This window comes from Artemia sp. Qi Xiang Cuo, chromosome 8 (assembly GCF_049724085.1).
Source record: "Artemia sp. Qi Xiang Cuo chromosome 8, ASM4972408v1, whole genome shotgun sequence".
Taxonomy (NCBI): domain Eukaryota; kingdom Metazoa; phylum Arthropoda; class Branchiopoda; order Anostraca; family Artemiidae; genus Artemia; species Artemia sp. Qi Xiang Cuo.
Genome location: NC_142801.1, coordinates 5222063 through 5294151, shown reverse-complemented (window position 1 = coordinate 5294151; position 72089 = coordinate 5222063). Strand labels below are relative to the sequence as shown.

General features: G+C 37.2%; 1 protein-coding gene across 2 annotated transcripts; it reads right to left on the bottom strand.

Annotated features, from left to right (window-relative positions):
• Positions 1-22081: 22081 nt before the first annotated feature.
• On the bottom strand, positions 22082-71802 carry LOC148949091 (uncharacterized). Of its 2 annotated transcripts, none has more exons than XM_089093163.1 (2): positions 71686-71802; positions 22082-26748 (listed from the first exon to the last, which is right to left on the bottom strand). In XM_089093163.1, exon 2 carries the CDS (start codon positions 26645-26647, stop codon positions 25397-25399), a length of 1251 nt encoding a protein of 416 aa, XP_088949289.1. In that variant the 5' UTR covers positions 26648-26748; positions 71686-71802; the 3' UTR covers positions 22082-25396. The 2 variants fall into 2 exon arrangements, with proteins under 2 accessions (XP_088949289.1, XP_088949290.1); XM_089093164.1 differs by lacking the exon at positions 71686-71802 and adding an exon at positions 28375-28442.
• Between the last annotated feature and the right edge of the window lie 287 nt (positions 71803-72089).

Sequence of the window (72089 nt, the reverse complement as noted above, 5' to 3'; positions counted from 1 at the left end):
GGGCACTAGCCCATCGAATTTCCAATCGAATGAGCCCTTTTTCAAGTTTCTACGACAAAATTTCAATTAAACTTATATGCCCTCAGGGCATAACTTATAACCCTTACCCTGAAGACTTTAGGGGGGGGGATGTTCTAATCAAAGGTATAGTTTCCTGAACTTTAAACCACGTGAAAAAATGGCTATCTCAAAATTTCGATTGGATGTTTTTGGGGAAAGGGTGGGTGTTGAAGGGCTGTTAGCTGCCTTCCAATCAGTTTCGACTATTAAAAAGGGCAATAGTCATTTCAATTTCCATTCGAATGAGCCCTTTTTGAAGTTTCTACGACAACGTGTTCTACAGAAACCTTATGTACCCCTAGAGCATAACTTACAGCCCTTGCTTTGAGGGCTGTGGGGGGATTGTCATCCTAAAAGACCTTATTGCTAGAACTTACAACTATGTTGAACAAAATCGCTATCTTAAAATTTTGTTTGGATGTGTTTGGGGAAAAGGTGGGCATGAGAGGGGGGTTAGTTGCCCTCAAATCACTTTCGAGACTATTAAAAAGGGCATTAGTCTTTTTAATTTCCAATGGAATGAGCCTTTCTTCAAGTTTATACGAAAAAGATTTCAATAAAAACTTATATGCCCCCAGGGAATAACTTATAACCCTTGCCCTGAAGACTGTGGGGGTGTTTTCTAATCCAAGGTGTAGTTTCCTGAACTTGAAACTGCGTGGAAAAATGGCAATCTCGAAATTGCGATTGTATGTTTTTCAGGAAATGGTGGGCGTGGAAGGGGTGTTAGTTGCCTTCCAATCACTTTCAAATATAAAAAAGGGCAATAGCCATTTAAATTTCCAATCGAATGAGCCCTTTTTGAAGTTTCTACGACAACGCGCTCTATAGAAACCTTATATGGCCTACGGACATAATTTACAACTCTTGCTTTGAGGGCTGTGGGAGGATTGTCATCCTCAAAGAAGTAATTTCCAGAACTTTCAACTATGTTGAACAAAATTGCTATTTTAAAATTTTCATTGGATGTGTTTGGGGGAAAGGTGGGCATGAGAGGGGGGTTACTTGCCCTCCAATCACCTTCGATTATTAAAAAGGGGACTAGCCCTTTTAATTTTCAGTCAAATGAGGCTTTTAAAGTTTCTACAATAATGCTTTCTATAAAAACCTTAAATGCCCTCAGGGCATAACTTACAACCCTTCCCCCAAGGGCTGTGGGGGAGTATCCTCCTAAAAAACATAATTTCTATCTGAAAATCAACAACGCTGAACAAAATGTCTACCTAGAAATTTTGATTGGATGCGTTTGGGAAAACGGTGGGCGTGAGAGGGGGGTTAGTTGCCCTCAAATCACTTTCGACAATTAAAAAGGGCACTAGACATTTGAATTTCCAATCAAATGAGCCCTTTTTCAAGTTTCTACGACAAAGATTTCAATAAAAACTTGTATGCCACCAGGGTATAAGTTACAACCCTTGCCCTGAAGACTGTGGGGGGAGTGTCCTGCTCAAAGGTATAATTTCCTGAACTTTAAACTGCGTGGAACAAAAAAGCTAACTAAAAATTTTGATTGGATAATTTTGGGGAAATGGTGGGCGTGGAAGGGGTGTTAGTTGCCTTCCAATCACTTTCGACTATTAAAAAGGGCACTAGCCATTTCGATTTCCAATTGAATGAGCCCTTTTTGAAGTTCCTACGCCAACACGTTCTATAAAAACCATATGTGCCCCCAGGACATAACTTACAAGCCTTGCCCTGAGGGCTGTGGGGAGGTCTTGTCATCCTCAAAGACCTAATTTCTGGAACTTTCAACTATTTTGAACAATATGGCTATCTTAAAAATTTGATTGGATGTGTTTTGGGAAATGGTGGGCGTGGAAAAGGTGTTAGTTGCCATCCAATCACTTTCGACTATTAAAAAGGGCACAAAACACTTTGATCTGGAAATCAACAACGCTGAACAAAATGGCTATCTCAAAATTTTGATTGGATGTGTTTTGAGAAATGGTGGGCGTGGAAAGGGTGTTTGTTGCCATCCAATCACTTTCGACTATTAAAAAGGGCACAAGCCACTCTAATTTCAAATGAATGAGCCCTTTTCAAAATTTCTATGAAAACTTCTTTAATGCGAAAACTTCTTCACCCTGGTGCCCTGGTCGAATGGAAAAAAATAATAAATAATACATTGTGCCAACATCGTTCTTATATGTCCCCAGGAAATAACTTAAAACCCCTGCCCTGAGAGTTCTGGGGGAGTGACCACCTCAAAAACATATTTTCTATCTGGAAATCAACTACTCTGAACAAAATGGCCACCTCAAAATTTTGATTGGATGTCTTTGGGGAAATGATGAACTTAGATTTTGATTCTGATACTTAGATTTTGTCAATTATATTTGATGTATCTGACAAAAGATGTTGATAAAAAAATTTATTACCTCTGACACTTAGATTTTGTCAATTTTATCCAACATATCTGACAAAGGATGCTGATAAAGCATTTATTCACTCTGATATTTAGATTTTGTCATTATATTTGTTGTATCTGACAAAATATGTAAATAAAAAAATTATTCACTCTGACACTTAGCTTTTGCTCATCATAATGAGAAAAAGATATTGACTTATTTTTGACTTTATATTGATTTTTGCTTATTTGTAGAGAGTGACAATATTAAAGTCATTTGTATGACATTATTCATGGTTCTTTTTAATGCAGTATAATATAAAAATTCCACTGGAAGACTTTATTTTGGTTGTTCTATGATAAAATAATGTGTAAAAAGGTATCTGTATGGTTTTCTTTAGTCTCTTATATATAGATTGTAACACAAAAAGTTATTTGTAAATACAGTTTCTTTTATTCTTTATAATAGTAGAAAACATAAATTGTCTTATGTTTGACTTTATACTATTTTCTAATTAATAAAAAAGACAATATTAAAGTCATCAGTATGACCTTATTCATGCTTGTTTATAGTACAATTTTTCTTCTCAGTCATGATATAAATATATAGAATGTATAAAAAGTCATCTGTAGAGCTCTACTCAAAATCTTTGTATTTTGGTGCTTAAGTTAAACTTTTGAGCAAATTCACACAACAACCACAGTTAGGCTAGGTCTACCCTATTTTCAGTCCTGTTACAACAGGTCTGAACAGGTTCAGTTATACCATAGGTGAAAAAAATTTAGAATTGGTATTCCTGATAAGGAGACATGGTAAGAAAACAATTCTTACTTTAAAATATGTATAATGATCCTAGTTAACATTTTATCCAAGGGGAGAACCTTTAACATCAAGTCTGTCCTCTAAAAATCCTTCTTTTTCCAGCTTAAAAGAAAAACAATTACAATAAACCTCCATGCTAAGACACAATGCATAAATCTTTTGAAATTGCTGCTATAAATTGCCAAATAAGTTGTTCTATAGATAGCGTTCATCCTGGTCATTGTTAATTCTGTCTTTTTTACTGAGCAGTGGCGGAAATACAAAATATTGCTATAGATATTCATATACATACAGAGTATATATACCCAGAGTATTTATTATAGGTTAGGTTTTTATATCCATTTCATTTCTTTTCAATTCCATGCATATTTTGTATTTTTGCCACTGCTAATTAAAAAATAACGGAATTAACAATGACCGGAATGAACGCTATCTATAGAACAACTTATTTGGCAATTTCAAAAGATTTACACATTGCATCTTAGCATAGAAGTTTATTATAATTTTTTTCTTTTAATCTTGAAAAAGAAGGATTTTTAGAGGAAAGACTGGATGATAAAGGTTCTCCCCTTTGATAATATGTTAACTAGGATCATTATACATATTTTAAAGTAAGAATTGTTTTCTTAACATGTTTCCTTGTCAACAGAACCAATTCTAAATTTATACCCCATAGGCAAGCAGATTTGGCAAAAGCCAAATCCAATATTTTCAAGTAATATTAATCAGTATAATTTAAGCAGTTTAACATCTTCAAGATTCCAATAACAAAGTAAAGGGTAAGATACCCAATAGTCACCCAGTTAATCTACTCTGACATACCTCTACTCTGGTAGGATAATCTAGCCAGATAATAAATCATACAAAGATTTAGCTAACAGCTAAATCACTGTAAAATGCTAATCTTAGAAAATTCTGTATAACAGTAAATTTTAGACAAGGTACTTTTTGCTATCATGGAAAGGGGTTAGGTCAGGAAAATGAAAGTTCCAGTAATTAATCTAGGGCCAAAACATACTTTGGAAAGGCATTGCCAAACTTCTATATTAACCTTATTCTGATTTTTAATTCTTAGAAATTCCAGTAAGAATATAGGTGATAGAGTCACCTAGATTTTGACAGGGCCTGTTGCTGTCTGTTGAAAACTTTGACAAGGTTGACTTACTTAAGTCCCATCCGTCCTTGAAGGTCGTCTTGGGGCCTCTTTCCTCGTAACGGCGTGGATGTGCCTTCTGTATGCTTCACGGTCTTTTGCTAGGCGAAGAAGGTCCGAGAGGCGGTGAGGTGCAAAGTTTTCCTTCCTTTTTGGGGGACGACTTTTTTGGGCACGACCACGAGGACGAGAACCGTGAATTTGGCCTTCTAAGGTAATTTTCGGGAAACGGAACTAAGACATTTGTTGTACATGACTGAGCTATCAAAGTTGTTGGAGCTAGATCTTCATGATAAGTGTTTGTTGTACATTAAGGCTCTAGAGAACTTCGACATTTGGGATTCTATCTAAGTAAGTGATCCCGGCAATTCGGCAGAGACAATTAGATTCAAATGCTGGATGTCATTGATTGTCATTTACCCTTAGTGTCCATGTTTCACATGAGTAGATTGCGATGGGGATGATCAGGGTATCAAAAAGTCGTGTCTTAAGCCGCAGAGACAAATCCTTGCTTCGCCATATGGGCATAAGGGCCTTGAAACTGGAACTCGCGAGGGCGAGACGTCTTTTGATGGACTGTTGTCGCTGGTGATCAGACTACCGAGGTAAGGGAACTCCTCAACCCACTGGATACTCTCTCCATTAATTTTCAGGTCTGGCTTAACTGTATCCTGTGGCTTTCGTGAGCAGCACATAGCCTTTGTTTTTGATACATTTATGATCATTCCAAAAGAACTAGTGGCTTCGAAGACGTCGTTAGGAACGGCTTGTAGATCCTCGGGTGTTTCAGCCATTTCGTTGATATCGTCGGCGTAGGCTAGCTTATCTATCTGAACACCCCCTATATGTGCGCCACAAGTTGTCTCCACCAGGGATAAGACTGCTGTGAGGAAAAGGTTGAACAGCTCTGGAGACAAAAGGCATCCTTGAAGGACACCTGCGGAAGTCTGGAAACTGTCAGTGAGACCTTCACTAGTCATCACACGACTCCCAAATTTTGAGTACCTATCCTTGATAAGATCTACTAGGTTTCGTGGGATTCCGTAATGGAGAAGGATATGCCATAGGCCATTTCTCCATATAAGGTCAAATGCTTGCCTAAAGTCGATGAAGAGCTGATACAGGCCGCGACCGAATTCCAGATATTTCTCTAAAATTTGGCGAACAGTGAAAATTTGATCAACGGTCGATCTCCCAGGGCGAAAACCGGCTTGGTATTCTCGGATGACTAAGGATGACGCGGCTCTGATCCGTTGGAGTATAATTCGGGTGAAGATCTTGGCAGTTTGACTTGTTAGGCTAATAGGACGGTAATTATCACATATTGCCTTTGACCCCTTCTTGTGTAGTGGAACAATTGTGGCTTCGCACCAAGAAGTTGGGAAATGACTCTTTTGACAGGCACCGGATACAATCTTGTGGAAAAGATCTATAAGTGGTTCACACCGGACTTTCAGCAGTTCTGCCTGTATCCCGTCCGGGCCAGGGGCCTTGTTAGTCTTCAGCGCTTGGATGGCATCTTCGACCTCAGAACGGAGAGGAGGTGCGCTGGGATCTGAGACAGTAACGGGCAAGAGGTCCAGGACAGCAGAGTTTGGAAAGATATCAGGATGAAGCTTTTCTTTGAAATGCTCCATCCATCTCGATCGGATACCTTCTGTGCTTTGTATCTGAGAGCCATTTTTATCTAGCAGTGTACAAGAACTGAGGCTTTTCTAGCTTGTTAGCTCACGAACTCTCTTATACATGAAGTATGAATCGCCTCTCTTAAAATCAGCCTCACACTGTTCACATTTGTCTTTAATGTAGGTGCGATGGGCTCTACGGGTGGCTTTTTCTACAGCACGCTTCAAGTGCTTATATCTGTACCTGCTCTCTCTGTCTGACCTGTTATTGTGTTTTCGTTTCTCAGTACATTATAAAATAATTTCATTTGTTATCCAAGGCTTTTTATCACCCTTTTTGGTTCCTAGGGCGGACATCGCTACTTTGCTGATGATCTTAGAGGAGTCTGTGACCAGTTTATCGATATCCTCTTTAGATAGAGTTATAGGAATATTAGAAAGAAGTTCCGATATTTGAGTAGACAGTTCATCGATGTAGGTTTGGCGAATTTGAGGGTCTTTGAGAAGATGTGTGTTGAAACGACCGGGTCTATTATTCAGCTTTGCGGAAGATTTCAGGCGTATCTTTAGTGCAGACATGACCAGGGAATGGTCCCTGTCGAAATCGCCACCTGCGAGGGTGACAGTATCTAGCACAGATGATTTCCACCGCCTAGAGACGAGCACGTAATCAATAAGATTACGGATTTTTCCATCCGGCGAAGTCCATGTCGCCTTACGACGTTCTCTATGTTTGAAGAGAGTATTGGTAATGGCTAGATCACTGTCTCTGCAAAATTGAATGAGGCGTTCGCCCCTCTTGTTAAGTCGTTCAAGGCCAAATTTACCCATAACATCTTCATTTCGAGCAGAATCGTTACCAACAATAGCATTGAAGTCGCCAATGACAACAATAAGGTCTTTTTTAGAAACTGCGTCAATTAAGCTTTGCAGTTGAAGGTAGAAATTGTCAGACTCTTCATCTGGTTTGCTGCAGTCAGGAGCGTAGACTTGTATGATCGTGATGTTGATCGGGGATCCCTTCATTCGTATCATAATCAACCGTTCTGACACAGGCGTTACGGAAATCAAGGATCTTCGTGCCTTAGTCGACATCAAAAAGCCAACACCTTGGTGATGGACGCCATCGGTTCTCCCAGACACTATCAGACTAGTGTTGCCGATCCTTTCTTCGCCGGTGCTAGGGAGATGTGTTTCTGAAAGTCCCACAATATCCCATTTATATCGGTTTAGTTCATTTAGGACAAGATCTATTTTGCCTAGTTTAGCAAGCGTCCTAACGTTCAGGGTTCCAATAGATAAAATAAATTTAGGAGAAAGCATAGCCTCCGGGTTTGGAGTTGTCAACACTGTTAAAGGGAGATTCTGGGTCGTCAGTTCGTCGGTTATCCCGGACGCGGTAACTTCGTCGGTTGCCCCGGACGCGGTAACTTCGTCGGTTGCCCCAGACGCAGTAACTTCGTCTGTTGCCCCGGACGCGGTAGTATTGGTTCTCGTTCTTGATCGTTTGTACTTCATATTTTATAGGAAAAGAGGTTTCTTGGCTAATTTCAGGACGGCGGTAAGCCACTCCTCTCCATCCCTAGCAGGGGTCGGCTATATCTACTACCGATAATGCGCCCTTCTGGCGTCCTGCATCACCTGCAATTTTCCCATTGCTGGGAGAAGGTTTGTGACTGGCGGGACGTATCCATACGCCGATGGGCCCTGCCCAGTGCACATCAGAGGGGCCTTCCACCTCCTCCGCCTGAATTTATGGCCCCCAGACGTGGTTGCTCCAGCTATATTTCAAGATCCCCAGAGACCAGGTCCTCCCTTGGTCCGCACCTCCCTACCGGGAGGTGCCCTGCATATCTACAGGACGTTCCCCTATCCGCCACCTGGGGACGCGCTGAGTGGCCTGGGAGAGGCCATTATATACATTTGAATTTGACTAAAGGAACATTTTTAGTACATCTGGTATTCCATTACATTCTCCAATAATGTGTTTGGTATTTGACTTTCCAATAAGGTATTTGACTTAGCCGTCCTGGCTATGTGGACGTGCGCTGGGTTGAGAGTTCTTTGTCCAAGGGGCACGGGTTCGATCCCTGGCGTGGCCAGTTACTTGGTATGGGATGCAGGTCAATAATGTGACTCTGTAAGCTTAGCCAAAGTCGACCAAGCTCTAAATGGGTACCTGGAGAAATCTGGGGAAGGTGAACAGGAAGGGTGTGCGAAAGCACAGGAATGCTGGCCCCAGCCCCCCATTGCAATTCCTGGCTGAAGGGCCATGAAACAGAGATCAGCACTGCCAATTTGGACCTTAAGGGTCTAGTGCCGTCATACTTACTTACTTATACTAATCTTATGTCAAATAAGTGCAGTTTTGATCTTGTTAACCTTTGTCCTGCTTTAGCTTATTTTGAAAAATTGTGTTGTTTTACTCATTAATCACCAGTGTCATAGGGTAAGTCTAAAATCCACCCTTTTTTAGGGCAACACCGAAAGCATTCACAACCCCCTCCTCCCCTGGGTCATGTTCCAGTCAACTTCCAGCATTATCCTCCTGCTTACCCAATGCAAAGCAACATACCCCAGAAATCCATCCCTCGAAAGTCTCCTCCACTCTAGGTATGTACACGTGCCCGGTCGACCCAAAACTTCAGGCCACGTTACCCAATTCGGACTATCCCCAAACCTCTCCGTGCGTCCAAGAATTTGATAACTGGTTCTGGCTTCTTTCAGTCATTTGCCGAGATAAACCTGACCCCTCCCATCTCAGATCATCTCCACCTTACTTCCCTTTCCCATCGTCATCTTGCCTTACCATACCCCTCTATAAATAAAACTCCCATTCGGACTTCTTCTCGTATCACCAGGAAACCTTTCCCCATCCCTTGAACTTTTTCCCCCGTGGGTACCCTACCAGTGTGACTTTGGTTTGAGAGGTCCTACATGCAAAAATTTCCTTGTAATAAACAGTCTTCGCCCAAAAATATCTGCACCATTCCCCAGCCCTAAATTAAAACCCACCCAAAGAATGACTGAAACTCAACGGCAGTCACGTTTCCCCAGTCACTTTAAATTTCCAAAAATTTTAATTACTAACGCCAAAAGCCACAATTTTGACAAACTCACTGAACTTAAGGTGCTATCAGAATTAAATGAAAATTGATGTCATAGCTGTTACAGAAGTACAGTCTCATGGCCAAAGGTCTCTTTTTTTGTCAAATTTTTTCAGAATTTATCAAGCTCAGTCCTTTGGATCATCCACTTGGAAAAAAGGGAGGTGGTGTAATGTTTTTTATAAATGCAGCCTTTTCCCTAAAATTATTCCTGTTCCCAATTTATCTGAGTATGATAAAATCCTTTTGCAAAGTATTAGACCTAAAGTACTTCTCCGTCCCTATAATATAATTGCAATAACTGTATTTCATTACTCGCCAAACTAGAATATTGATGCAAGGCGCAAATTTCTCCAGCAGTTACAAACCAGCGCTGACTTTGTTATCTCTAAGTACCCAAATGCCGGGCTTTTTCTGGCTGGTGACGCCAATGAACTTCAGATGAATTTAATTTGCACCTCCCTAAAGGCTTAGCAAATAGTTGTAATACCAACAACTAGGGGAAATACCTCTCTTTATGTCATTCTAGCTAACCGGAATAATTTTTACAGTCATCCTCAGCTTTACCTCCATTGGCTGGGAGCTAAAATTTTTCCCTCCTCCTGTCCCCCTCTTTTAATTTTAAGTACTCATTCTCAGTAACTTATGGTCTTACTGCCCCCTTGAAAATGCTGGTCTTCTTTCTTTTGGAACGTGGCTGAGTACTGAGGATTGGTCTGATATTTATAATTTGCATAATCTGGATGAAAAAATCACTAGATTTCACAAAAAGCTAGATGATCTATATCTACTTTCGTTCCTAGAAAAAAAAAACTTAAAAGGTGCTCCAGTGACAAACCATTCATAAACCATTGATTAATCAGCCCATAAAAGCGCTAATTAGACAAAAGTTGAATCTTTTCAGAAATTAATTAAAAAAACTTTTTCCCAAAATAAGTTTTTCAAAGAAAAGTAAAGAACTCAATTAAACAAAAATGAGCGAAAAAAAATCAAATAATCTATCAAGCATGAAACTGCCACAAATCAGCACCGATAAATAAACGAAACCCAAAACGAACAGAAATTACAATAGATAACCGAGTCAAACTCAAAACGAGAAGAAATTAACATAAGTTGGGCTCAAAACCTCTATGCCTTCCCAAGGCCATAACATAATTTGCACTATACTGAAAAATTTTTAATGTTTTTACTTTTATAATTTTAATAAACCAAATAATATTTATACATTTTGATTACTAAATATCAGTATATGTTTATTAAACTGACAATGCACATTCATTTGTATTTTTTCAGTAAAGTGCAAATTATGTTATGGCCTTGAGAAAGCTTAGAGGTTTTGGGCCCAATTTATGTTAATTTTTGCTCGTTTTGGGTTTGACTCGGTTATTTATTGTAAGTTCTGTTCGTTTTGGGTTTTATTTATTTATCGATGCCGATTTGTGGTACTTTTATGCTTGGTAGATTATTTTATTTTATTTTTGCTCATTTTTGTTTAATGGAGTTCTTTACTTTTCTTTGAAAAACATAGTTTGTGAAAAAGTTTTTTTAATTAATTTCTGTTCATTTTATATTGACATAGTCTTTTCAGGGAAAAAGAAAATAATACGTTTTTTTAAGAATTTATAGTTTGGCCTGCTATTTGTATGCTGGAGAAAAATTTTCTGCAATTTTCTACAACATACACCCTTTTAAAAATCTAGACACAAATAGTAGTGTTAAATTTAGTTTCATACCTCCTCTAGTTAACCTGAAATGGAAAACTGGATACCACTCGCAAAATAAAATCTGTTTACTTTCTTTGATAGCTTGGATACACTTACACTATTTTGATTTGGTTAAGTTTTAAGAGCAGAATTAGCCCCTAAAGTTTGAACACAATACCATTAGTCGTTCCTGGGATACTGCTGAGAAGCCTTATTGGGAATTAGCATTAACACAGTGCATTTTGATTTATTCTTAGGGCAACATTAGTTTTTAAACATAAAGGCAAATGGAAGTGTGGCCGTGGGAGGAGGATCAGTTTCCCTCCAATCACCTCGACTACTAAAAAGGGCATCAGCCCTTTCTATTTTCAATCAAATGAGCCCTTTTCGAAGCTCCTACGACAACTCCTTCGATACAAAGTGCCCTGGTCTAAACAACAACAATATTAATGTCAATGTCACTATAAAAATGTCAAGCCATCCAATAACTTTCGGCTATTAAAAAGGGTACAAGGACTTTCAATTATATATATCTTATATGCCCCCAGGGCATAAATTAAAACCCTTTTCCTAAGGGCTGTGAGGGTGGTTGTCATTCTCTAAGACCTAATTTCTAGAGCTTTCAACTACGTTAAACAAAATGGCTATCTCAGAATTTTGATTGGATATGTCTGGGAAAATGGTGGGCGTGAGAGGGGCGTTATTCGCCCTCCAATCACTTTCAACTATTAAAAAAGGCACGAGCCCTTTTAATTTATAATCAAATGTACCTTTTTGAAATTTCTACGACAACGCTTTCAATAAAAACCTTATATACCCCCAACGCATAATTTATAACCCTTGCTCTGAGGGCTGGGGGGTGTCATCCTCAAAGACCTAATTTTCAGAACTTTCTGCAACTTTGAACAAAATGCCTATCTGAAAATTTTGATTGGATGTGTTTGGGGGAATGGTGGGCGTGAGAGGGGGGTTAGTTACACTCCAATCACTTTTAACTATTAAAGAAGGCACTAGCCCTCTCAATTTCCAATTTAATCATCCCCTTTTGAAGTTTTGTACGACAACTCTATTTATAAGAACCTTATATGCCACCAGGGCATAACTTACAACCTTTGCCCTGGGGGCTTTGGGGTGCTATCCTTAAACACATATTTTCCAGAACTTTCAACTACGTTGAACAAAATGACTATCTCTAAACTTTGATTGAATGTGTTTGGGGAAATGGTGGGCGTGAGAGGGGGGTTAATTCCTCTCCACTCACTTTCGACTATTAAAAAGGGCAATTTCCAATCAAATGTGTCCTTTTTTAAATTTCTACTACAACTTTATATATAAACCTTATATGCCCCCAGGGCATAACTTACAACCCTTACACTGAGAACTCTGACGGGGTTAACATCCTAAAAGACCTAATTTCCAGAACTTTCGACTACGTTGAACAAAATGGATATCTAAAAATTTTGATTGCATGTGTTTCGGGAAATATCGAGCGTGAGAGGGGGGGTTAGTTGCGGTTCAATCACTTTTGGCTATTAAAGGGCACTAGCACTTTCAATTTCCAATTGGATGAGCCCTTTTTGAATTTTCTACAACATCACTTTCTATAAGAAACCTTAAATGCCCCCAGGGCATAACTTACGACCCTTGCCCTGAAGGCTGTGGGTGTGAAGGCGTTGTCATCCTTAAAGACCTAATTTCCACAAAATTTTCAACTACGTTGAAATATAGCTATCTAAAAATTTTGATTAGATGTGATTGGGGGAAAAGTGGGTGAGAGGGGGGGGGGCTAGTTGCCCTCAAATTACTTTCGAGATTATTAAAAAGGGCACTAGCCCTTTGAATTTCCGATCTAGTGAGCCCTTCTTCAAGTTTGTACGACAAAGATTTCAAAAAAACTTATATGCCCCCAGGGCATAACTTATATCCCTTGCCTTGAAGACTGTGGGGGGGGGGAGTGTTCTAATTAAAGGTATAGTTTCCTGAACTTTAAACTGCGTGAAAAAAATGGCTATCTCAAAATTTCGATTGGAGGTTTTTGGGAAAATGGTAGATGTGGCAGGAGTGTTAGCTGCCTTCCCATCACTTTCGACTATTAAAAAGGGCAATAGCCATTTCAATTTCCAATTGAATGAGCCCTTTTTGAAGTTTCTACGAACACGGTTTCTACAGAAACCTTATATGTCCCAAGGGCATAAGTTACAACCCTTGCTTTGAGGGCTGTGGGGGATTATCATCCTCATAGACCTAATTTCCGGAAGTTTCAACAACGTTGAACAAATTTCTATCTTAAAATTTTGATTGGATGTGTTTGGGGAAAAGGTGGGCATGAGAGGGGTTAGTTGCCCTCAAGTCACTTTCGAGACTATTAAAAAGGGCATTAAACCTTTGAATTTCTAATCGAATGAGCCCTTCTTCAGGTTTCTCCGACAAATATTTCAATAGAAACTTATATGCTCCCAGGGCATAACTTATAACCCTTGCCCTGAAGACTGTGGGGAGTGTTCTAGTCAAAGGTGTAGTTTCCTGAACTTCAAACTATATAAAAAAAATGGTTATCTCAAAATTTCGATTGGATGTTTTTGAGGAAATGGTGGGCGTGGAAGGGGTGTTAGTTGCCTTCCAATCACTTTTGACTATTAAAAAGTGCAATAGCCATTTCAATTTCTAATCGAAACAGCCCTTTTATAAGTTTCTACGACAACACGTTCTATGGGAACCTTATATGCCCCAAGGGCATAACTTACAACCATTGCTTTGAAGGCTGTGGGAGGATTGTCATCCTCAAAGAACTAATTTCCAGAACTTTCAACTACGTTGAACAAAATCACCATCTTAAATTTTGATTGGAGGTGTTTGGGAGAAAGGTGGGCATGAGAGGGGGGTTAGTTGCCCTACAATCGCTTTTGACAATTAAAATGGGCACTACTCCTTTGAATTTCCAGTCGAATGAGCCTTTTGAAGTTTCTACGACAATGCTTTCTATAAAAACCTTATATGCTCTCAGGAAATAACTTACAACCCTTGCCCTGAGGGCTCTAGGGGACTGTCCTCCTCAAAAACATAATTTCTATCCTGAAATCAACGACGCTGACAAAATGGCTATCTAGAAATTTTGAGTGGATGTGTTTGGGGAAAAGTTGGGAGTGAGAGGGGGGTTAGTTACCCTCAAGTCACTTTCGACTATTAAAAGGGCACTAGACATTTGAATTTCCAATCGAATGAGTCCTTTTTCAAGTTTCTAGAACTAAGATTTCAATAAAAACTTATATACCACCAGGGCATAACTTATAACCCTTGCCGTGAAGACTGTGGGGTGACTGTCCTTCTCAAAGGTATAATTTCCTGAACTTTAAACTGCTTGGAACAAAAAGGCTATCTCAAAATTTGGATTGGATTAGTTTGGGGGAAAGGTGGGCGTGAGAGGGGGGTTAGTTACCGTCCAATCACTTTCAACTATTAAAGAGGGCACCAGCCCTCTCAATTTCCAATTGAATCTGACCCTTTTGAAGTTTTTACGATATCTCTATCTATAAAAACCTTATATGCCCCCAGGGCATAACTCACAACCTTTGCTTTGGGGGCTCTAAGGGGTTTGCCATCCTTAAATACATAATATCCGGAACTTTCAACTACGTTGAACAAAATGACTATCTTTAAACTTTGATTGAATGTGTTGGGGGAAATAGTGGGCGTGAGAGGGGGGTTAATTACTCTCCAGTCACTTTCGACTATTAAAAAGGGCAATTTCAATTTCCAATCAAATTAGCCTTTTTGAAATTTCTTTATCATCTTTATATATAAACCTTATATGCCCGCAGGGCACAACTTACAACCCTTACACTGAGAGCTCTGATGGGGTTATCATCCTAAAAGACCTAATTTCCAGAACTTTCGACTACGTTGAAAAAAATGGATATCTAAAAATTTGATTGGATATGTTGGGGAAATAGTGGGCGTGAGAGGGGGATTAGTTGCCCTTCAATCACTTTCGGCTATTAAAAAGGCACTAGCCCTTTCAATTTCCAACTGAATGAGCCCTTTTTGAAGTTTCTACAACATGGCTTTCAATGAAAAAAAAACCTTATATTCCCCCAGTGTATAACTTACAACCCTTGCCCTGAGGGTTGTGGAGGCGTTGTCATCCTTTAAGACCTAATTTCCAAAAATTTCAACTACGTTGAATAAACAGGCTATCTAAATATTTTGATTGGATGTGTTTGGGGAAAAGTGGGCGAGAGAGGGAGGTTAGAAGCCCTCAATTCACTTTCGAGACTATTAAAAAGGGTACTAGCCCATTGAGTTTCCAATCGAATGAGCCCTTTTTCAAGTTTCTACGACAAAAATTTCAATAAAAACTTATATACCCTCAGGGCATAACTTATAACCCTTACCCTGAAGACTGTAGGGGGGAGGGAGGGTTCTAATCAAAGGTATAGTTTCCTAAACTTTAAACCGCATGAAAAAATGGCTATCTCAAAATTTCGATTGGATGTTTTTGGGGAAAGGGTGGGCATCGAAGGGCTGTTAGCTGCCTTCCAATCAGTTTCGACTATTGAAAAGGGCAATAGTCATTTCAATTTCCAGTCGAATGAGCCCTTTTTGAAGTTTCTACGACGACTCGTTCTACAGTAACCTTATGTGCCCCAAGGGCATAACTTACAGCCCTTGCTTTGAGGGCTGTGGGGGGATTGTCATCCTAAAAGACCTTATTGCTAGACCTTACAACTACGTTGAACAAAATCGCTATCTAAAAATTTTGATTGGATGTGTCAGGGAAAAAGGTAGGCGAATGAGGGGAGTTAACTGCCATCAAATTGCTTTCGAGATTATTAAAAATGACACTACACCTTTTAAATTCCAATCGAGTGGGCTCTTATTCAAGTTTCCACAACAAAGATTCCAGTAAAAACTTATATGCCCCCAGGGCATAACTTATAACCCTTGCCCTGAAGACTGTGGGGGGTGTGTTCTAATCAAAGGTGTAGTTTCCTGAACTTGAAACTGCGTGGAAAAATTGCTATCTCGAAATTGCGATTGGATGTTTTTGGGGAAACGGTGAGCGTGGAAGGGGTGTTAGTTGCCTTCCAATCACTTTCAACTATTAAAAAGGGCAATAGCCATTTCAATTTCCATTCGGATGAGCCCTTTTTGAAGTTTCTACGACAAAGCGTTCTATAGAAACCTTATATGCCCTACGGGCATAATTTACAACCCTTGCTTTAAGGGCTGTGGGAGGATTGTCATCCTCAAAGACGTAATTTCCAGAGCTTTCAAACTATGTTGAACAAAATTGCTATTTTAAAAATTTGATTGGATGTTTGGGGGAAAGGTGGGCAGGAGAAGGGGATTACTTGCCCTCCAATCGCTTTCGACTATTAAAAAACCCTTTGAATTTCCAGTCGAATGAGGCTTTTGAAGTTTCTACGATAACGCTTTCTATAAAAACCTTAAATGCCCTCAGGGTATAACTTACAACCCTTGCCCCAAGGGCTGTGGGGGAGTGTCCTTCTTAAGAATATAATTTTTATCCGGAAATTAACGACGCTGAACAAAATGGGTACCTAGAAATTTTGATTGGATGTGTTTGGGGAAAAGATGGGCGTGAGAGGGGGGTTAGTTGCCCTCAAATCACTTTCGACGATTAAAAAGGGCACTAGACATTTGAATTTCCAATCGAATGAGCCCTTTTCAAGTTTCTAGGACAAAGATTTCAATAAAAACTTATATGCCCCCAGGGAATAACTTATAACCCTTGCCCTGAAGACTGTGGGGGGATTGTCCTGTTCAAAGGTATAATTTCCTGAACTTTAAACTGCGTGGAACAAAAAGGCTATCTCAAAATTTTGATTGGATGATTTTGGGGAAATGGTGGGCGTGGAAGGGGTGTTAGTTGCCTTCCAATCGCTTTCGACTATTAAAAAGGGCACTAGCCATTTCAATTTCCAATTGAATGAGCCCTTTTTGAAGTTTCTACGACAACGCGTTCTATAAAAACCATATATACCCCCAGGACATAACTTAGAAGCCTTGCCCTGAGGGCTGTGGGGGGGGGGGGGTTGTCATCCTCAAAGACCTAGTTTCCGGAACTTTCAACTACTTTAAACAATATGGCTATCTTAAAAATTTGATTGGATGTGTTTTGGGAAATGGTGGGCGTGGAAAAGGTGTTAGTTGCCATCCAATCACTTTCGACTATTAAAAAGGGCACAAAACACTCTGACCTGGAAATCAACAACTCTGAACAAAATGGCCATCTCAAAATTTTGATTCAATGTGTTTCGAGAAATGGCGGGCGTGGAAGGGGTGTTAGTTGCCGTCCAATCACTTTCGACTATTAAAAAGAGCACAAGCCACTCCAATTTCAATTGAATGAGCCCTTTTCGAAATTTCTACGAAAATTTCTTCGATACAAAGTGCCCTTGTCTAAAGGGAAAAAAAAAATAATAAATAATACATTGTGACAACATCGTTCTTATATGCCCCCAGGGCACAACCTAAAATCCTTGCCCCGAGGGTTGTGGGGGAGTGACCTCCTCAAAAACATATTTTCTGTCTTGAAATAAACTACGCTGAACAAAATGGCCACCTCAAAATTTTGATTTGATGTGTTTGGGGGAATGATGGGTGTTGGGGGGATAGCTGCCCTCGAATCACTTTTGACTATTAAAAAGAACACTAGCCACTTCAATTTCCAATCGAATGAGCCCTTTTCGAAGTTTCTACGACAAATACTTCGATATGAAGTGCCCTGGCCTAAGACCAAGAAAAAATAAATAATACATTGTGCCTCAAGGCATTAATTAAAACCCTGGCCCCGAGGGTTGAGAAGGAGTGTCCTCAAAAGTGTCTCAAAATTTTGATTGGATATGTTTGGGGGGATGATGGGCGTGGGAGGGGCTAGTTGTCCTTCAATCACTAATGACTATTAAAAAGTTCACTAGGCCTTTGAATTTCCAATCAAATGAGCCTTTTTTGAAGTTTCTACGACAACACGTTCTATAAAAACCTTATATGCCCCCAGGGCATAACTTACAACCCTTGCCCTGAGGGCTGTGTCCTCCTCAAAAACATAATTTCTATCTGGAAATCAACTACGCTGAACAAAATAGCTATCCCAAAATTTTGATTGGATATGTTTCGGGAAATGGTGGGCGTGGAAGGGGTGTTAGTTGCCTTCCAATCACTTTCGACTATTAAAAAGGGCACAAGCCACTTCAATTTCCCATTGAAGGAGCCCTTTTCGAAGTTTCTACGACAAATACTTCGATATGAAGTGCCCTGGCCTAAGACCAAGAAAAAATAAATAATACATTGTGCCTCAAGGCATAAATTAAAACCCTTGCCCCGAGGGTTGAGGAGTGTCCTCAAAAGTGTCTCAAAATTTTGATTGGATATGTTTGGGGGGATGATGGGCGTGGGAGGGGCTAGTTGTCCTTCAATCACTAATGACTATTAAAAAGTTCACTAGCCCTTAGAATTTCCAATCGAATGAGCCTTTTTTGAAGTTTCTAAGACAACAACTTCTATAAAAACCTTATATGCCCCCAGGGCATAACTTACAACCCTTGCCCTGAGGGCTGTGTCCTCCTCAAAAACATAATTTATATCTGGAAATCAACTACGCTGAACAAAATGGCACTCCCAAACTATTTATTGAATGTTGTTTGAGAGATGGTGAGTATAGAAGGGGTTTCAGGTGCCTTACAATCACTTTCGACTGTTAAAAAGAGCGCAGGCCACTCCTATTTGCATTTGAAAGAGCCCTTTTTGAAGTTTCTACGACAACTTCTTCGATACGAAGTGCCCTGCTCTAAACGAAAAAAATAATAAATAATACATTGTGCCAACATCTTTCTTATATGCCCCACGGCATGACTTAAAACCCTTGCTTCGAGGGTGGTCCTCCTCAAAGCCTATTTTCTGTCTTGAAATCAACTATGCTGAACAAACTGCCTATCTCAAAATTTTGATTGGATGTGTTTGGGGGAATGATGGATGGGGGGGGGGGCGAATTGCCCTCCAATAAATTTCGACTATTGAACAGGGAACTATTCCTTTGAGTATCAAATCGAATGAGCCTTTTTGAAGTTTCTACGACAACACCTTCCATAAAAAAATCTTATATGCCCCCAGGGCACAGCATACAACCCTTGCCCTGAAGGCTGTAGGGGAGTGTCCTCCTCAAAAACATAATTTCTATCTTTCTTTCTTTCTATCATAATTACTTTCGACTACTTCTTCGATGCGAAGTGCCCAGCTCTAAAGGAAAAAATACAATAAATAATACATTGTGCCAACATTGTCCTTATATTCCCTCAGGGCATAACTTAAAACCCTTACCCCGGGGGTTGTGGGGGGGTGTCCTCCTTAAAAACATATTTTCTATCCGGAAATCAACTACGCTGAACAAAATAGCTATCTCGAAATTTTGATTGGATGTGTTTGGGGGAATGATAGGCGCGGGTGGGGGCTAGTTGCACTACAATCACTTTCGACTATTATAAAGGGCACTAGCCCTTTGAATTTTCAATCGAATGAGCCTTTTTTGAAGTTTCCACGACAACGCCTTCTATAAAAACCCTTATATCCCCCAAGGCATAACTTACAACCCTTGTCCTGACGGCTGTGGGGGAGTGTCCTTCTCAAAGACATAATTTCTATCTGGAAATCAACTACACTGAACAAAATGGCTATCCCAAAATTTTGATCAGATGTGTTTCGGGAAATGGTGGGCGTGGAAGCGGTGTTAGTTACGTTCCAATCAATTTCGACTATTAAAAAGGGCACAAGCCACTCCAATCTGCAATTGAATGAGCCCTTTCCGAAGTTTTTACGACAACTTCTTCGATACGAAGTGCCCTGCTCAAAAGGAAAACATAATAAATGATAGATTGTGCCAACATCGTTCTTATATGCCCTCAGGGCATAACTTAAAACCCTTGCCCCGAGGGTTGTGTCCTCCTTAAAAACATATTTTCTATCTGGAAATCAACTACGCTGAACAAAATGGCTATCTCAAAATTTTGTTTGGATGTGTTTGGGGTAATGATGGGCGTGTGGGGTGGGGGGGGCTAGTTGCCCTCCAATCCCTCTCGACTATTAAAAAATACACTATCCACTCCAATTTCCAATCGAATGAGCCCTTTTCGAAGTTTCTACAACAACTCCTTGGATACGAAGTGTCACGGTATGGATAAAACAAATAATATATTGTGCCCACATCGTTCTTTACTTAGGCAGCGCTGTCTATGATGGTAAACTGGATCAAGCGAATATAGCAAGAAAAGCAATTAAAAAGGAAATACGTAAATCTGCCCGATCCTACTACAAGAATAAGGTCAAAGAATTGTTTACCAATAAACCAAAAAATTGGTATTCTGAAACAAAGAAGTTGTGTGGTAGGAGTCTAGATCAGCTTGATTTCATCCTACCGGAATCCCCAGAAGTTACTGCTAATAACCTAAACAAGTTATACCCCAGGGCATAACTTACAACCCTTGCCCTGAAGGCTGTGGGGGAGTGTCCTACTCAAAAACATAATTTTTATCTGGAAATCTACTACACTGAACAAAATGGCTATCACAAAATTTTGATCAGATGTGTTTCGGGAAATAGTGGGCGTGGAAGGGGTGTTAGTTTCGACTATTAAAAAGGGCACAAGCCCTTTTTAATAATCAACTTCGCTGAACAAAATGGCTATCTCAAAATTTGGATGTGTCTGGGGGAATGATAGGCGTGGGGGGGCCTACTTGCCCTCCAATCACTCTCGATTATTAAAAAGGGCACTAGCCACTCCAATTTCCAATCGAATGAGCCCTTTTCGAAGTTTCTACAAAAACTCCTTGGATACGAAGTGCCCGGGTATGGATAAAATAAATAATACATTGTGCCCACATCGTTCTTTACTTAGACCGCGCTATTGCGCTGCCTATGAGGGTAAACTGGATCAAGCGAATATAGCAAGAAAAGCAATTAAAAAGAAAATACGTAAATCTGCCTGATCCTACTACAAGAATAAGATCAAAGAATTGTTTTACTAATAAACCAAAAAATTGGTATCCTGAAATAAAGAAGTTGTGTTGTAGGAGTCTAGACCAGCTTGATTTCATCCTACCAGAATCCCCAGAAGTTACTGCTAATAATCTAAACAAGTTCCTTGCCTTGATTGTCTAAAGCCTTCCAGCATTGTCTTACCAATTACCTACTGATGATCTCCCAGCTGCTTTCCTCTCCATATCTCCCTCTGACATCGAAAGAAGAATTAGGATACTACGAAAAACAAGTGACTGCCCTTTAGATATCCCTTTTCCCCTAATTAGTGCTTTCAGTGACTTCCTTTCAAAGCCCTTGTCTGTTATTTTCAATGAAATTACTGTTTAGTCGGGATTTAAACCCTGACTAAGAAAGCTTTTATGTTAATAAATGATTCTGATTCTGATATCCGCAAATTTGGAAACAAAGTTTCAACCCCCTTGATAAAGAAAGACGGAAAACCTGGTTTTGAAGGTGTTCGTCCTATTTCACTCACTCTTATATTCTCTAAACTATATGAAGGATTCCTTGCAGACTGGCAAAAGGAAAAAATCTTACCTCTCACTGACCTGAGACAATTTGGGAACATCAAATCCACTTCTACTTCCCATTACATTGTTTTTCTCATTTTCAAAACCCTCGAAAACTACCACAAATCAGCATCGATAAATAAATGAAACCCAAAACCAACAGAAATTACAATAAATAACCGAGTCAAACTCAAAACGAGCAGAAACTAAAATAATTTGGGCTCAAAACCCCTATGCCTTCCCAAGGCCAGAACATCATGTGCACTTTACTGAAAAAAATACAAATGAATGTGCATTGTCAGTTTAATATACATATACTGATATTTAATAATCAAAATGTTAATATTATTTGGTTTATTAAAGTTATGAAAGTAAAAATTATTTGATTTAAAAAAGTTATGAAATTAACACAAGTTGGGCGCAAAACCCCTATGCCTTCCCAAGTCCAGAACAAAATTTACACTTTACTAAAGAAAATATAAATGTTATACATATATATATATATATATATATACATATATATATATATATATACATATATATATAATATATATATATATACATATATATATATATATATATATATATATATATATATATATATATATATATATATATATATATATATATATATATATATATATATATATATATATATATATATATATAATACTCACTCAAAAACATGTTACACAATTCTAAGCTTGAAGGCCAAGTAGTTTAAAAAACTAACTCAAATCACCAATTAAAATGCTCGTATAGAAATTCTTTCTCTTGTAAAACAGCTGGTCTTTCAACCAAATATAAAATATTATTTTCACAAAATTATGAAGTTTTATACACCAGTTTTAATTAGTATACTGTTTCATATTAATTTTTATTTATACTAATGGCTTTATTTCATTTCGAAATACATGGAATCTCTAAAAACAAGCAAAAGCTTCTAATTCATAAACATAATAGTTAGGTACTGTACTACCACTTCCTACTGCTGATTAAAATTTATTGACCATTCTGGATTGCTAAGACTCATCCTTTGATCCTTACATTTTTTCCTTTTCCTTTACTTCTTTCATAAATGATTTTGTATCTTTAATTCAAATTCTATTAGTAGCATTCTTTTATTGCTATTTTCAATACAGATTCTTCTAATTACATTCTTCAAAATGTATCCCATTAATAGTTTCGTAAAAAGTTTTATATTTTTAATTCAAATTATTTAATTACACTCTTTGAATTTTATTTTATTTTTAGCTCGAAGCTAATTATAAGTAGTTTATTTTAGTCACAGTTTATATAATTATCCAGTATGATCTTTCCCTATCTCACCCATTATAAAAACCCGGACCGAGGTGCGAGTGCTCCAGAGAACGTTTTTACAGATATAAACATAAGCGGCATTAGATCTTTTCACGGGTAGACAAAGAATAATCACCTACGAAACAAGTACTGACAAAACCACTTGGCCGGCTCAACCGATAAGTGGACAATAAGCGCAGAAATAAGTGGGAGGAGCTTTTTGTTCGCACCGAGAATGAAGAGCCAGAAATCACCTGCGGTAAACTTACTGGTATATTATATAAACTGTGATTTTAGTGCACTATATACAAACTTTTTATTCTTTTAGATTGACGGCATGCTCTTCTAAAAGCTCGTCTTCTTACCATTAAGGTTAATAATCCCTGTCAGTTTTTAGTATGCTATCTTTCTGCTCTCTCCAACTGTTTTGGTATATGAACATAAAAAGCAACATTTTCCCATAATTCCATAGTTGAAATTCAGATCGTTCAGTCTGCGACTTTTATTTGCAAAATTGTCGGCACATAATTTAATATCAAAAATACGGCCGGCAATAGTTTAAAAAAGGATTATCTATAAATTTTTTAAGTTGATACGAATGAATTCAATGATATGTGAATCTTGTCCCTTTGAAGCAAGTTACAGCTGCAGGCGCTTTGTAAAACAGCTTGTTTTAGAATAAAACAAAAGATTAGCTTTCCAAATCTTATTCCAATTGCCAAAACCATAAGTTTGTGTCAGAAGTACTCAATTCTACCATTCTTACTTAATTTATGCAATGAGACTTAAAAGTATCTATCAAATTTTTCAAGTCTTTGTTACTCAGATACCTGAATATTTTTTCAGTGCAGTCATACGGTAGGTCAATAAGGTTGTTTAAAAGAGAATTAAAGCTTCTATGACCAAGTTGAAGTAACTCTTTCCTTTCCATACCCTTTCTGAAATGGTTTTTTATTATGGTAGCATACAATGGGAATTGTATTGTGTAGTTTGTCGATCTCAAAGCCTTTACTAGATTTTCGTTCCTCATGGAAACTGCCAACGAATTTGCCTTTTTTGTCAAAATGTCATAAAATGAAATAGTACAAAGACAAACTTTTTCATTCTTCATTCTTTCTAGTTCTCTCACACATTGATCAAGAAAATCACTCTCATCAAAATCCAAGTAGCGAATCAAGAATTCCTTAATTTCATTTACAATTTGCAAATTTTTTTCCCTTACATATAAATTTGCCACTTTCATTTTGGTTATGTGGCAGACAAGATATTTAGCAACTTTAGGTTTGCAAATTAATGAGCCGTACTGAAGAGGTGTACGTCCATTCCAACACGTAATATTTATGTCAAACCCAAATTCCAAAAGGGCTGCAATAACTTCTTTATAACAGTTACCATATCGTATAGCACAGGCATAATGAAGTGCTGTTCGACCAGACATATCTCTCAACCAAATATAAAATATTATTTTCACAAAATTATGAAGTTTTATACACCAGTTTTAATTAGTATACTGTTTTATATTAATTTTTATTTATACTAATGGCTTTATTTCATTTCGAAATACATGGAATCTCTAAAAACAAGCAAAAGCTTCTAATTCATAAACATAATAGTTAGGTACTGTACTACCACTTCCTACTGCTGATTAAAATTTATTGACCATTCTGGATTGCTAAGACTCATCCTTTGATCCTTACATTTTTTCCTTTTCCTTTACTTCTTTCATAAATGATTTTGTATCTTTAATTCAAATTCTATTAGTAGCATTCTTTTATTGCTATTTTCAATACAGATTCTTCTAATTACATTCTTTAAAATGTATCCCATTAATAGTTTCGTAAAAAGTTTTATATTTTTAATTCAAATTATTTAATTACACTCTTTGAATTTTATTTTATTTTTAGCTCGAAGCTAATTATAAGTAGTTTATTTTAGTCACAGTTTATATAATTATCCAGTATGATCTTTCCCTATCTCACCCATTATAAAAACCCGGACCGAGGTGCGAGTGCTCCAGAGAACGTTTTTACAGATATAAACATAAGCGGCATTAGATCTTTTCACGGGTAGACAAAGAATAATCACCTACGAAACAAGTACTGACAAAACCACTTGGCCGGCTCAACCGATAAGTGGACAATAAGCGCAGAAATAAGTGGGAGGAGCTTTTTGTTCGCACCAAGAATGAAGAGCCAGAAATCACCTGCGGTAAACTTACTGGTATATTATATAAACTGTGATTTTAGTGCACTATATACAAACTTCTTTTATTCTTTTAGATTGACGGCATGCTCTTCTAAAAGCTCGTCTTCTTACCATTAAGGTTAATAATCCCTGTCAGTTTTTAGTATGCTATCTTTCTGCTCTCTCCTACTGTTTTGGTATATGAACATAAAAAGCAACATTTTTCCATAATTCCATAGTTGAAATTCAGATCGTTCAGTCTGCGACTTTTATTTGCAAAATTGTCGGCACATAATTTAATATCAAAAATACGGCCGGCAATAGTTTAAAAAAGGATTATCTATAAATTTTTTAAGGTGATACGAATGAATTCAATGATATGTGAATCTTGTCCCTTTGAAGCAAGTTACAGCTGCAGGCGCTTTGTAAAACAGCTTGTTTTAGAATAAAACAAAAGATTAGCTTTCCAAATCTTATTCCAATTGCCAAAACCATAAGTTTGTGTCAGAAGTACTCAATTCTACCATTCTTACTTAATTTATGCAATGAGACTTAAAAGTATCTATCAAATTTTTCAAGTCTTTGTTACTCAGATACCTGAATATTTTTTCAGTGCAGTCATACGGTAGGTCAATAAGGTTGTTCAAAAGAGAATTAAAGCTTCTATGACCAAGTTGAAGTAACTCTTTCCTTTCCATACCCTTTCTGAAATGGTTTTTTATTATGGTAGCATACAATGGGAATTCTATTGTGTAGTTTGTCGATCTCAAAGCCTTTACTAGATTTTCGTTCCTCATGGAAACTGCCAACGAATTTGCCTTTTTTGTCAAAATGTCATAAAATGAAATAGTACAAAGACAAACTTTTTCATTCTTCATTCTTTCTAGTTCTCTCACACATTGATCAAGAAAATCACTCTCATCAAAATCCAAGTAGCGAATCAAGAATTCCTTAATTTCATTTACAATTTGCAAATTTTTTTCCCTTACATATAAATTTGCCACTTTCATTTTGGTTATGTGGCAGACAAGATATTTAGCAACTTTAGGTTTGCAAATTAATGAGCCGTACTGAAGAGGTGTACGTCCATTCCAACACGTAATATTTATGTCAAACCCAAATTCCAAAAGGGCTGCAATAACTTTATAACAGTTTATAATGGTGCAATAACCATATCGTATATCACAGGCATAATGAAGTGCTGTTCGACCAGACATATCTCTTAAGTCAGGTGTGGCACCATTTTCTAATAATAGTTCCACAATCTTCTTGTAACCTTTTCTAGCAGCAATATGCAGTGGTGTATCCCCACTTTTATCTTGGGCATTTACATCAGCTTTATAGATTATCAACAAACTAGCCATTTCTTCCTGGTTGAATATTACTGCAGTATGCAAGGGTGTACAACCTTTTGTGACAAATTCTGTACCATCTTCATGCCACATTGGTTGTTTGCTATCAGATTTAGTTTCAGCATCAATCCAAGCGCCTTTATCTAAAACAATCTTAACAATTTCTACATCACCACATATAACAGCATAATGAAGAGGTGTACAAAAAGTTGCACTTTCAGATTCATTGTTAACTTTACAACAGCAATCTAAAAGCAATCTAGCATTTAATATATGCTTCTTTATCAAAGCCTCACAAAGGAATACATATCCATCAGACCCCTCTTTTGAGTATGACAGCCCGAAGGTATTGATTAACTCCCTTGTTCTTTCGAGTTTTCCTTCACGAACTGCAAGTATTAAATCGTAGTTTACATTGCAACCATCTGCCATGACTACTTAGCTCGTTGTCCACAATTTTCAGGATAATTTTGGTTAAAATTGATACTCTTTAATTCAATCTTCTTCTCTAAATGAACATTCTTTGTTAGTACCTAAAAAATAAATATTATAGAATCTTCCTAATCACTCATTTTTCACGGAGGGTGGGGTCTTACGTAAGAATGCAAACACCAACTCACATGTCTGTTAGTTATCAATCATATGTCGAGAAATTAAGAAGAGCGAAAACAACTTTAATATGGGACTGTAAGGGACTTTTTATGTGATTAGAGCTCAGTTAGGGAGTGATGCAACTCTCAATTAGGATCCATGAAAGAGCCTCTCCCTTTCTCTGAGCAACAAAAAAAATATTTCAACATTCATCAAAACAGAGAAACAAGAATATGATTCTAATGTTTAGCTTCTATTGGACAAATCATTACGGAGTTACTTGCAATTCTATTTTTTTTTTACAAAATTCGCATTTACGAATATATTTAATACTTTACGCCTCTCTCGTAACATTCTAATGTCCTTTGTGTCTTATGACTTTTCTGTTTTGCCCAAGATGAATGGTCAAAAACTTTAATCGTAGCATAGATTCTTGGATAATAACATGTGAATTGAGACATTTTTTACAATGTGATAAGCTTCATTGGGGGCCATGTTTCAGGTTCGCACATTCTTGATTTTGACGTTTCAAAATTATGAAGATTTATATACTTTTTTCACAAAAGTTTTTCAAAAAAAGTAAAGAGCTCCATTACGCCAAAAATTAGAAGAAATAAAGTCAATCAATCAAAACAAAATACATTTTAAATGTTTTCACTTTTTTGCTTTAATAAATGAAAAATTATCCAAACTTTAAAGGAATAAATATTAGTATATGTATGTTAAACTGACAATCCACGGTAATTTGTTTTTTTCATTAATTGAGTAGAAATAAAATAAATCGATCAAAACAAAATACATTTTAAATGTTTTCACTTTTTTTGCTTTAATAGATAAAAATTCTCAAAACTTTAAAGGAATAAATATTAGTATATATAGGCTATATTAAGCTGACAATCCACGGTAATTTGCTTTTCTTTATTAAAGTGCAAATTATGTTCTGGCCTTGAGAAGGCATGGGCGTTACCAGCCCTACTCATGTTAATTTTTGCACGTTTTGTGTTTGAATCAGCTATTTATTGTAATTTCTGTTCGTTTTGTATTTCATTTATTTATCGATGGTGATTTTTGATAGTTTTACGAATAGAAGATTATTTGAATTTATTTCTGTTCATTTTTGGTCTAATGGAGCTATTTAGTTTTCTTTGAAAAACTTGTTTTGTAAAAAAGTTATCAAATTAACTTCTGTTCGTTTTTCATTGACATAGTACCTTTCAGTGAAAAAAAAAATTATATTTTACATATTTTTTTTTATATAAGAATCCATATTTTGGTTTGCTATTTGTATGTTGGAGAAACTTTTCAACAATTTTTACTCTGGACACAAATAGTATTGTTTAGTTTAATTTTATACATCCTAAAGTTGACCTGAAAAATAAGACTTAATATCATTCCCAAAACATTCTATCTATACTCTTTGAGAGCCTGGATACACTTAGAGCCTTTTGATTTATTTAAATTGTAAGAGCAGAAGTTGTAATAGTAGCAGCCCGAACTTAGCACCCCATTTTTTTCTTTTTTTTTATTTTAATAAAGATTCCAATAAAAAAAACATTGAGCAAACATACCTAAAACGGGGGGTAGCGGCGACTTCGCTGCTTGACAAAATCGTCGACTAATCTATCCAAATCCATTTCTTTACCTCCTGCTTTTCAGCGGCTACTATCAATAGATCACTGAGTCTGTTGATTCACAGCGTCGATCACATATAGTCCTTCACACGCACTAATGCCGAGAAGAATCGTTCATTGCTGGCAGTGGTCACAGGAAAAGTAGCAACTAGCTTCATCAGTTTTAGCACAGCAGAATAGGCAATTGGGAGGTCGGATAAGATTTCCGCTGATCCGACCCATACTTCGACCTTATCCCAGCTTATCCGATCAGCTTCAATAGCTTGAAGAAGATCCATCTTTGAAATATCACTTTTTGACAGATGCAGCTTTGCAAGAGAAAGCTGGGATTCTATGGCATGGTCATCAACATCGAAAATCCCTTGATAATGACACATAAACCTTTCCACTTTCAAAAGTTCGAGAAAATCGGAACTTGAGGGGTCAAAGGCAGATAAAGCGTCAAGCAGAGGCATATTTTGCATGAAACATTGGTCCTTTTCACTCGCAAAACGGTCTATTACCTCAGAGTAAAGAAGTTTACCGGAGTCTAATTGAGCTGGCTGAATGGTATTGCATTCGCCGGTTGTTGAGTTTGAAAGAAAGTATTTGAGACGATAGAAGTGGCTTAACTTCTCTTGATTCGAGCGCTGGTTTTAGATTGTGGAGGTTTCAATTCCTGGATATCGTGTAAAGCCAAGAATTCGCTTTTGCTTAAGTTTTTCAATTCGTTATCATTTCTTAGCTTTTGGAGTGTCTCGTATGTCCCAGGAATCAGTACAAGTGCCTTATAAATCAACAAACTTTCGGATTGAAGTTGCTCTGATAAACAATTTACAATGATTAATACTTTTTCCATTACGTGCAAAGTTGAGAAAAAAGAGGCAGAGTTGAGTCTGTCCAGTGGTAGTTTTGCCTAACAAGCTGCCTCGCCGTTGGTTGCCTAACAAGCTGCCTCACAGACTGTGGCAAATACAGCAACAATACAATCAAATCTTGCCTTCACCCTCGAAATGGAGTGGACTGCGTAAGACCAGCAAGTCTGGAAGGTCCTCTCAAGCTCCTAGACTTTTTACCCACTAATATGCTGGGATTCCACAAATAGCTCGTGTCGAGTATTGCTGCATGATATAAATGCGCAAAGTCTTTGCACCACAGAGAAAATTCTGAAAGTTTGCTAATATTTTTTAGGCAGTCTGTCAAAACCAAGTTTAGTCTGTGGGTGTGACAGTGTACACAAACGGCATGAGGTACCTTTCCCCTAAACTTTGCTTGAACTCTGTTAAATTCTCCAAACATAACAGATGTGCCGTCATAACATTCGGCAATACACCGCATCAAATCTACACCATACTATTCTATAGTTCCACAAATCGAGGTGGGTAAGCTCTCGGCGTCTATTTTATGTATGTGATAGCAGCCGATTGGTCGCTCCACAGCCCTTTGAATTTCCAATCGAATGAGCTTTTTTTGAAGTTTCTACGACAATGCCTTCTTTAAAAACCTTATATGTCCCCAGGGTATAACTTAAAATCCTTGCCCGGAGGGCTGTGGGGGAGTGTCATCCTCAAAAATATATTTTCTATCTGGACATCAGCTAGCCTAGGCTAAGCAAAATGGCTATCTCAAAATTTTGATTGGATGTGTTTGGGGAAATGATGGGCGTGGGGGGGGGGGGGGCTAGTTGCCCTCCAATCACTTTCGGCAACTGAAAAGAGCACTAGCCCTTTGAATTTCCAATCGATTAAGACTTTTTTGAAGTTTCTACGACAACCCCTTCTATAAAAACCTTATATGCCCCCAGGGCATAACTTAAAACCTTTGCCCTGAGGTTTGTGGGGGAGTGTCCTCAAAAACATATGTTCTATTTGGAAATCAATTTCGCTGAACAAAATGGCTATCTCAAAATTTTGATTGGATGTGTTTGGGGGAACAATGGGCGTGGGGGGGGGGGGGGCTAGTTGCCCTCCAATCACTTTCGACTATTAAAAATGTTACTAGCCCTTCGAATTTCCAATCGAATGAGCCCCTTTTGAATTTTCTACGACGACTCCTTCCATATGAAGTGCCCAGCTCTAAAGGAAAAAAAAGCACATTGTGCCAACATCATTTTTATATGCCGGGCATAACTTAAAACCCTTGCCCAGAGGGCTGTGGGGGAGTGTCCTCCTAAAAAACATATTTTCTATCTGGAAATCAACTACGCTGAACAAAATGGCTATCTCAAAATTTTGATTGGATGTATTTGGGGAAATGATGGCCATGGGGTGCTAGTTGCCCTCCAATCACTTTCGACTATTAAAAAGAACACTAACTTGAATTTCCAATCGAATGAGCCTTTTTTGAAGTTTCTACGACAACTCCTTGTATAAAAACCTTATATGCCCCCAGGGCATAACTTAAAACCCTTGCCCTGAGGGTTGTGGGGGAGTGTCCTCCTCAAAAAAAGATTTTCTATCTGGAAATCAACTACACTGAATAAAATAGCTGTCTCAAAATTTTGACTGGATGTGTTTGGGGGAATGATGGGCGTGGGGGGGGGGGGGGGGTGAAGGCTAGTTGCCCTCCAATCACTTTCGACTATTAAAAAGGGCACTAGAACTCTCAATTTCCAATCGAATGAGCCCGTTTTGAAGTTTCTACGACGACCCCTTCCATATGAAGTGCCCTGCTCTAAAGGAAAAAAATAATACATAGTACATTGTACCAACGTCGTTCTTATATGCCCTCAGGACACAACTTAAAACCCTTGCCCCGAGGGTTGTGGGGGAGTGTCCTCCTCAAAAATATATTTTCTATAGGGAAATCAACTACGCTGAACAAAATGACTGTCTCAAAATTTCGATTGGATGTGTTTGGGGGAATTATGGGCGGGGGGGAGGGGGATAGTTGCCTTCCAATCACTTTCGAATATTAGAAAGGGCACTAGCCACACCAATTTCCAATCGAATAAGCCCTTTTCGAAGTTTCTACGACAACTCCTTCGATACAAAGTGCCCGACTGAAGAAAAAAAAAAACACATCGTGCCCACATCGTTCTTTACTTAGGCAGCGCTAGCGCGCTGCCTATGATATTGCTTTATCACCTTTTTGAAAATTCACAAGCATAGTTAGTTTTGATTTAATTCAAAATATGCCTAATTTTTCTTAAAAGCTTCACCTTAATACTCTTAGCTTGCGCAGTAGCAATACTGGCAGTATACACATGGCACCTTTGATTTCTTCAACACACAATGAAAGTTTGAACTTAATATCATTAACCATTCCTGAAGAATTTATAATCCGTCTTCTTGACGACCTTTATGGGCATAGTGTTTTGAATTAGTTCCATAGTCTCAATGCTTTTTTGGTGTGACCAAGTATTCTATTCATATATAAAGTTATACCAATGTGTTCAGAAAAGTCTTATCTATCATAAGAAATTGACTGGAAAATAAAATATTTATCCATTGCCCGGATATAGGGTACCTCATTTGCCATAGTGTCCTGCCATCTATTAAACTAGACTTTATTCTAACTGGATAGTTATTCTAGCTATTCTAATTGGATAGGTAGTATTGTGGACAGCCCTTTTTCTTCAACAGATGATTCATAGCACCATCATAATCATCCTTGTTTAAACAAACAATTAGCAACAATAAATATCAACAATTAGCTTATACTTAATAACCTACCAAATTGAGTAAATAAACCAATTTGAGTAAATAAGTGAAGTATTTTTCTTTGTTTTGTTGGTTATAGTTGATTTTTTTAGAAGAGATCTTCTTTCAGGTTGTAGCCTAGCTTTGATATTCCTAGCATATAGCCTGAACCTGTTTGGTTTGTTCCCTGATTAAGTTGAAAAAAGGATTATAAGCCCAATTTATATGTTAAAGACATTTTCCTACATATTTTATGATATTTTATAAGTATATTAACCTACAGTGACATTTAAAGCTGTCCTTCTAAGCGTTTTATTTGACTTACATGGACTTTGAAGTAAGTTAATTTTTTGCTTCATCAGTCAGTGATGACAATGATGCTATACAATGTGGTGGGAAATTAAGCGCAATTGAATAAATTTACCAAATTCTACAGGCAGAACTTTTAAACACTGTGAAAAGTGACCAGTCTGTTCAGAAAAAATCAGTGAAAAAAAGGATACATTAATACTGACCAAATAATGCCGCCGAAACAACCGACTCATAATACGGACGCGACACCTAGAAGGGGTTCAAAAAGAATTCATATCAGCCCCAAAAAAGGATGTGATAAGTGTTTGGCGTGTGAGACAGATCTTGGTGATGCCTCTTCTTCAATTCTCTGTGATGGATGTGAGAAGTGGATATGTATTGACTGTATGGATATGCCTGAGCCTGAATATGTATTGATCACAAAAATCTCTCGACGGGTCAAAGTTTGCATAAAATGTCCAATCTGTAAACACACCGGTACAACTCCAAGCAGTTCTAGTCAGAACCCTAGCATCAAGAGTATCGTTGAAGCTACAATAAACGATATGAAGAGCAACATCATTGACAAAATCCCGTCCCAGGCTGTTATACAAGATATCGTGCAGTCCTCAGTAAGAAACCTTGAAACTACATTGAAAGCTGAAATTTTAAAGTCAATCAGTGATATTAAAGCACAGGTATCCGCTCTTGAACATCAGGCTGTCGATAAATGCTCAATCTCTGATGTGCGTGCTGAGATTCAGACCCTTGTTCAACAAGAAACTGCCAGCATAAAAAATGATTTTTCTCAACATCTTGACAGTGAGGTCCAGCGCCTTTTCGATGAAGAGCGGGATAGGCAGCGCAGAGCTCTTAATATAGTTGCGTATGGTACCTCTTCACAGCCAGACAAACAGCTCTCCATCCAGTTATACCTCAGCCAGAAGTATAAACTTCAGGACATACGCATTACAAATGTGAGAAGACTACCCACCCCTGCAAACCCACAGCCTGCAAGTGCGCGCCCACCTCCTATCCTCTTCTCTGTACCAAGTTTTGACACCAAAAGGACAATCATCAACCGTTCTTGTGAACTCCGTGAAGACATTCAGTTTCGTGGTGATGCTTCAAAGGCAGAGCATAACAAACATAAAGCTCTTGTAGATGAGCTAAAGAGGCAATAAAACGCTGGCGAAACAGATCTCATCATCTTCAAAGGACAAATAGTGTCAAAAAACATAGCTGTTCATTGCAGTTGGAAAACTCCAAAGCCAGCTTCAAACCAGTCCGCGATGGAAATCTAACAGTTTGTCCCTCACCTGTAAATAGCCCTGTTTTCTTGCAGTTATCTTCTTTGTTTCATAATACTTTGTTGATATAAGCGTATCCTCTACAGAAAATGAACTTAGTCAATTATGTAGTGAACTTTTCTTGTCATGTGATAGCTCGAGTAATTCGAGTTTCGTAAGTGCCGTTTCTGAACTTACTTCCACGCCACCTGTGTCTATTGCAGTTGCAGTATCCTGGACCTCTGCCGCTAGACGGCATGTCACAAAAGTCTCGGAAAAATAACACCCTGCGTGTCATCTCGAGCAATGTTGACTCTCTTACAAACAAGCTTCTGGAAACCCAAGTGCTCTTAAAAGAAGAGGCAGCAGATATTGCCGGTTTGGTGGAGATTCTGCCAAAGTATACTGCAGTTCCTTCTACTGAGAGTTTGCTGCAGATATCTGGATTTCAGTGCTTCACTAATCTAGGACAGCCAAACTGCAGAAGAGGAGTTGGTGTCTACGTCAGAGAAGGCTTCCAGGTTAGTGTAAAGTGTATGGCTTGATATTAATCTTCATGACAAAAAAGTCTGTATTGGGTGTATTTACAGAAGCCCTAGCCCACACAGTCTTGAAGAATGTGAATCATCACTTGAAAAAATTATTGATGGAATGGCTTCCTTGGTATCACAAACGGTTGCATCTGATTTGATAATAATTGGCGATTTTAATTTCCCCTTGGTTGAGTGGGTGGATGGACTTGGTCATCCGGCATCTGGCGGTGGGGATTCACCATTTGTGTCTTGTTTATCTGACAATTTCCTTCACCAAACGGTTAAAAAACCCACAAGGCACTGTGGTGACCAGAACCCTTCCTTGTTGGATCTTGTAATTCTGAGTGACCCAGACTCTCATCAGAAATGAATTTCTTCCTCCAGTTGGTAACAGCGACCACTCAGTTATCCTCTCTGTGCTGTCTATGAATAGTCGTCTTCAAACTAACTTGCCCCCTCAAACTTTTATTGACTATCATGAAATACAGCGGGAATTGGTATCAATTAATTGGTCAGAGCTCATTACTTCTGATATCAACACGTCATGGTTGAATGTCAAGGAAACTCTCCTGTCAACAGAACAGAAGCACTCCTGTGTTATTTATTGAAAACAACCAAAAACACTTCCGTTTCTCACAAAGGATACAAAGAGGACTATCAATAGGAAAGACAGAGCTTGGAAAAGGTACAAAAAGAAAAAAACACTGGAAAATTGGCTAAGGTATGCGAAGGCTCGGAATCTCGTCTCGAAACTCATTTAGGAAACTGAAGTCTGAATTTGAGGAGAAGCTTGCCACAGATATCAAGGCAAACCCCAAATCCTTCTGGAGGCATATTTCTGCTAAAAGTCCTAACCGTCACACCATTCCTGACCTCAAACATAACGGGGTAACGCACTCGTCGCCGATAGATAAAGCTAATTTACTGAATATCCAGTTTGCCTCTGCTTTTACCACCTGGTCTTGTCCAACCATCCCTGCAGCACCATCACATTCTGTATCTACTCCAATGGCTATCCTGTTAGTTACTGAAGAAATGGTCTTATCTAGCCTCGATAAACTCGATGTTAACAAGTCCAAAGGACCTGACGGGTTACACCCAAGGCTTTTTCAAGAGTGTAGAAATGTCCTCACTTCTCCTCTGTGCAGACTCTTCCAGCTGTCCCTAAAAAACGGAGAGCTACCTACAGATTGGAAAACGTCATATGTCACGCCAATCCACAAAAAAGGCCCCATGGATTGTGCTGAAAATTACCATCCCATCAGCATCACTTCTGTGGTTGTAAAGGTACTCAAGAAATTTGTAAATAGAGCTCTCATTCAGCACTTTGAAACTAACAACATACTAACTGTTTCTGAACATAGCTTCAAATATGGTAGATCTGACGACACTAGCCTAATTCATACATATGAGAATGTAACATCGCTACTCGATTAATGATTTCCTGTTGATATGGTGCTTATGGACCTCTCAAAAGCTTTTGACAGGGTATGTCATGAATTCCTGATTGCCAAACTGAAGGCAGCAGATGTTGATGGTGTTACTGTGCAGTGGATACAGAGGTTCCTATCAGAAAGAACACAAGCCGTCAGGGTCTATGATTCTCAAGGTGTTCCTCATTTATCGTAATCCATAACTGTGTTAAGTGGCGTCCCCCAGGGGACCATCCTTGGACCGAGTCTCTTCAATATTTATATTAATGATGCACCAAACCTTCTCTCGAACCTCCTCACACTTTATGCTGATGACTCAAAACTTGTAGGGCAAAGCTGCTATACCATCTTATCTCCAATCTATACAAACGGACCTTGATATTCTTGGAAGCTGGGCTGATAAATGGCTCCTCTCCTTTAATGCTGAAAATGTCATGTCATTCATTTTGGCAAACATAATCCACTTCAGCAGTACCCTCTCCAAGGTAACCCCCTCTCTGCAGTTACTGAAGAAAGAGATCTTGGAGTAATTCTTGATCATCGGCTGAGTTTCAGTACCCATGCAAAATCTGTATCTTCTTCTGCCTTCCAATTCCTTGGACTTATTAAAAGAACCATCTCTAGCCGGCGTCCTAAAGTATTTATGAAGCTCTACAAGGCACTGGTTCGTCCACGCCTTTAGATTGGAATGTCCCTGGCGTCCCCGTATTTTAAGAAGGACAGGGAAATACTAGAAAAAGTACAGAGAAGAGCAACTAAGATGATTGATGGCCTCAAACAAGTGCCATACGAAGAGCGTTTGCGTCATCTGAAGCTCCCTACTCTCACGTACCGGAGAAAGCGAGGCGACATGATTCTAACCCACAAAGTCATTTCAAAAAATACTCTTCCTGGTCTCCTTGCTCCCCCAGAACTCCTTGTGACAAGAGGACATGCAATGAAAATTTTCAAGAAGCACTCTTCTATCCGAGAGAGAAGCCATTTCTTCAGCCAACGAATAACCAACTTGTGGAATCAGCTCTGAAGATTCGGTGTCGGCAGACTCGGCGATTGCCTTCAAGCAAAGACTTGACGAAGATTGGCAACAGCAGGAGTTCCTCTACAACTGGGAAGCTGCTGAGTCTACAACCCGAATGTAGCAAGCGAATCAAGACAAACAAAAAAAACATTAGATGTCATCACGGAGCATTACAAGGATGGAAAATCCTTAAATTCGCTCCAAGCTGCGATTTAAGGTAATTTAAGGTAATAGATTTCAAATTTTTTGCCTTAATACCCTTAGAACTAACAGCACCAGTAGTACTAGAAGAAGAAGAATTAATAGTAGTAGCCTTAGCTTTAGTGGCAGTAGTAGTAGTAGTAGCATTAGGATGCATATGTTTCCTTTTGGCTAGTTCCACATCCCTTACAATAGGCCCTGTTAGTATATATTTCTTGTTTTCATTTTTCAATTAATTCAATTCAAATTCAACTTTATACAATTAGCCATTGCTATAACATTGCTGATATGTCCTTTTGATAACCTATATGTTCATATACTTCTTAAAATTTTCATCTCAATGCTCATAGCCTTACAAGTAGTTGCAATAGAAGTAGTAGTAGTAAATGTAGCAGTGACAGTAGTATTAGTAGTAGCGTGCACCCTTTGGTCAGATTTAAGCATTCTCTAAAAATTCCAACTGGATACCCAAATCAATTCTCGAGATACGATCTTTTGAAAATGTACATGCACATAGCGTCTTTTGATTTAGTTCAAATTTCCCCTTAATTTTGTAAATGGAGCAGTGTGATAGCACTAGAGGTAGTAGTTATAGTAGCAGTGGTAACATGCAAACATTGCCTTTTTGATAACCTAACATATCATTTCCTGAAAGTTGAAAGTGGAGGGGTCATAAGGCTTTCCATGACACATACACGGAAAATTACATAGGGAAAATAGCATTGAATTTTAAATGGAGCCCTCTGACGTCACACCCTCGCACCTATCCCCAGCTGGCAAGATTCCCATTTTTGGCAAGAGTTCAATGTCCTTGGCAAGAGTTTAATATCCTTTTCGGTTAGGTTAGGTGTTTTTCTATGACATACCCCTTTGTTTTTCTATGACAGATCCTCTGACATCATGCAACCCACCCTCGCACCAGTACAATACGGTCAGCTGTTACTAGCCCCTCGCACCTTTTTCCGGCTGGCAAGATTCCCATCCTTGGCAAGAGTTGAATGTCCTCCCATTCTTGGCAAGAGTTCAATGCCCTTTTCGGTTAGGTCAGGATAATAGGTGAATTTCTGTGACAAGCCCTCTGACGTCATGTGACACACCACTTTGTTTTTCTATGACAGCCCTGGCAAGATTCTACGCGCAAGCCCTAGTTCTAGGTAAAATTCCCAGGTCTTTCAATTACTTAAAGTGTGGTCGGGATAATACACAACTTTTAATAATAAGCGGAGCTACCAACCCCTCACGCCGTCACACCTACGCAATGCGGTTATCCGTTCTATAAAAGGGAACACAGCTGCCAAGCGTTCCCATACTTTAGTTTTCACCCGAAACCCACAAAGTGTTTTTTTCTTTTTCATTAACTTAATGACGGCACACAATTTATGTAAGGTCAGCGCATCTTACACAAGGACAGTGCATCCATCACTGCCAGATAATACCATTTTAACATTTTTCGCCCAAAAAACTCATGACATTTTCTTTTTCCGGCATTTCATTTTTCGCTCGAAACACCTTTCATTTTTTTTCTATAGTTTTTGATCCCACCAGGACTAGAAAGATCATTCCCCACAATGTGCTTTATGCCTTAACTGGAAGGACTAAACTGCTATTCACAGTATTTTGCATCTGGGACCATAGTCTAAAATTAACCTATTGCGTGACAGCTAAGATTCCCCATTTCTAGCAAACACTAGAATGACGTATTATTCTCCCAATCTGACACGCTCCGGGGGGCAGTTACTCTCAGGATATTAATAAATGAAAACTCTTGTCTTGCTCGTGCTAAAAAATATATCTTAAAAACACAGACATTGTAAATAAAAGGTTTTATTATTTCAAACAAATTGGCAAGCAATAAAATGTAGAAAAGAGACAGCAAAAAAAACACGACAAAAATAAAAGATGAAAAAGCCATATCATAATATACGCAAAAAGAACAGTGTATTATAGAAAATCGGAGCTCCTAGCAGGCAACCCCGGAGGGTAGGGGAGGGGGGAGTGATATTAGACATGCATTTGAAGTGTTTAAGGGCTTTTAAGGAAAATACCCTTTTTTCATTGAACTAAATTTATGAATATTTAACAATATCCTAACAATAGGTTCCACACTCCTAGTAGCATTCATTTTCAGAGGGTGCCTTGATAATAGACAAAATTTTTAAGGCATTATTGTGGCATATAAAAGAAAAAAATATAAACAATAACATGCGTAAATTAAGGAAAGACGAGGGGAGAGGACTCCATGGGAGGAGGGGGCATCTGTGGGGGAAGGGTTAACCCGTTTTTCCCCCCGCCAGCTCAGCGCTGCCTTTTTGTTATTTTTTTTTTCGTTACACAAAGCAATAATTTTCAAATGTTGAATTTTCAAATATTTTCTTATTTATTGTTAGCACGCCTCCTTCCACTAGGGCGCCGGCCCACACGCTGGCCGCCTCCGAGGAAGTGTCCACATCTCCGAGTGCTTCGTCTAAGCCCTGACGCAACCCCAGGGAGACATTTTTCAGCAAAAATAAGAAAACACGCAAAAGGGGTAAAATTCTTGTTTGAAGTGCCACTATAGTACATTGTGCCAACATCATTTTTATATGCCCTCAGGGCATAACTTAAAACCCTTGCCCGGAGGGTTGTGGGGAGTGTCCTCCTCAAAAACATATTTTCTATCTGGAAATCAACTACGCTGAACAAAATGGCTATCTCAAAATTTTGATTGGATGTGTTTGGGGAAATGATGGGCGTGAGGGTGCTAGTTACCCTCCAATCACTTTCGACGATTAAAAAGGGCACTAACCCTTTGATTTTCCAATCGAATGAGCCTTTTTTGAAGTTTTCTACGACAAAGCCTTCTATAAAAACCTTAAATGCCCCCAGGGCAACCCTTGCCCTGAGGGATGTGGGGGGAGTGTCTTCCTCAAAAACATATTTTCTATCTAGAAATCAACTACGCTGAACAAAATGGTTGTCTAAAAATTTTGACTGGATGTGTTTGGGGGAATGATGGGCGTGCGGCGGGGGGGGGGGCTAGTTGCCCTCCAATCACTTTCGACTACTAAAAAGGGCACTAGAATTCTCAATTTCCACTGGATATTAAAAAGGGTAATAGACCTTCGAATTTCCAATCGAATGAGCCTGTTTTGAAGTTTCTACGACAACGTTTTCTAACCTTATATCCCCCAGGGCATAACTTAAAACCCTTGCCGTGAGGGTTGTGGGGGAGTGTCTTCCTCAAAAACATATTTTCTATCTTGAAATCGACAATGCTGAACCAAATGGCTATCTCAGTTTTGATTGGATGTGTTTGGGGGAATGATGGGCGTAGGGGGGAGGGGGCTAGTTGCCCTCCAATCACTTTCGACTATTAAAAAGGGCACTAGAACTCTCAATTTCCAATCAAATGAGCCCGTTTTGAAGTTTTTACGATGACCCCTTCCATATGAAGTGCCCTGCTCTAAAGGAAAAAAATAATACACAGTACATTGTGCCAACATCGTTCTTATATGCCCTCAGGGCATAACTTAAAACCCTTGCCCCTAGGGTTGTGGGGGAGTGTCCTCCTCAAAAAACACATTTTCTATCGGGAAATCAGCTACGCTGAACAAAATGGCTATCACTACATTTTGATTGGATGTGTTTGGGGGAATGATGGGCGTGGGGGGGGCTAGTTGCCCTCCAACCACTATCGAATATTAAAAAGGGCACTAGCCACTCCAATTTCCAATCGACTCAGCCCTTTTCGAAGTTTCTACGACAACTCTTTCGATACAAAGTGCCCTACTGAAGAAAAAAAAACACATCGTGCCCACATCGTTCTTTACTTAGTCAGCGCTAGCGCGCTGCCTATGATATTGCTTTATCACCTTTTTGAAAATCCACAAGCATAGTTAGTTTTGATTTAATTCAACATATGCCTTATGTTTCTTAAAAGATTCACCTTAATACTCTTAGCTTGCGTAGCATCAATAGTTGTAGTAGCAATAACGCAGTATACACATGGAACCTTTGGTTTCTTTAACATACAATGAAATTTTGAACTTAATATCAACAACCATTCTTAAAGGATTTTTATACGTCTTCTTGACGAACTGTATGGGCATAGTGCTTTGATTTAGTTCCATAGAGTATCAATACATTTCAAATTTTTTGTCTTAATACCCTTAGAATTAATAGCAGCAGTAGTACTAGAAGAAGAATTAATAGTGGTAGCCTTAGCTTTAGTGGCAGTAGCAGTAGTAGTAGCATTAGGATGCATATATTTCTTTTTGGCTAGTTCAACATCCCTTACAACAGGCCCAGTTAGTATATAATTCTTGGGGTTATAAAAGGGGTCCTTGAAAAAGTAATCCAGGAGATCTTCCTGAAAAACAATGTACCAAAATAATGGTTGGGAATGCTGTCATTATAGAAGAAATAATATAGAACGCTTGGAATCCCGGGTGGGAATCCAGGGGTGGGAATCTTGATAGCTAAAAATAGGGATGATTTGACGTCAGAGGCGGGCATATCCTAGAAATCCTATGATAGTTTCCCTATTATTACTATTTTTAAAGTTATCTCGAGCACGACCGTTCTTACCCTCCTTTATCCCCAAGCCGAAGACCGATTTCCGTCCCCGGAATGAGTAAACACTGACCAAATTCCCCCGTAGTGCGCGGGATAGGTGGGAACAAGAATTTCACTCCTTTGCGTGTTTTGATATTTTTGCTGAAAAATGTCTCCCTGGGGTTGCGTCAAGGCTGAGACAAAGCACTCGGAGGGGCGGACACTTCCTCGGAGGCGGCCAGCGAGCAGGACGACGCCCTAGTGGAAGGAGGCGTGCTAGCAATAAATAAGGAAATATTTAAAAATGTAACATGTGAAAATTATCGCTTTTTGTAACAAAAAAAATGTAAATAAAAAGGCAGTGCTGAGCTGGTGAGGAAAAAAAACGGGTCTCCCTTCTCTCAAAGACGCCCTCTCCTCCCCTGGAGCCCTCTCCCCACGCCTTTCCTTAAATTACGCATGTTATTGTTTATATTTTATTCTTTTATATGCCACCATAATGCCTAAAAATTATGTCTATTATCAAGGCTCTCTCTGAAAATTAATGCTACTAGGAGGATGGAACCTATTTTTAGGATATTGTTAAATATTCATAAATTTATTTCAATGAAAAAGAGGTATTTTCCTTAAAAGCTCTTAAAACACTTTAAATCCATGTCTGCTATCACTCCCCCTCCCCTACCCTTCGGGGTTACATGCTAAGAGCCCTGATTTTCTATAATACACTGTTCTTTTTGCATATATTATGATATGGCTTTTTTACCTTTTATTTTTTGTCGTGTTTTTTTAGCTGTCTTTTTCTATGTATTGTTGCTTATCAATTTCTTTGAAATAATAAAACCTTTTATTTACAATGTCTGTGTTTTTAAGATGTAGTCTTTAGCACGAGTAAGACACGCATTAAATATCTTGAGATATTAAATTATTAATAATATCTTGTAATTGAAACACCTGGGAATTTCACCTAGAAATAGGGTATGCGCTTGGAATCTTGCCAGGGCTGTCATAGAAAAACAAAGGGGTGTGTCACATGAAATCAGAGGGCTTGTCAGAGAAATTCACCTATTATTCTGACCTAACCGAAAAGGGCACTGAACTCTTGCCAAGAACGGGAGGACATTGAACTCTTACCAAGGATGGGAATCTTGCCAGCCGGAAACAGGTGCGAGGGGCTAGTAACAACTGACCGCATTGTGCAGGTGCGAGGGTGTGTCGCGTGACGTCAGAGGGCTTGTCATAGAAAAACAAAAGGGTGTGCCATAGAAAAACACCTGACCTAACCGAAAAGGACATTGAACTCTTGCCAAAAATAGGAATCTGGCCAGCTGGGGACACGTACGAGGGTGTGACGTCAGAGGGCTCCGTTTAAGATCCAATGCTATTTTCCCTATGCTAATTTCCCTGTGTTATTTTCCGTATGTGTGTCATAGAAAGCCTTATGGCCCCACAACTGTTGAAATTAACATATTCAGTCATTCCTGTGTTACACCCTTTTGACAATCCGTATACACATAACGTGTTTTGATTTAGTTCAACACTCTACTCAACATTCTTTAAAATGGTAACCTGAGTGCCCTTCGTCTTTTTGGAAAGAAAAGTTTAAAATACATACCTTTCTCAATAATACTAATTAAGAAAAAACAAGTTTTTTCAACTGAAAGTAAGGAGCAACATTAAAACTTAAACAAACAGAAATTATTACGTATATGAAGGGGTTGCCTCCTCCTCCTCAACACCTCGCTCGTTACGCTAAAGTATTTTAGTAACTCTGAAAAAAACTTCTTATTGTTCCAATTAAACGATCCTTGTGTTTCAGTATTCGTTCTTACAGAATTGGGACAAAATCCAAACTTTAGCATGAAAAGTGAGATGCTGAAAAGAAGGCAACCCCCTTAATATATGTAATATTCTGATCCTTTTAAGCTTTAATGTTGCTCCTCCCTTTCAGTTGAAAAAACTCGTTTTTTATTCAATTTCTGATTGTTTTTTAAAATAAATCCAGGAAATCTGGCTCCACCTCCAGGGAGAAATACCCTTTCCAAGCATATATCCTCTAGACAATTCAATCCCGGTGACAATTTACCCGGGACAATTATCCTTAAGAGCTCCACAGGTAAAATTGAGACGGAAAAGAGAAAGCGCGAAATATAAAAAGCATTTTGTAAAGGAATACAGCCAAATTCCCCCAGTAAATGATTTGCCCAGACAAGTCCACCCCTGGAAACATCCCCTGTGAAAAAAAAACAGCAGAAAATTCGTCTTCCCACCCTAAAATGTATGCATGCTTCCCGATAACAAATCCTATTCGTAAAAAATGGGTAATTTTTAAAACTTAGACCTTTTCTCAGGGGCGGGGGGGGGGTCATCTTATATTCAAAGGCACAGTTATTGGGCTTTTCAACTATGATGAACAAAAAAGCTATCTCAAAATTTTAAGGGGAGTGGGCCTAGTTGCCCTCCAATCTTTTTGGTAACTTAAAAATTGCATTATAACTTTTATTTCCATTCGAATGAGCCCTCTCGCGATATTCCAGGACTACTGGGTCAATACAATCTCCCCTGAAAAAAAAAACACGAATCCGTGATTTTTCTTCTTGTTAAAATTACAAAATTCCACATTTTTGCAGATTGAAGCTTGAAGCCTCTACAATAGGGTTCTCTGATACGCTGAATCTGATGGTGTGATTTTCACTAAGATTCTCTGACTTCTAGGGGATCTTTCCAACTTGTTTAGAAAATTAGGCAAATTTTCTCAGGCTCGTAACCTTACTGTAAGTTCGTTACCACGAACTGTTTGATATACTATACGTAAACAATGAACGAATTTTCCTGAGGACTGTGGCGAGTTTGACATGCTCAAAGACCTAATTATTGGATCTTTCAACAATTCTGAACAAAATAGCTGTCTTTGATCGGATGTATTTCGGGGAATAGTTGGCTTGGGGGGGGGGGGGGGGTTGCCCTCTATTTACTTTTGACTCTTAAAAAGGTGAATAGAACTTCTGAATTCCAATCAACAAAGCCCCCTCCGATTCGAAGTTTATGCAACCAGCCGTTCCATAAAAACCTTGTATGGCTTGGGGCATAACTTACAACCCTTGCTAGTGTTGGGCGATATTGGATATCGATATTGATGTATCGCATCAAATATCAATATCGAAACGTAAATATCGATATCAAAAAAGTTATTATTTTGGCTTTTTTTGTTATCTACCGGTGAACATCCAGCAGAAAATCTAACATAGAAAATTGTTTTGCAAATGGCAGAGAAGAAGAATAATCTATTCAATATACTGACTCATTAATAATGATACACAGCATACATAGGCTAGCTGTATCCATAGGATTTTATAGCCCGTTCTCACAACTACGTTTAGTGAGAGTGGTTATATTCATTTTGTTAGGTTTTTTAAGAGTCGGACAAACATTTCGAGGGGTTTAAATTACTTTCTCTTTGCCAGTTTAATTTTACACATGGAGATATTCCAGGAAAATTGCCCAGGGAAAATTTTCAAAGGAGTTGAGATTGCTGGGAGATTTTCTGTGGGAGAGATTCTCCGTGGGGGAATTTCGCGTGGGAGAAACTTTCCATTCAGACATTGGGAGGGAGAATTTTCAGAAAAAATTTTTCACGGAGGGAGGATTTCCAGGATGATCTGAAAAACAATTGCAAATAAAAAGAAAAACAAGAAAACTTTTTTCAAACAAACGTAGGCTTAAACAAAATTTTCAAGGCTGAATTGTACGAACGAAGTTTTTTGGGAGGGATTTTAGGGATAAACTTCTTTTCCTTTTCTTACTTTTTTTTACAATAGATTTATCAGTTTGGTCATTTATTGGCACCTTTATCACACCCCCCCCCCCGCGAGATTTTGCTTATTGATGCCCTTGTCCCATTGGGCCTCCCCCAAAATTTTGCTCTAGATCCGCAGTAGAGTGCTATGTTCCATTTCAATAGAGGCCTTAGGAAGCGCTGAACCGTGTCCAGGCCAGGGCCAACGAACTCTATAGAGGCCAGGGCCAACGGACTCCATGAAGGCCAGGCAGCATTGAGAAATCAGTGGTTATATTCATTTTGTTACGTTTTTGTAATACCAAAGACCAGGCGCTCGTCAACGTCATTGCGATGAGTTTGGATATAAATAACTTGATAGGATGTTAATATCACAGTTCCACAAGACATTTGACTAACTTAAATTGATTTAAGTTAGAAAAAAACGTTTGAACTGTGATTGAATAGTAAACAGTTATGTCTAGTAAGAGACGTTACGATATGGATTCTGATGTACCATTGGAACAAGTTTGTGATCTAAGTTTTTTGTCATATACTTAGTGGAAGGGGCTGATTCATTGAAACACATTTATAATCCCTATAGTTACCAAATTGCAGATAACTGTATATGACATATCATCTTTAATTTTGAAAGCTTAACCTGGACCTTCAGGGTCCAGGTTAAGGACGGTAAAGAGCAATATCAAAACTAAAAAGTACGTAAACAGTGCCTTTGAATGGTTTGCGAGCTTAGCCCTTAAGGCGAATCTTACTTATTTTTAATTCTTATAATTTTTTTTAACTGAAGTTTCTTCAAACTTTTTCACGTCTTAAAATGATTCGCGAAGAAAAAAAACGTCGAAGCCAAAAACAAAATGTCACAAATAAATAAACCGTCACAAAGCAAAAAAAAACACGGCAAAGAAATCAAAACGTCTCCAGGCAAAACAGCAACGTCTCGAAGGAAAAAAACGTTTCGAAGACAAAAAACTTCTAAAAGAAAAAAAAACGTCGCAAATAAAAAGAACAACGTAGAAAAGAAAATAAAAACGTCTCCAAGCTAAAAACAACTTCTCAAAGAAAAAACGTTACAAAGAATTTTTTTGAACTATTTTTTTCAAATTTTTTTCACTTCTTAAAATAAAAATAAAAAAACATCACGAATAAAAATAACATTGTCACAAAGAAAACAAAAACGTCTCCAAGCTAAAAACAATTTCTCGAAGAAAAAACGCCACAAAGAATTTTTTTTTAACTAAGGTTTTTTTCATGTCTCAAAATGATTCGCAAAGAAAAAAAAGTCTAAGCTAAAAGAAAAATGTCACAAAAAAAACGTTACAAAGCAAATAAAACAACGTTGCAAAGAAAACAAAAACATCTCTAAGAAAAACAGCAACGTCTCGAAGGAAAAAAATTTCTCAAAGACAAAAATCTTCTAAAAGTAAAAAAAAAGGTCCCGAATAAAAAAAGTCGCAAAGAAAACAAAAACATCTCCAAGCTAAAAACAGCGTCTCAAAGGAAAAAAGCCCTTTTAAGTTTAAAAAAACGCCACAAAGAATTTTTATGTTTTTAACTGTTTTTTCGATCTTTTTGCGTCTGAAAATGATATACAATTGTAAAAATGTCTTGAAGTAAATTTTTTTTACCTTTAAATTTTTGAATTAAAGTCTAAGAAAAAAAAAAATCAAAGTAATTCAATCATGTTATATTTTATTATTCTAAACTGACCCAACGAAAAGACCATGGACTTGGGCAGGGGGCAGACCCATCGGAATAGCGAAGTCAGGGTGATGAATGGATGATGATCCATTCAACTAGACTTTCCCCCCCGGGAATACTACAGTTCCATCTACCATCATGCCCCAGGAAGTTCAAATAGCGAACATATCGCTGTAATACCATTAGTTCATGAGCATCTTTGAATTCACAATCTTTAGAATCAAGTAAAAAAAAAATGGAATATGATTGGTGTATTTAATACAGAACTGATCGGACTAAAACATGCATCTTGTGGCATGATTGTCGAAGCTGCCTTCATGTTGCTAGATGAAAATCGTAAAAAAATTGACACCTACCAATTGGACATAAAATAAAATATGTATGAACCCGATGGATGATTATGGAAACCTACATTATATCAAATGAACAAAATGGGTTTTATAGATAAGTGATTAAGCCATATAATAAAAACAGCTTTGAACTCAAGGTCGTTCAGAAAGAGGTGAAAGAAATATGTAACTTTTTTGAGGTTAAAGTATTATACGTAAAAGGTAATTCACCTACGGACAAGATTCTATTTGAAAAGTGTGAGCCAGACATTCCACTTCAAATTTAAAGGTCAATATCATCAGCAGGAGATTAAGTGAGCTACTTCACATGATGGGTACCTGATATAAAATACTTAAGACCGCTAAGTGTATTCGATACAATCAAAACCGTACCAAAGCTAAAGAGATAATATGGGATCCTAATTTATGTATGCGGAATAGTGACATTTAGATATTGTTTTTAACATATAAATATGTTTATTTTTCCAAATTTTTTCTATGTTGAATAAATTTTTAAGCAATAAACATGTTTTAACATACTTTTCTTTAATTTTTATGACTTATACGACATGCGTCTAGGGTTTCGTTTCAACAATAATAACATGTTTTTACTGATGAAGGAGAAATTGCAAACTATTTTTTTTGTTCTTAAACATTGAAGTAGAAATTATAGGGAAAAAACGTCTCCATGCAAAAAAAACAACGTGTCAAAAGTTAAAAAAAACATCACGATTGCCCTTCAATTATTTTTGACTCTTAAAAAGTGCACCAGAACTCCTGATTTTCAAATGAGTGGGGCGGGGGGACACTCCTTTTCTATTTAACAGCAAAGATTACATGCAACGTAGGGTTCTGTGACACGCTGAACCCAAAGACATAATTTTCATAGATTCTTTGCATTTTAGGATCAGATTACAATAGGTTAGGTGAATAGTCATCTTACATTGAAACATTAAAATCATCAATGGTTAGAAGCCACGTAGGGTTCTCAGACACGCTGAACCCGAAGACATAATTTTCATAAAAATTCTTTTACTTTTAGGATTAGATTACACTAGGTTAGGTGAATAGTTATCTCACATTCAAACATTAAAACCATAGGGTACTCCGACATGCTGAATCTGAAAAGTAATTTTCATGGAGATTCTTTGACTTTTTAGGGTTAACTTTGACTTTTAAGGTCAATCTTTTATCGTAGGAAATCTCAAGCCTCCCATTCACTTCCTATATCAGACAAATTCATGAATTCAATGGGAACGGTCGGACTCAGTTATAGCTTACTACTGATTTAATTTAATTGTTAATTCATACGGTGATATGCGAGGGTTTTTGTCAATATATATTTCTAAGAACAATTTATTAGCATCGACTTATTCCAAATAAAATCCCATTCCCCCCCCCCCCCCCCACAAATAAAAAAAATTAAAATGTATCAAAAATAAGTAAGACTCGCCTCAAGGGCTAAGCTCACAAACCATTCAAAGGCAATGTTTATGCACTTTTTAGTTTTGATATTGCTCTTTACTGTCCCCTGAAAGTCCAGGTTCAAAAAAAAATTCATGAATTGAATTAAAAGGTTCAAGAATAACTACTAGGGAGGGTTTTTTTTTAATTAAAGCTGATATATGACATACAGTTACCTGCAATTTGGTAACTAAAGGGATTATAAATGAGTTTCGATAAATCAACCCCTTCCACTAAGCATATGACGAAAAACATAGATCACTACCCTGTTCCAATGGTACATCAGAATCTATATCGTAACGTCTCTTGCTAGACATAACTGTTTGCAATTCAATCGCTGTTCAAACATTTTTTTTCTAACTTAAATCAATGTAAATTAGTCAAATATCTTTGTGGAACAGTCATATTAACTTCCTATCAGGTTATTTATATTCAAACTCATGGATAAAAAATCGACCGCACCGATCCTCAGGTAAAGGTCACATCCATTGCATTAGTCAAGGCAATGACATTGACGACTGCCTGGCCTTTGGTAGAGGTCACTGATTTCTCAATGCTGCCTAGCCTTCATGGAGTTCGTTAGCCCTGGCCTTGACACGGTTCAGTGCTTCCTGGGGCCTCTATAGAAACGGAAGATAGCAATCTACTGTCCGCCCCTGCATGAGCAATCAAATTAGAGTAAGGACATTGTTAAAATACAAAAACAAACTTTGGCGTAAGAACAAGGTATTAAGGATGGGATATCCCCCTTATATACGGAACTATTCCTTACTTTCAGTTGAATTTTTTTTTTTAATTTAACCACTGAAAGGCTGAACCCATTCTCATGAGAAAACATTGATATGTTGCTGATTTGAATAGCCAAAAATAGCCAGTGGTTTATTTCTCTTTACCCTGAGCTCTAATAATTCTAAATCATGGTTTTTGTAATATTCGTTTATGTAATAGAAGTTTTTCGTATTTTATTCAAAATTTGGAAGAAAATCGTGCAAAATACTCATTAATTACAAACTTTGTCATCGAATTTTGCCAAAACCTAAAGTTAATTTGAGCGAAAAAAAAACTGATTAGAAATATCAAAAACAATATATCGATTATCAAATATCGAAAGTAAGAGTATCAATATATCGTTTAATTCAATATCCGCCCAACACTAACCCTTGCCCCAGGACTCCGGGGGATTGGGTCTACCCTGAAGATTTTATTATATGCTCTTTGACCAATTGTAAACAAATGGCTATCTCAAAATATTCACGGATACATTTGTGGAAATACGCCGTGAGGGGAGGGGGAGGTAGTTGCCCACCGATCACTCTGACGCTTAAAAAGGGCACTAGAGCTTCGGATTACCAATCCAAGAAAACCTATCCGAAGGTTATACGACCACCCTTTCTATAAAAACCTTATATGCCCTCAGGGCATAACTTACCATTCTTGCTCCGAGGGCTGCGGGGGCTGTCATCCTCAAATACATAATTTCTCGACCTTTCAACTACGCTGATAAAAATGGCTATCTCAAAATTTTGATTGGATGTATTTGGGAAAGTGATGGGCATGTGGGGGGGGGGGCTGGTTACCCTTCAATCACTTTTGAATATTAAAAAGGGCACTAGCCCTTTCAATTTCCAATCCGATGAGTCCTTTTCGAAGCTCCTGCAACTTCTTCTATACAAAGTACCCTGGTATATAATAAAATAATAATAATAAACACATTGTGCCTAAATCGCTCTTTACTTAGGCAGGACGGTTGTATGCTTCTCATTAAATATCCCAACCCCGCTCAAGAATTTGATCTGTATGATCTGAGAAAAACCGGCTTGTCTGTCCGCAGTAGGTTATAATTAGCTTAGTCTCATTGAAAAAAACTAAAATGTAGGTATATTTTTATTAATTATGTAATATATAGAGGTGATTAGGTTAGGTATTTAACGGTGGCCGGTGTTTACCCCTCCCCCCGGAAAATAACCCACCATGGAAAATAACACATACACACCGCAGAAACTTCCCCCACTGAAACATTCCCTCTCAGAAACCATCCCCTGGAAAATATTCTCTCCCCCCCCCCCAGCGGTTTTTAGGTCTCCGTTCACTTTCGACTTATAAAAAAGAACTTAACTTTAAATTTCTGATCTAATGAGTACCCTCCTAAGTTTCTGCAACCATGAGGTGGAGGTCTGGATGAGGAAGGGAAAGTCACCCTCCTATTCGGAATAAATTCTCCTCATTTTGGAGATCAATCTTACTCTTTACTTTCAATTATAAGTTAATGCTTATAATTAAGAGGTTGTTGGATTGTTTGGTCGTTTCCTTTGAAGTCAATGATGGTGAATTCAAAAATGAAGGTAGAAACTTGATTTTATACAGCTAAATACCTCATCTTAAGTAAAACGGTTGTGAAAGCTAATCTACATGAACTAGTTATTTTAACCATTTTTGGTCGATTCATCCTTTCGCCTAATTTCACCTAATTCCCCATTTTCACCCTAAAAGGACGGGAAGAGAGGTTAATACTTGAAATTAAGAGGTTGTTGGATTGTTTGGCCGTTTCCTATGAAATCAATGATGGTGAATTCAAAAATGAAGGACTTGATTTTATACAGCTAAATATCTCATCTTACCAAAAACAGTTGTGAAAGCTGACCTACATGAAGTAGTTATTTTACCCATTATTGGTCGATTCATCCTTTCCTATTAAGCTAGGAATGGCACCTTAGAATATGAGTCTCGAACAGTTTAAATTAAAAACCAGTATTCCAAAATCCCCTTACCCCTCCGGTTCGTTGTTTCCCTTCCACAGTGCTATTCTTTAGGTTATCTAATCGGTGGGGCCATCTACCATAGTACTATGAAATATTATGTGCTTATCCTGTAGATCTTATCTGAAATAGTAGAGCATATCTACGAAATAGTTCATATTAAAAAAGATCGATTATCCGAGTCCAGAACTGTCCGTCTTTCGTTTCAGTATCTGAACCTACTTGAAATCCAGAGAAAGATAATGAGAGCTGAACGAAGTGGCAACCTTGAGCTTTATCTACAGTCGTGGTAAGAAATGCTCCATTAATTTGCTGCTTTCGGCCACACTCTTTACACGAAGTCTACTTACTACTCCGGCCAAAGACAACTCAGAGCAGTGCAGAACGTTACAGGAATACCTGTTCATCCTGAGAACTGACAACTACTGGGCGGCATTTTCTCCTCTTTTGGTGATAGAACAGACGTTTATGATATGTATGAAAACGACAGGCGGTCTGAGGAGAGGTAGAGGCATGACTGAATTGCAGCGTACAATTTGGGCATCTGCTATGCCTACTTTGGTTCTCGTTAACGAGCACATACAGAACCTGACTGGCCTCGCGGAGTTGATTATCGAAAATGACACAAACGCAATATCTTCGACGAGAGCTAAAGATCTAGCGGATATCGAATAGATAGTTCGATACATTGAGCCCCTAAAACCCCTCAGGGAGAATTCACAGCTGCTGAACGTGGCTACTGTTGTCTACGCTTCATCATATGTAAACACAGACGATGCTAAATCTGTGGGAGGATTGTGAAGCACATGAAAGCAAAAGCCATTGAAAAATGTTTTCAGGAGAAAGCTTTAACTATGACGTCAACTTTAACTGAGACGTCAACCGCGGTGATAGATAGCGAGAGATAAATGATCGACCTAGCTCTCATCATCAAATGTCAAGCCGAAGTGGCTAGCACCAGTGGTTCAGACTTTAGCGAGGTTCTGTTATTCGAGCTCTGTAGTTTTGCACCATCACTCTTTAGTTCGTTCGAGGTAATGAAGACAGCCGAGAAAGCCTGTCTCACAAATGTATTGATGAAAATTAAGGGGCTCGATGGTCCAATGACGTTGCCAACCTCCCAGAGTGTTCGACGTTGGTTTGCTAGTCAACAAAATCCTGTGGACTGCCAGATCCACACAGTCTGAAGTTGCAGAACATTACGTAGATTATGCCATAAGGCATTTCGGAACGGGAGTGGTAGCTTTGACTCAAACTGCTACACCAGCGACGAAAAATTGTACGCAGCTGAAGAGAACCACAGGTTTGTCGTGTCCAACGACTGAATTCTCTCCTTACATGACGATTGACAAAAGTAAGGACGAATTTTTGAGAAATCTCAAAAATAAACAACGCTTCATCGACCTATTTACTGAGAGGCTGATGAATCCAGGATGTAAAGTTCTAAATGCTCAGTGTAACGGGATCAAAATTAAAAAACCTCAAATTACATTAATGTTGTCGTCAAAATTTTCATATTGTATTAATTTTCCTTCTACTCAATCATTTTTTCAGTGGGTACTGAGTCTGTCTCACAGTAGTCCAGTATTATTGCAAAATACCAAAACGCATATGAATTTTTTCTTTTAAATTTAACATTGCTCTAATTGATTTGACACCGTTAATGTAATTACTACTTACAACTATTGCATCAAATAATAGTCGCAGTATAATAAGCACACCAATCATGGTGTGCCAGCAACTCAACACAGATACAATCTAGTAGCATCTACTTTCATCATTCATCAACCACTGATAAGTACTCACAAGGAAAAATCCCTGAAGACGATATTATGATGATAAACGCGGTTACCAGAACCTAGTACCAGGTAACACTACCATGAACAATATCGTCAAACAGAATACCCATATCTATCTAATGACAATTATCTAGAAAACCACCCCGACCTATGCACGTCGTAAAACTGCATAAAATCCGTCAAGTAACTATCTTTAGACGGCAAGGTCCCAAACATTAAATCCAAAGGATCAAGAATAACCCTAGAGGTTAATCCCTAAACAATTACGTATCTTAAACTATGGATCAAAGACAATATGTTGAAAAAAGACTCTAAAACAAGTTTTCACCCAACTGTAATTATTACTAGATGTCGCAAACAGCCCATTGTCCATAAAAAAGAAGACCTAAATATGAACAATTTTACAGAAACACAGACTGTACATGTATTAAATTTTCCCAAGAATAAAGAAACCAGAGAAGAAACCCAACCCAACCCAGTGATTAATCCCTACAGAATTGTGTATCTTAAACCACGGATTAGAGACAATATGTCGAAACAAGACCCTTAAAAATCAAGTTTTGACCGAACTGTAACTACCATTAGATGTCGCAAAAAAGCCCATCGTTCAAAAAAAGAATGAGCCAAATATGAAAAATTTTACAGGAAACATAAACTGTACATGTATAAAATTTTTCCGAGGATAAAGTGCCCAGAGAAGATACCCAGCTCAGCTAATAACATAGCTATTCCCAGTGATTAATTTCTCAACCATTATCTACCTTGTAAACATATCAATGACAGGATGTAGAAGTAGACTATTAAATTAAGTTCCAATCCACCTGAATAAAAAAGTGTTATATTTTATAATAAACTACCAAGCCATCGAATATGATATGAAAAACCATATCATGTACGAACAATTTTATACAGGAAGTCCAAAATAAGCTAAATGATGAAATGACAAGTTTCACCCAAAATTTATGCATTTCAAACGCAACAGTTGACACACAAGATGAAGTTTTGGCATCTTTACTAATAAATACAGCTAATCATGCTATCCCCATGAACACATCCAGGAAAACCTTCCCTAAACATATTCTCAAAGCATGGTGGACAAATGAGTGGCAAAATAAATAGAAAACAAAAAAGGCAGCTAGGAGAACATTCTTAATAAAAAAAACATCACCTACTACATATTTAAAAAAAATTAAAGCAGAATCTAATCTAAAAAGGACCATATTAAATGCTAAATATGACTACTGGAATAATTTTGCAAATAATCTCCAGAGAAACACATGAGCCAATTATACATAAAGTCATAAGCCACATCTGTGAGAAAAAGACTTCCCCCAATCCACTCCTGTATGAGCTTATACATAATAATACTCATGATGACAATGATAATGAAAAAGCTAAGCTATTTGACACTCTTTGTTAATAAGCTAACATCAAATAATTGTAACAAAATGCCCCCAATTCCTATGATCCCAAGTTACCAACCTCGCCCAGGATCAAAGTACATAACTAATCCATTTTCAATCCAGGAAATGAATAATGCAATACATCATATTAGGACCAAGACTAGCGGCAGCTATGACAATATACATCCTACATGGATAAAGAATCTCACCCCTTCATACAAACAAGAACTGCTAAATTGTTATAATCACGCTTGGGCTTCATCTATATTCCCCGATATCTGAAAATGTTCGTCCCTCCTACCAATCCTAAAGAAAAATAAACCCAAAAATAACCCTGAGTCTTATAGGCCCATAATGATTACTCCTGTGATGGGGAAAATAATGGAGAAAATGATCTATTACCAACTCCTCTGGTTTGTTGAAAAAAATAATATGATCCCTCACACTCAAACTGGATTCAGGAAACACCATTCCTCAACAGATGCTTTCATATTGTTAAAAAATGCAATAAATGAATCATTCTCAAAAAATAATGTCCTAGTTGCAGCTTTCCCAGATTTTGAAGGGGAATTTAACAATGTGAACCACCAAATCCTTTTAATTAAACTTGCAAACCTTGGACTACCCCCCAAGCTAGTATCTTTTATAAAATCTTTCATAGAATTGCGAAGTTTCATTGTTTGTGTAGGTTTAGCCTCTTCACACCGAAAGAAAATAACCAAAACCCTTCCTCAGGGAGCAGTCCTGAGCTGCCTCCTCTTTGCCCTAGATGTCTGGGGCATGAACGTCCTCCACGTGAATCTACAATATGCTAATGATCTGGTGCTATGGTCATCTCGCAATACCTTTGAGATTGCACGGTCAAAGGTGCAAAAGTCAATTTTCCAATTTGAAAAATTCTCTCAACATTCAGATTTACCCATTACACCTAACAAGTCAAAAATAATCCAATTTCACCGAAAGCGAAATCATGTTAATGCAAGACTAACTCTAAATGGAACAACTATTCCAGAAGATAATCATATTAAGTACCTAGGTCTCATGCTTGACCAAAAACTTAATTTCCACCTCCACATTTCAAACACAATAAAAAAATGCTATAGAAAAACAATTATACTAAAAAGACTTCTTTCAACACCCTGGGGCTGTAAGGAGAAAACCTTACTCCAGTTTTATAAATCACATAAAAGACCCCATATTGACTATGGGCTCATCGTATATGGTGCATGTGCAAAGACCCAGACGCAAAAAATTGAAACAATACAAAAGGATATAATACGTCTCATATTTGGTATTAGGAAACCCACAAGCACCAAGTTTCTGCTTGTGGAGAGTGGATTAACAACAATAAGGGAGAGACGTAGCTTTTTCTTGATAAAACATCATACAAAAATTGAATCAAATAGCTCACACACCCTACATAATTGGTTAAGAAATCCATTCATGTATAGACGCATTGCAGATGAGTGTGCCAATATTCAGAAGAAAGTCCCTGTACCCGCAAAGTCTATTGCACCTACTTTCCCCCAATCCACTCCATGGAATTGGTGAATCCCCATAACAAGTACTTATTTCTAAAAGTGGACTAAAGATCTAACCCTCCTCACTTTTGTCGAGAAAAACTTAGCTGAACTAGACGCAATTAATCATAATCAATAATTCTAAATCTTGATTGAGGGGCCTAAAATGAATGGTAAGGTAGCAAGTGGTGCCTTCCTTCCTCACCTGAAAATTGCAATGGGTGAGAGATTGTATAATAATGTATCTATAATGTCTCCAGAGTTAAATGCCATAGTCACGGAATTAGAACACCTTACGGAAAATAAACCCTTGATTGCTAATTCAAATAATATAACAGTTTATTCTGACTCTTTATCAAGCCTTGAGTTGCTGACTTCAGCTCCTCAGTATAAGCTGGATATTGACACTTATCATTGTCTTAGTATTATAGATAATCTTGCTTCAAGTGGCATAAGAACTTATCTTCAGTATATTCCTAGCCACTCTGGTATAAGTGGTAATCATCAGATTGATGAAATAGCAAAAAATGCTACAAATATTGACCAGCCAAGTGGAAGACCAATCCCCATTAGAGATATTTACCGATGGAGACTATCAGATATTATGTTTAATAAGAAAAATCCTACTCTTTCCACCTTTCCCAATAAGTATTTTTCTAAAATTTATTATAGAATTCGTTCTGGAACAAATGGACTAAACTTTCTTGCATTCTTGTATCAGTTTCCTAATTCGAGTGGTTCAGTTCCCCTGTCCCCTCTTTGCAGGTATTGTAATATGAATAATGAAACAATTGACCACTGCCTATTTGAATGTAATATGCTGACGTCTGCACAGCATACTTTGCATTGTAAACTGTTAAAGTGCTTCAAACACCACAAAATCTCACTATCAGCCAAGAGCCTAGCCAACTATACCTGCAGACAGAGCACAGAAATCGCTATCTATCATCTAATATTTGAACTCCTTGAGTCGAAAGATCTACTGAAAGATATCTGAGAATATCTAATAAATAAGAGACAACCAACCCAGTAGCTCTGTAGCCCACAGATTGAAGCAAAAGGAAAAGGGCTAAATAGTATCAACTGAAAAGCACGCCTGCTGTGAAATAGAAGAAGAAGAAGGAAGTCAAACTTATAAAAATTTTGAAACTTTACACCAAGTATAAAGTGTCAAAAATGGAAAACCTAGAAGACAAACCATAAACAATTAGCCAACTCAGACATAAATTCAACGGAAGCTAAAATCAAATGAAAGCGAATGTGAGTATAATAGAGATATTTAGGACGATGAATTAAGTGTGAATTCTTATGTATCTACCATTTAACTTTAGTGAATATTAAGAAAAATTCCAAGAAATAGATGAAACAAGTGCAAGTGACATTACTCCAGTGTTGCTCTCAGATATCAAGTTAACATCTTTAAATAATGTGTCAATACGTTTCTTCTGCAAGTTGTTTTAATTCATATATATTTTTTATTACAAGTTAGATGTAAAAAACTGCTCTTAGAAGTCAGTAGCTCATAGTATCAGTAAAGCGTCAGGTGGAAATATAATGTAGAATTAGAAGTGGTGAACGTGTAATTTCAATTTCAGTATCATGTCAGGTAGTAGAATAATTGTAATGTCAGAAACAAGAGAATTAAATCATGTAGAATAATTAGCATATCAGGTGAAGGTATTTTCAGCATTAGTTGGAGGAAAACAATATTTACTTATTCAATTATATAATCAATATTTTATATTCAGCAAAAAACTCTTTGGCCTTTTCGCCAAATAGAGTGAAATAGGTGATAGAACTTAAAGTAATGTTTTCATAAATGTAAACACCATAAGGTAGTCAGGAATGTTTAAAATTTACGTCTTGATGGAATTGAATTAATTAATATAAAAATTATTTAAGTTTAGAATTAACAATAACAAAACGTAATCAAAATTCAAAAAATGAAAGAGAAGTATTGAGCACAACGACGGGGACATCGTTAACAATGGGAAGAGTAATATGTAACGGGATCAAAATTCAAAAACCTCATATTACGTTGTAAGCCTCCTTTCCTTCCAAGTTAAAGTTACCCATGTAAAATAGAACTACTTAAATCATTAACCTAAACCCATGTAAAATAGAACCGCTTAAACTATTAACCTAAAATCATGTAACCCACAGACATCAAATTAGGCCTGGTTGTGCAATTTAAAAAGTAGCAAACAAATGTATCTTGATTAAAAAAACATTGTATAATCTTTCCCACCGCAAATGTACTAGCGATAAATAAATATATCTTGAAGCAGAAGCACAAAGCGTCACAAGAATTTGTAATAAATATCAGTGTGACTAAAAGTTACGTGACAAGCAATCAACAATGTAGTATAATTTTAAGAACTTAAATCACCAAACTATTAAGAGAGAGAAGAATTTATTAGACAAAAAATAGCCACAAGACATACAAAATATTTTCATGTAATCAAGTTATATTGTTCCGAAACAAAGTTTAGGTATTCCAATGTAATCAAGTTGTATTGTCCCACAACAAACTTCCATCACGATAAATTATAAGCCATCTGGAAACTAAGTGACAAGTCGTTAGCAATAAATTTAAAAAGTAATACTTTGTTTGACAGGAAAAATTCCAAGATGCAAATCTTGTAGCTTTAAAGTATAAGAAAGTTGAGGTAGTCAAATCGTGTGGTTTTTAATCGAACTATGTATTTCTTAGTCCAATAGGAATACGGGTGACACATCTCTAGTAACACCTTAATTTAACCCTCGGCAAAATTTGGATAATATAGTAGCTAGGATTTGCAGTTTTTCGCCAGTCTTTTGCAAGTTTTTGGTGAGTCTCTTTCAGTCCCCGGAGAATTTTTTAGTTAGATTTTAGAGAATCTACTTTCAGACCATGTTCAAGCAAAACATTGAACTCACGGTTTAGATACAGCCGAGTTGAAACCTATCTTTCAGGGTAGGATAAACCTAGTGTCAGCTAAGTTAAGTCCAAGTACACTTCATAAATAGATTTAACTTGATGTACCTATAATCGTGCTCCACACCACAGTGCCACCAGTAAATTACAGTGCCATTTATTTTGATATTTCTGAGCAAGCCTTGTACTACAAATGTGAGTAGAAAATGAATACATTATTTCTTATTTATGTCTCTTCATGTCAGTATTTCTCAGAATAATTAGTCCTTCATGCCTCCAACCACTCCCTAAGGAATCTGAATCCTTATAATATATTGTACTGGTAATGAGTAGTAATCTAATAACGCGACGACCCCAGATGTTATGGCTATGATTCATAGTGAGGTTCTTTAACAGTAGAATCGAGATTCAGTCAAAAGGATTTCATTTAGTAACAGCCAGTGACAAATGCTCCCCGTTTAATCTGTTATCTTGATATCCCTCGTCAACACTCAAAAATCCCCCGTTAAAATATTCCAAAACACTTCCTCAAGGAAAATCCCCCCCCCCCCCATTAGACTCAGGATGATGTTTGGGAAATTTTGAGAAATCCCAAAAATAAAAAAATTCTTCATCAACTTAAATATTCAGAAGCATGCAAATTCAGGATGTAAAGTTCTAAATGCTAAGGATAATGCTGATGTCTTAGTTGGGCAAACTGCAGTCTACTGTGCTGAAACTTCTTCGACCATTTTAATAGGAAATTATACCAACCTATTAGTCCTTCTGCTATATGGAATGCCAAGCTTGATGTATGTGCAATTCTCTCCTTACATGAAGATCGTCAAAAGAAAGTAGTCGACGACTTAAATACGGAATTATACCAACCTATTAGTCCTCCTGCTGTATGCCATACCAAGCTTGAAGCATGTGCTATCTTTATGCAGACTGAAAAACATGAAGATAACCGACGAGTGTATAACATAAAAATGATTAAGATTAGGAACCAAAGCAGCAGAAAATCTACTTTTTTGCCATGCTATGTCTGGCTGAGATACAAACAACATCCAGATTACTAACAACATCCTTTTTTTTGGCTAAATGGATTTCTAAATGACAATTTTGAAAAAAAAAGGATGGGGGAGGGGGCCTAGTTGCCCGTCAATTTTTTGGGTTACTTAAAAAGAGCCCTAGAACTTTTAATTTTATTTAGAAACGTTTTTATTAGTAACCAAATATACATAACTCACGAATTAACTTACTTAAAGAACTTCTACATTTGTATGTTTTTATTATGTATATGAGGGGGTTTGCCCCCTTGTCAATACCTTGCTCTTTACGCTAAAGTTCGGAGTTTGTTCCAATTCTTTAAGAATCACCCTTGAATCACGAAGGGTTTAATTAGAATAAATAGCCCTTATGAAAGTACTAGAAAAAACTTTGAAACTAAAAATTTAGCGTAAAGAGAAAGGTATTTAGCGTAAAGACAAGGGGCAAACCCCCTTGTATACATAATAATTTCTGTTCGTTTTAAGTTTTAATGTTGCTCCTTACTTTCAGTTGAAAAAAATTGTTTTTTTATTTAATTTTTGATCGTTTTTTAAATAATGCCCGAAAATCTGACTACACTTCCACGGGAAAATCCCTCCTCTGGACCAGTGGTTCTCAAATTGCGGTACGCATACTCTTTGGAGGTACAAAAAAAAATTTTGGGGATACACTGCCAGCCAACATAAAAAAATACCTTTAACTCTGAAACTGGCAATTTTATAAATATTTTAGCTATAGTTTACTTAGTAACAGTAACTGAGAAGGGGTACCTAAAATATTTTCTGGTTAAAAAGGGGTACAGTGTCAAAATAAATTTGAGAACCACTGCTCTAGACAATTCAATTCTGGTGAAAATATGCCCCAGACACTTACCCTTAACATCTCCATGCATAAAATTGAATCAAAGAAAGCAAAACGTAAGAAGAATCTTGTATAGAAATTCTGGCAAATCTTACCAGTGTAAAATTTTCCCTGAAAAATTTCACCCCTTGAACTCCCCCCCTCCACAAAAATTGTCCCTGTGAAAAATTCCACCTGTAGAAAATTTGCCCTCCCCCTAACCCAAAAAATGTATGCATACTTACCAATAGCAAATACTACACGTAAAGAATGGGCAAAATTTTTAACTTAAAGACCTTTCCCCATGGGATGTGGGGGGTCATGAAACCTCCAAGGTATATTTTTTTGGCCTTTTTAACAATAATGAACAAAATGGCTATCTCAAAATTTTGATTGGACGATTTCGAGAATAAAGGCAATGGGAGGAGCCCTAGTTGCCCTCCAATTTCATTGGTCACTGAAAAAGGCCACTATAACTTTGAATTTCTGTTCAAATGAGCGCTCTCCCAATATTCTAGGACCCATGGGTAGATACAATCACCCCTGAAAAAAAAATAAACACGCATCTTTCTTAAGGCAAAAAATACCAAATTCCACTATTTAGCAGATAGAAGCTTGAACACTAGAAGCTTCAAAAATTTTCGAAATTTTGAAAAGAAGAAATTTTTTTGCAAATTTTCACAGGCTTGTAGCCTTTGATGGGTAAGACTAAACTGAAGGAAACTTACATATTTGGAATCAGCATAAAAATCCAACTCTTTTGATATATCTATTGGTATCAAAACTGTTTTTAACAGTTTTGGTTACTATTCAGCTGGGTTGCTGCTTACTTACAGTTTGTTACCACAAACTGTTTGATACAGTTCACGAAGATGATGAATTAGTACACAGTCAATATAATTCAAATTTCATATTAAGCCTCATACAAAACCCCTTCATATGATCAGCATCAAAGTCCCCATTCCCAAAAACTAACTCCTTACAAAGAACTCTCAGCCCCTAACCAAGAAGGCTTGCAATCACATGCTGAGATCCCTTCCACTGCACAACATTTCATTTACAGATGACCCATTGACAATCAAGAGATTTTACACAAAACACAGTTGCTGAAACTCACCAAGGTCTGACCATCAGATCTGGGAGACAAATAAGAAAACCCAAGCATTTAGACCTGTGAATCAATTAGACCATAGTATCACAATACTAAAGTGAAATAATCAAAAATTGCTTTCCATACCCAGGTTAAGTGAAAGCATATTTATTGTTGTTTTGTGGTATGGGCATTTTGTATTCAAAAGAGGGAAGATGTAGTGAGTTCAACAATTTATCTGTTATGAATTAAGCATAAATGTGGCTTTTAATAAAGCTGTCTTGTCTGTCTACTTACAATGTCCCAGCTGCCCAAGGAACAACAAGTTTTGAAAGAAATGAGCCAGTACAATGCTGATATCCTTGCCCTGTCTGAGGTATGATGGCTTGGTTCAGGCCTCAAAAAGTTGCCAAGTGAACACAGCATCATACTCAATGGACTAGAGTCAAAGAGAGAACACGGAGATGCCCTTATGATGACGAGAAAAAACAGTATATCCTTTTTTAAGTGGCAGCCAGTTTCAACCAGAATTCTTACTGCTAGGTTTACCAGCCAGCATTTAAAACTGTCTGTAGTGGTCTGTTATGCACCCACAAACAAAGCAAGTAATGATATAAAGGAAGAATTCTACAGAACCCTGCAGTCAGTTGCCAGTGATATAACTAGACATGACATAGCCTGTTTTGTCATTAATTTCAATGCAAAAATAGGTGATGACCACAAATATTGCCCCCAGTCTATGGGTTGCCATGGCCTTGGGAATCTAAACAAAATTGGCGAGCTTTTAATCGATTTTGTGCTCTCAAATGAACTAGCTATTGTTGGGAGTTTGTTCCAACACCATGATATCCACAAATATTCCTAGACCTCTCTAGATAGTGTTATCAGAAATCAGATCAACCACTGCCTAGTGAGTCACATATATTGCACTAGCCGTGTGGAAATACATTCACATAGAGGAGCTGATGTAGGGTCAGATCATAACCTGATGATTGCCAAATTTAAAGTCAAACTGAAGAAAAATGTTAAACAAGTACCCTATCCAAACCCAACTTTTGACTTGGATAAACTACTTTGTAGCACAGTAAAAAGAAACTTTGTGATCAAGCTTTCTAATAGATTTGAATCACTTTCCAAGCAAGATAATCCAGATCAAGAAGAACTGTGAGAAGCCATAAAAAACTTCTTCCATACAGTGGCAACACAAATATTGGGGTACAAGAAATGCCCTAAAGACCAATGGCTCTCTAGCCAAACCTGGGATCTCATAAGAGAGAGGAAACTCATAAAAAAAACCTTCTTCAAAGCCAAACACCAAGCAGTTTAATCTTGAAAAATGCAAGCTACTGCAAAGCCCTAACAAAGAGCACAAGGAACAACCACCAAACCCTGATTGAGATCAAAGCCAAACTTGCCAAAGAAGCAGCCAAGAGAGGAGATTCTAGAGCCCTATATCAGATCACAAGTGACATAGTTGGAAAGAAGCACACCATCAACAGCACAGTTTGGGACCCATCTGGTGTACTCATGACCAAACAAACATCAGTGAATGAGTTATGGGCATCCAACTTCCAAAGACTCCTCAATAGGCCACCAACCGAAATTCCTGCAATGCCATTCTTCTCCCTAAACATTAGTGCGGAGCCACCAAGTGTTGTAGAGATTCAAGTAGCTGCCAAGCAATTGAAGAATGGTAAATCATCAGGAGAGGACTGTATATCAGCAGAGATGATAAAGGTCTCAGTTGCAGCACTTATAATATTCTGGACCACCCTGTTTACTACAACATGGGAAAACTTACTATAGGTCTCCAGTAAACTACTGTGTCATGTCATTTTGAAGAGGATCCAAAATGAGCTCAGAAAGCTCCTAAGGGATGAACAATACGGGTTCCGCCCGAACCGTTCTTGCACTGATCTTATATTTACTTTGCGAGTCCTCACTGAGCAGAGTGAGGAATGGTGCTCAAAGCTTTACATGATTTTTATAGACTTTGAAAAGGCCTTTGACTCTGTAGATTGGTCAAGTATGTGGAAGACCCTTCTTTATTATGGGATCCCAAGTATAATCATTGCAGTTATCATAGCTCTTCACAAGGACAGCAAGTGCTGCATCAAGATACCCAAAGGCCAAACCCAATACTTTCAAATTATATCTAGCATCAAACAAGGCCATGTACTGTTGCTGTTACTTTTTGTGATAATCATTGATTTCATTCTCTGCAACTCTGCAACCAACAGTGTCAAACTTTGTGCCAAAAACTTTGTGCCAAAGTGAAAGTTGGTGACCTAGACTTTGCAAATGATATTACAATGCTACAGTTGTGCAAGCAACATCAGCAAGAGCTGCTTCAAACAGGGTCAGCAAAAAGCAAGCCATTTTGGCCTAAGAATAAATTCAAGCAAAACAAAAACAATGGCGACTATTGATTCCCCACTTCATATTAGATCTCGAAATGAAGAAATTGAACAGGTTGTGGAATTCAGGTACATTGGAAGCATACTAGAGAATATGGGATCAATATCCAAAGAAATAATGACCAGAATAGATCAGGTAAATGCTGCTTTCAATAGGCTTAAGTGCATATGGAAGTCATAAAATTACTTGATCTGGCTTAAGTTACCCCTGTTCAACAGCAATCCCATCCCAGTCCTCTTTTACACAGCCAAAACCTTGAGTTTGAACCAACAGCAGGAGAAGAGAATCTTTGTATTCAAGAACAATAGTCTTCAAAGAATTTGAAATATTCTTGGTCAAACAAAATCCCAAATGAAAAAGCCCACAAATTTGCCAACCAGCCTCTGGTGACTTACATTATTAGAGCTCAGAGGTGGAGATACTTGGGCCATATTGTCCAAATGCAGGACACTCAGATCCCAAAAGCCACTTTACATTGGCACTCAAATGGCAGTCTAAGAGAGGGAAGACCTCAAAACACTCCACAACAAACATACCAGTCTGATCTGTGCAGTATCCATGCTTCTCTTCAACCCAATTGGGAAGACATATACACAGCTGCCCAAGGAAAAGATTAGCAAAGTCTGGTTGATGCCCTGGGTGCCTCTGACAGCACAGGTAGATCTAAGGTCTAAGATAAGGTAATCTTTCTACTCCTATCTCATGTTTGTTTTCATCTATGAGTATTGCTTGCATTCCTGCTTGTTATATTTTGCTTGTACCTTAAATGAGATTTTTGCTATAGGTACTTGGTTCTGAATAAAAGATCTACCTTTATTGTTATTATTATTTATTTATTACCCATCAAAAAAAAAGGTACAAAAGACCAAGTATCACTAATAAAGAAAATCTCTAGCACTCTGGATTACTTTATTTTGATTACTCAATAATAGTATAATCTGTAAAGTCATCTGCAAGGCTTTGTTCAGGCTGTTATACACAGACTGAGGTATAGCGTAGAGAGTCATCTGTAAGACCTATTTTTTATTGTTCAGAATGAGAGAAAACACAATATTGTCTTATATTTGACTTTACAGAGCTTTCTGCTTATTAGTAGAGAGTGAAAATATTAAAGACATCTGTATGGCTTTATTCAACCTGTTATATACAGATTAAGTAGAAAAAGTCAGCTGTAAGACTTTTTTTACTTATCAAAATGAGAGAAAACATAATATTGACTTATTTTTGACTTTATACTGCTTTTTGCTTATTTGTAGAGAATGACAATATTAAAGTCATCTGTATTACATTATTCATGGTTCTTATTAATACAGTATAATGAAATATTCCATTGGTAGACTTTATTTAGGTTGCTCTATAATAAAACAATTCGTTAAAAGGTAGTTGTATGGCTTTATTTAGTCTCTTATATATAGATTGCAGCACAAAAAGTTATTTGTAAAGACTTTTTTTTCTTCATAATGATAGGAAACATAAATTGTCTTAGAGTTGACTTTATACTATTTTCTAATTCATAAAAAAGACAATATTAAAGTCATCAGTATGACCTTATTCAAGCTTGTTTATCATAGAATTTAATTCTCAGTCATGATATAAAAGAATAGAATGTGTAAAGAGTCATCTGTAGGGCTCTACTCAAAATCTTTGTATTTTGGTGCTTGAGTTTAACTTTTGAGCCAATTCACACAACAACCACAGTTAGGTTAGGTCTAGTCTTATTTCAGTCCTGTTACAACAGGTCTGAACAGGTTCATGTATACCATAGGCAAGCAGATTTGGTAAAAGCAAAATTCAATATTTTCAAGTAATAGAATCAATCAGTATAATTTCAGCTGTTTAGCATCTTCAAGATTCCAATAACAAAGTGTAGGGTAAGATACCCAGTAGTCAGCCAGTTCATCTACTCTAATCTACCTCTACTCTAGCAGGATAATCTAGCCAGCTAATAAATCATACAAAGATTTATTTGACAGCTAAATAACTGTAAAATCTGAACAATACCAACTAGAAAGTGCATTGTTTTATCATTAGATGTGTCGAAATCCTCTGAACACATATGTGATTAGCTTGAAATCTTTAACCCCCCATAAGACATTCAAAATTTCGAATATGGACAACACTAAAGCCTAATCTTGGTCACACATTCAATGCTTGAACCTAATCTTAGAAAATGCTGTATAACAGTAAATTCTAGACAAGCTACTTTTTGGTATCTTGGAAAGGGGTTAGGTCAGGGAAATTAAAGTTTCAGTAATGAATCTACAGCCAAAAACATACTTTGGAATGGTATTGCCAAGCTTCAATGTTAACCTTCTTCTGATTTCTAAGTCTTAGAAATTTGTCAACTTCACAGGTACCTATTGGAATTTTGACAAAACAATTTAACTCAACTTTTAGTTTCTTTTTCTCTGGTTTTAGTCTTGGAAATACAACTTCTGTTACTTGAGTAGAATTCAATAGCGATGGTACCATAGCAATGGCATTTTCTTAATTTTGGAAATTTATTTGCATATCTTTGAAATCCCATAAATTGGGGTTTGGCAAAATTATGCAGTTGAAAAAATGAAACTTTCAGAGATGGATCTAAAGACTATAGTATTTCCTGGGAAGGTATTTTGAAGTAGCTATCTCAATTAGTCCACCATCTAGAGGACATTGACCTTTGATAGACTGTGTTACAGATGTGAAACCTTGCAAAATAGATCTTCTGCTTAAATGGAGGAAAAGAAAAATATTTTCAGCTTCACAACTTCTGTTAGTCCCAATTTATGAGGTTTTAAAGATCTTTAAATATATTTCCTGAATTTAGAAAAAAAACATGGATATAGCTTTAAACTATACTCAAATTACAGGAATTGAGTTTTCAAAACTAAAACCAGAGAAAAAGAAACCAAAATCTGAAAATTAAGGTATAATGTTGTTTGGTCAAAATTCGCATAGGTATAGGGTAAAGGCACTATTGATCTGACAGTTTTTGTAAAAAAAACAGTTTTTCTACTCCATAAGTCCTAATTTAAAGACTTTTGGTTTGAAAAGTGTTTCAGTATGTAGGAAAACATGTATGAATCTAATTGTTTGAAGTTTTATCTGAAAAGGGTAAAAAACCCAAATTTTCCAAAATTAGAGTATTTTCACCTACAAATTCAACACAACAAAAAAATTACCTGTTTTTGACACAAGTCAGAACCCAACTCAACACGTGTTAAAATACTTGGGGAATGCCTGTGGGCAGAACCTGGTGTATTTGACATGTACATTCTTGTTTCTTTATTTTTCTTCAACTTCATTTAATGTATAATAGTATAAAACACTTCAAAAAGTAGAAGTAATAAAACTATCAAAATTATTTCAAGTATGTAGTACTCAGCATAACAAAATTGGTTAATCATAAGGAGTGTGCTATTGTGACCTAGATCATATAAATCTTCTTTCTTTCTAAGTGTTACATAGGGTAAAGATACTGATGATTTGACAGTGTAATTTTGGAACCCCTGTCAAAATTGTCCTTCAAAATGGAATAACTCTGCTTAGTCATGACTTGGAGTGCCTTTGCAACAATATGGCAGTTTCTAACAAAAGGCAGCAATTGGATAAAATATAGGGCATACTTGAAAAATACTGATCGTATGCCTTTCTTGTTTCATGCACTCAGGAGCTTCCAAAAAGGAGACAGGTACAAGACATGAGGCAAAGCTACTGCATTATAAAGACAAGCCAAATATTTATGGCTTGAATTGCAACAGCTAGTGACAACACCCTCATAGTCAATGTGCACTTTTTTAGAATGGTGTTCAATAAGCAAAGACTGGGTCTCTCAAAGATTAAGACCAATCAGCAGGCCAAGGTATGTAATGTGACTCAACAGTGTTACAGTAATTCCACCAAGCCTGACTGTAGCATTGTCTTCAGGGCAATTAAAAAACAAAACAGCAGACTTTTCCACATTAAACTGCAAACCAATACCTGCATGACTTTTCAAGACACAAGAAATTATTTTCTAATGGAGAAAGCAACCATGAAAGATTTAAAAGATCATGTGCACAACCCAGAAGTGACAAGTCAATATGCTTGAAAATATAACTTGGAGAGATAACCTGTTGTGCATCATAAACACTATTATTATACAAAGTAGGAGATGTTATAGCCTCTTGCTTAATTCCCTTATGTATGGATATTTCCCCACTAAGCTCACCATCTTGCAAATGAACACAAAGCTTGAGGTTCCTATACATATACACTACATTGTGGTATATTTCAATCTAAATATTTCAGTTGGTATTTTGGTTAGGTTAGAAACCATTTAATATTGGTAATATTTTTGTTATTCATATTATTGACTTACAAATAAAGTAAACATACTATTCAATACCTTTTTTATGCTCTTTCCAAATATAGCAATAATTTTTGTTGGAAATGAATTTGTACTGTTCTATTAACCAGGCTCTTTTATATAGTGCTAGTTTGGTTAATGCTAATGAAATAAAATAAAATAGGATGAATATATAATAGTTTAGAAACAAATTTGGGCTATATATTTGCACATTAAGGGGGTGGGGGACATACCATATATTAAATACATAACCTAACCTAGGTACCGCCCCCCCCTAAAAAAAAAAATTAAATACAGTTCTTGCCTTTGTTTATATCCCAGAAGGCATTGTAAACCTGTTTTCATCATGCTTCTCAATCTATTTTGTGACTGGTATGCATTGCTGTATTCAAAAGAGCCTGGTTAATAGAAAAGTACCAATGAATTTCACCCCCACCCCTATATATACCAATTCAGGGTATATATTTGCACATTAGGGGGGTGGGGGTAAATTTTATTTCTGATGTAAATGAGAGGTAAGTTTAAATTTTCCCCCCACCCCACTAATGTGCAAATATATACCCTGAATTGGTATATACAGGGGGGAGGGATAAAATTCATTTCCAACCAAAATGATTCTTATATTTGCAAAGAGCATAAAAAAAGACATCAAGTTGTATGTTTACTTTATTTGTAAGTCAATAATATGAATAACAAAACATTTACCTTATTATTATGTGTTCTGGAGGGTTGGATTTCCATAATTCTCAGTTGTAATTTCCATAATTTTGAAACTAAAGTATTTTATTTTCATCATACTTATATATACATCATATGGTATATTTCATTAGGATAAATTCAACTTTGATTCTTGAGTGCAGGAGCAAATTTCCAGCAATTTTACTGGGGGGGGGGGGGGCAAGAGTGGTCTGTATCTGGATAGTCAAATGGCATGGGATGTATAATATTTTTTCTTTCAACATTATTGGGAGGGGGGCAACTGCCCCCCCCCCCCTTGCCACCCCCAAACAATACCCCTGCTTGAATGTGGTGGACATAAGAGATAAGGTTAAAATTCTACTTTAGCTACTTTTGGCTATCTTGGAAAGGAGTTAGGCTAGGAAAATAAAACTTTCAGGGATAAGTCTACAGGCTAAAGTATGTCTTGGGAAGGTACTTTGAAGTACCTACCTCTACTCCCTCCTTCTGACCTTTGATGACCTTTAAAAATCTGTGTGTTATAAAAGTGAAACCTTGCAAAATAAACCTTCTGCTTAAATGAAGTAAAACAAAATTATTTTTGGCTTCATAACTTTGCTCAAACCTAATTTATAAGGTTTTGAAGGTATCAAATACATTTCCTAAATTTTGAATAAAAAAAAAACATTGATATGGCTAAAAATTCTACTCAAATAACAGGAATTGCATTTTCAGAACTGAAAACAGAGAAAAAGAAACTTATAACTGCAAATTAAGGTAAAAAATTGTTTTGTCAAAATTTCAATAGGTATAGACCTGTTATTTAGGCAAATTTCAGGACCCTCTAGAGGGTGAAGAAGTGGAGGTGGATACTTCAAAATACCTTCCCAGGACAGTAAATATTTACCAAATCATATTATTGACTTACAAATAAAGTGAATTAAAGTTTAAACTTAATTCCCATTTACATCAGAAATAAAATTTATCCCTACCCCCCCCCCAAATGTGTAAATATATACCCTGAATTGGTATACATGGGGTGGGGGTAAAATTCATTTCCAACAAAAATGAGTATTATATTTAAAAAGAGCATAAAAAAGGCATAAAGTGGAATATTCACTTTATTTGTAAGTCAATAATATGATTTAGTAAATATTTACCCCCAGGACATACTTTAGCCTGTAGACCCATCGCTGAAAGTTTCATTTTCTTAACCTAATCCTTTTCCAAGATAGCCAAAAGTAGCTAAAGTAGAATTTGGTAAAGTTCTATGAAATCATATTATTGAGTTAGGACTAAAGTAAATACACCATTCAATGCCTTTTTTTATGCTGATTACGAATATAATAAGCATTTCTATCGGAAATGAATTTCAGCCCCCCCCCCCTATATATGCCAATTCAGGGTTAGGTATAGCCTATATAGGGGGGGGGGCTGAAATTCATTTCCAATAGAAATGCTTATTATATTCATAATCAGCATAAAAAAGGCATAGAATGGTGTATTCACTTTAGTCCTAACTCAAAAATATGATTTCGTAGAACTTTACCTAGAATTTTACCAGAAGATCTATTTTGCAAGGTTTCAGTTTTATAACACACAGATATTAAAAGGTTGGTCAATATATACCAAATCATATTATTGAGTTAGGACTAGGGGCCTAAAGTGAATACACCATTCAATGCCTTTTTTTGTGCTTATTAAGAATATAATAAGAATTTATCTTATAAATTAATTTAAGCCCCCCACCCCTTTTATATGTCCAGTCCGGGGGTGTTTCTGTATAGCCTCTAGAGGGGGGGGGGGCTGAAATTCATGACCGAGATAAATACTTATTTTATTCGTAATCAGCATAAAAAAAGTATTCACTTTATTTAAAACTCAATAGTATGATTTGGTATATATTGACCAAAAGGTCATCAAAGGTTAGGACCCTCTAGAGGGAGGAGTGGAAATAGTTTCTTCAAAATACCCTCCCAGGACAAACCTTAGCCTGTAGACCTATCCCTGAAAGTGTAATTTTCTTAACCTATCCCCTTTCCAAGATAGCCAAAAGTAGCTAAAGTAGAATTTTACCAAGATAAATATGGTTTCATCTTCCTAACCTAACCCATTTCCCAGAATGCAAAACGTAGCTAGCCTAAACTAAAATTTCACCCTTTTCTGCAAGGTTTCACTTTTAGAGTACAAAGATTTGCAGTTCCTGAAAAATCTAGTATGCTGTCTGAATATGGGCTGATCTCATTCAAGCCTACACCTTTTTTACCTGATAAATTTCTGTTGCTCTTTGTCTGAGTTGATTCTTTTCTTGTTGATTATTAACCACTTTGAAGTGTTGCCACTATAAATTTTCAAACCCTATAAAAAAAAGGGCCAAAAAACCTGTGAAACTTGTTAAAAAACCTGTGACCACTTTTTGAGCGTGTTCAGGCCTTCTTACTACAGTTTACTTTTGGTACTCCGAAGTAGCATCGCTAGAACGTTACTAGCAAAGATAGTTAAACCTGAGATGATCTGCCTCTGGCCCGAAAACACGTCATGGAAAATCAAGAGGCATGCTATCTAGTGGTCTGCTCTGCATGACTTCTACAGGTATTTCCAGCTTTGAAATTAACGCTACCGAAAAATTAAATGTAGTGCTTTTCAATTTCAATAGATAAGAGAAAGATA

Excerpts from the sequence above, each read along its gene's own strand:
- LOC148949091 (XM_089093163.1), bottom strand. The coding sequence starts at position 26,647 with ATGGCAGATGGTTGCAATGTAAACTACGATTTAATACTTGCAGTTCGT.